This window comes from Lepidothrix coronata, unplaced genomic scaffold (genome assembly GCF_001604755.1).
Source record: "Lepidothrix coronata isolate B3197 unplaced genomic scaffold, Lepidothrix_coronata-1.0 Scaffold26, whole genome shotgun sequence".
NCBI lineage: Eukaryota > Metazoa > Chordata > Aves > Passeriformes > Pipridae > Lepidothrix > Lepidothrix coronata.
The window spans coordinates 6,901,779-6,963,924 of NW_016690206.1; the positions used below are offsets into that span (position 1 = coordinate 6,901,779).

General features: G+C 43.2%; 1 protein-coding gene across 15 annotated transcripts; it reads right to left on the reverse strand.

The window, feature by feature from the left end:
* Positions 1–16,379: 16,379 nt before the first annotated feature.
* On the reverse strand, positions 16,380–59,028 carry RNF152 (ring finger protein 152). 15 transcript variants are annotated; one of them, XM_017809374.1, is made up of 4 exons: positions 58,514–58,616; positions 44,500–44,678; positions 19,329–19,466; positions 16,380–19,233 (listed from the first exon to the last, which is right to left on the reverse strand). In XM_017809374.1, exon 4 carries the CDS (start codon positions 19,045–19,047, stop codon positions 18,436–18,438), a length of 612 nt encoding a protein of 203 aa, XP_017664863.1. In that variant the 5' UTR covers positions 19,048–19,233; positions 19,329–19,466; positions 44,500–44,678; positions 58,514–58,616; the 3' UTR covers positions 16,380–18,435. The 15 variants fall into 15 exon arrangements, with proteins under 15 accessions (XP_017664863.1, XP_017664862.1, XP_017664865.1 ...); XM_017809373.1 differs by lacking the exon at positions 58,514–58,616 and adding an exon at positions 46,781–50,996; XM_017809376.1 differs by lacking the exons at positions 19,329–19,466; positions 44,500–44,678; positions 58,514–58,616 and adding exons at positions 25,838–25,893; positions 25,994–26,187.
* Positions 59,029–62,146: the final 3,118 nt, after the last annotated feature.

The following is a 62,146-nucleotide window of genomic DNA, read 5'->3' on the forward strand; positions in this document are numbered from 1 at the left end:
AGATTTGTTTTCTTGCCTAGGTACATTACTACTTCAAACCCAGCTGAAGACAATAGCAGTTAAAGTATGTACATTTAACAGCTGAACTCCACCCAAGTGCTTTTATTTTACTGTGCTACTCAGACCTTATCTATTCCTTAGTCTCTGTGTAGATTTCTCTCATCAATATTTGAATACACACAGTAAAAAAAAAAAAAAAAAAAAAAGAAAGAAAAAGCAAACAAAACAAATATAATTGGAGAAAAGAATCTCAAGGTGTAAGAAGAGGAAAATGCTTAATTTTAGATGAGTGCTTGGCTCAGTGTGTTAATCTGCTGTTCAGTAATACTTATTCATGCTGAGAGTATTTCACTCACCATTAGCCCCGGTGCTTCAAACCCCTCTCCTGACATGGTATCTCAATCTGTGAGAACAGGAGTGGCAGAATGGGGCCTTCATGTTTTATCCACCTTCCTTGTAGAGCTGTCGCAAAAAGCTGCACAAGTTGCATTGCTCTTCTTGTGTCTGCATGACTGGGACTGGTCAAAAGCGATGATACATTGGTGCAATTAAAGTGCCCGTCTGCACCTCTGACCAACTAATTAGGCTAGGAACACATTAATTAGGTTGTTGAGCTGAACGGGAGCTTGGGAGCTCCTTGTATGCCACAGACAATTGTCCTGGCTTTCTAACCAGGGCAGAAATGGATGAAAACATTGGTTTGTTTACTTAGTTGTGTGTTTTGATTCTCCTGAATATGTCCTAAATTACAGCCCCTGCTTTTTTGCTTGGATTGTTTGGGTTGGGGATTTTTTTCTTTCTTCCCAAATACAAGCAGGATGGAGATCTGGGAGTCACCAAGTGAAGGAGACATCTCATTTGTTGAAGACTCAGGATTCTGTTTTGTCCTGGACACAGGAGACTCGAAGGCAACACTTGTATTCTGATGTCTACACAGCAAAAGCTGTATATAAAGCTCATGAAAGACTCAAATTAATTTGTATGAGTTAGGAGACTTGATATTTGGGTAAAAGATGGTGTCAGAGTGAAAACTACTGAATATTCATTGTCAGCCATGCCACTGTATTTATTCTGCTAATACATTTTTCAGCTGTGTCAGAGAACACAACCAATACCCTTCTGCTCAGTAAGGTTTTCTGAAGGATTAATTTGACCCACTGCATTTTGCAGGTAGCCCCTGCCCTGGCAGCCTTCTGACTGTAGCTCCATAGCTCTCGGCCCATGGCAGGTGGCAGAAGCATGTAGAGAAAACAAATGCAAGTGATAGCCCCAGGTCAGACTAGTGCTGGCAATAATCTACATCGGTAAAGCCCGGCTCAGGGTATGTGCAAATCAGCTAGTCAGTGCTATGCCTTCCAGTTAGGATTTCACAAGCTCATTTGCATCCACTCCTCCAACCTGTTTGCTTCATTCCCCTTCCCCTAGTGCTGCCAAGAGCTCTACGCTACATCTTTGAACGCAGACAGCTCCTAAAATACCAACAAAACACTACTGCCTTTACTTCTCCTACCCCAAGGTCAACTTGCAAGCATGCCCATTGGAACGGGCAGAGGAAACTCACTCTAACATAACCACAAGGGAAATGAGTAATCAGCTCTTCGCTGGATACATTGTTGCGATATCATCATGGAGCCCAGCGAAAGAGGAAAGCAAAGCAATGAACATCAAGGTTGGAAAGTGTTGCAGTTCAAGGGACGTTACACATGTACCACAATTCGGCAGATTAAAATATGTACATGTATCAGTGGACACTTGCTCAGGACTCATTGTTGCCACTGCACATACAGGAGAAAAAGCTAAAGATGTTAAGAGACACTTTTCCTCAGCATTTGTCATAATGGGCATTCCAAAACAAATAAAGACAGATAATGCCCCAGCATACATTTCTGCTTCCCTTAAAACATTTTTCAACATGTGGGGAATTGTTCACACCACTGGCATTCCTCACTCTCCACAGGGCCAAGGGATAGTAGAGAGAACTCACAAATCTTTAAAAGATATGCTGAAAAAACAAGAAAAAACAACTGTAGGTCTCTCTCCATCAGAATGTTTAAACAAGGCATTGTATGCCCTCAATTTTTTAAATAGGCTGCATGAGGATGTTTTGCCTGTTGGACATCACTTCGGAGCTGGAAAATTAAAAACAGGGGAAGCTAAGGTAAAATACAAGGATATCCTGACAGGAGAATGGCTCGGTCCTGTCCCCCTAATTGTTTGGGGAAGAGGGCACGCTTGTGTCTCCACAGGAGCAGGTCCAAGATGGATACTGTCCAGACTAGTAAGGATCCACCAAGAAGTTTCCCTCTCAGCTCAACCAGCAGCAGATCCAGCACCAACGCATTCAGCACCAACTACAGGAAGCAATCCCTCATCAGCATCACTTTCGGGATAATCCTGTTTTTTGTGTGCAGCATAACACCAGCAAATCAGAAAGACTTAACGTCAGGAGCCCTTGCCACAGCTCCTCCAACAATTCCAAACTGGGTAATGCTCTCTGGTCAAAATGTTTGGCTAAACCTGGCACAATCATTAAATACTGATTCTATCTGTTTATCTACCTTAGACTCCTCTCACCCTTTTAAGATCTGTCTGGTAGGAATCCCCTGGACACCAAGAGAATGGGGCGATTTTAGAAATCAATATATCCCCTGGTGTGATGACCATGATCAATTTAGGAATCCATTCTTAGACTGTCTCACACGACCAGCAAAAACTTCACATGACAGACAGACATTTAGCTATCAGTGGCAGAGACCTGAGGAATTAGAAATCTTGGGGAGTATTATATCTCCTCTCTGTTTTTACTTCGTTCACAACAAATATGTTGCCTCTTCTGAATTAATTAATGTCACCTCTTATGGACCTTATTCCAACTTCAGTTTCTGGTGCAAGGAAAAGGTTCCTTATCAGATACATGCTACCCCTGATTCGGTTATTCTTCCAAAAGGAGTCTTTTTAATTTGTGGACTTAGAGTCTGGAATATGATTCCTAGATTAGCTGCTGGAGGCCCTTGCACATTTGGAAAATTAACACTGTACAATCCAGCTACCCTTATGAAATCTTTACCTGTAAGTCCTCCCAAAAATCGTGCAAAAAGAAACATTAACCTCCAAACAACCTCACCCTTCCCACGTAAGAAGCTCCGTAGAGTGCGTAGGCAATTCCAAGGTTTACACCCATCTCTTAACTTCTATCCATCACAACCAAAACCACCTTCTCCACCTAAAGCAGCGCAGGTCCCTGTGGCTGCAGCACCCCCACCTCCAGTTGAAGAACATCCCTTAGCAAAAATGCAGTTCTTGAGTGAATTCACAGCAGAATGCAATTCCAACATGCAGTTTTGGTCCAACACCATAAACGTTCTAGGTGGTATCATGCTTCCAGTTGTCAGCTCCACAGAAGTCTTAGTGTTCCTTACCAGAATGGGATGTTGGCTAGCAAAAGAAGCTAATGCCACCAGTGCCTCCCTTGATGATCTATTACAAGATACCCAAACCAATAAGAAAGCCTTGTTAAAAAATCGTGCTGCAATAGACTTTCTCCTTTTAGTAAATGGCCATGGGTGTCAGGAGTTTGAAGGCCTCTGCTGCCTCAACTTCTCTGATCATTCCCAATCTATCCACTCCCAGAACAATCAGCTTAAGTCCTTAGTTCATTGAATCAGTCCAGTTGATCATCTGACTTTTGATGATTTTTTTTCAACTGGCTGCCCTTTAAAGGTCTCTCTTCCACTATTAAGAAAATTATTGTAGTTATCGTGTAGAGAAGCAAGATTCAGGATGGGAACAGTTCCAGGCATGGAGAAAAGCATATAGCAATTGGCAGGACTTTCATATGGACCTTACTGTTATTATGTGGTTTCTACACAGTGCACAACTGCACATGCCCAGGCTTCCTCCTCCCCCTTTTGCCTCTGCCCTGTTCTGGTTTGCTGCCCTGTTTGTCTGTCTGATAGCCCACCCTATGTTCTGCCCTCTTTTTCCTGGCGGGATGGTTAAGAATTGAGCACACGCCTGAATAAAGGATTCTGCTTGCACCCTTCCTCATGTCCTGTCCCCTTCTCCCTTCGGACCGCGACATCATCATACTAGGACTTTTCGTAGTGTTTCTTTTTATGTGTGTCTTTCCATGCATGTTCAGTTGTGCCAAAACCTTTCAATCATTAAAAGCATATCCAGCTTTAGAAAACACAAAAGGAGGAGATGTGACAATGGATTTACCATATGTAGGATGGAAAAAAATCCTGTCAGAGATGGACTAGTGAAGAAAAAGAAGAAAATAGCTCAAATGTTATAGAAACAGAAGTTTTCAATGTGGTTTAAACAGGTTTCAAAATGGCTTTTTGCATTCCTGCAAAGTCATTACTCCTTCTTCCCAGACACCCTCTGTGAAGGACTCTTATCTCCCATACAGGAGTGTCCTGGGAAGATGGTCTGAGGTGTTCTCATTGGCCCTTGTTAACCCCTTCTTATTGGCTGTTAACTCTTTACCTGATTGGTTTTTCTGTAAGACCCTGAACCTGTAATTGGTCCCCTTTTAACCCTCCTAAAAGCCTTATAAACCCTTATCCCCACAATAAACTTCCTCTTTCATCCATCCCTCCCTGGTGGTCTGTGTGAGCTCCTTACGGGGTCGCCGGGCCACGTGGCGGGGGCAGGGGGGAAGGGCATGCACCTTCCAGGTAATAGACTAACTCCCAGGGCCTGAAGGTTTCCCCATCCAACTCATCCGCCGTAAGGAAAGGCTGTATTCAGGCATTAAACACACAAAGCAACACACTCACCTGGGTGAAACTTGAAAATGCCACAGATAACAAACAGCAGGCAGCAAATCAGTCCTTCAGATAGCTGGAGAAAATTTTGAAAAGCAGTCATTAATTTGGCTACTGTGATGAATTCCTCCATGGTGAAAGCAACAAACCACTTCACTGCTTCACAGATTCATTGCCTAGGAGGCCACGAAGAACATGGTGATAATTTAACCTGTCTTCCTGTGTAAGACTTCAGCTACCAGCAATCTTTTATAATGCCTTCAGCTGGTGGGAAAGGGGTGGTTTTGATGAAACAACATCTTTCATACCTTTGTGTGCAGCTGTTGCCTCACTCAATTTCTTGTGGGGAGCCTCTTCCCAGCTTCCCACATTGGCAATGGAGAGAAAGCCTAGCAACAGAATTGCTACAAATGGCCCCATTTTGCTTTCCTTTCATAATCAGAGAAGTACAGATACATCCCACCAAAAGACATGCTCAGCAGAGCAAACCTGCCTGTTACACAAATAGCTGAGCAGGTTACGGCTGCCAGACTCTCATATGCATTGCATGCTGCCATGTGTGACACTCACACTGGAGATGCAGCCCTTGATTGCAGCAAAGTCTAGGGCAGACACGAGTGCAGGGTTCAGGGGAGTCTGGATCTACTAATGGTCATTCGACCCCCAGGTAAGCCTAGTTCAGTCTTTCTCTTTCTTTCTCCCTTCTCATTCTACATCTGCTTGAGCCAGCAACTGACGCACAATTTCTGCTTCCCAGATGTGTTTTCACTGCTTAGCACTCTTTAAGCTATTCTAGTTAGCTTGCTAACATAAAAAAGTCTTTTACTCACTGCAGCAAAGTCTTTGAACAAATCTTCCTTATATGAGATTTACACAACTGAAAATATCAAATTGCCTTTTATTGAGCTTTACTCAGAAGCCCTATTTGGTATTACATAAAGATACTGGAAATGTCCATTATGCCTGACTGCTGATGGCACAGGGAAAATAAAAAACATCGCTATTTGAAAATATTTCCATCTGGCTTGGGAATTAACAACTGTACTAGATCCTGACATTTCCTCATCTGTTAGACTGGGTTATACTGAATATCAGTATTTCATGCCAAATTATAAGTCTCCCTCAGGCCTTTTCTCCCTTAACCACTTTAATTTTTCACTGGTGAAATTGCCTCTTTCACTCTCTACCTGTTCTCTTTGGCTAAAAACATTCCTGGCTCTCAATAAAATTTCCTCTCTCCTTCATAGATTGTGTCCCCCAAGTAAGTGGTATAACTGAGGCAAATTCAGGACAATTGTCATCTGCCTTTATGTAGTTTTGATGTCAGCTACTCTTATTGCAGCCTTGAAGAAGAGGAGCTTGTGAGCACAAGAATTCACATTTTTTCCTGTGTATAGCTTCAACTGATAAAACATGTTACCTCACCTAACAAATCTAATTTACACTCTTAGTTCATCCCAGCTAAACCAACCATACTTACTAAGCTATTGTAAATGACAGAGGACTGTATCGTTTTGCCTTGCTTTTGATATTAAAACACAATCAGACACACCATTACCAGGTATTTCCCTTTGATGATGCACCTCTACAGTTCTGCCAGTTGGTATCTGTTCTCGTCTCAGTGAAATTGCTTAGTTGTTTAAAGTCACTAAATGCAAAGTGATGTCATCAGAGTTGTGTTTTAGCTCTAATAATGAAGAGATTCAGCCTCTGGTGACTGCAAAACTCCACTTACCTTAGGATGTATACTGGCAACCAGTGCCACCATAATTCATCACTGAAGACTGAAATATATGTATAAAATTCTGGAAGAGGTTGCATTTCAAAAGAAAAGGAATTACGCGAAAAGAAGCAAAAATAAAATCTAATTTCCTGTGCGTGCTATCTCACTGTTCACTGCAAGTTCCAAGTTTAGTTTTTCTTCTGCTTGAGTCTTTTACTGGGGGGTATATCCTATGTGGTCTTTCTAATTTATTATAAGATTCAAATAAACACTGTAACTTTTTCCTATGTTCGGCACTGACAGGATCTGTCTCCCTCTGTCTCACTCTTCCCTCTACTCTTCTACCTATACATCTTCAAAACAGAAAATTAATTCTCTTTTAGATGGCTATTGCTCTGTTAAATCTGGTTTGAAAGGTCAGTGGAAAGGGACACACAGATGCAGAGCCTGTGTGTGCACATCTCATTTCCATAGAAAATCAGGCTTAAAAAATGGAAGATTTACGCAGAAAATGAGCTGCACTTTTGCTCAGAATAATACACACACTTGAACATAAAAAATTATCTATATCTATTGGTCTTCATTCTGGGTGTTGTAATTCCTTAGACATCCTCTGAAGTCACTGGATTTACATTTGTTAACACCAGTAGCCCATTAATTTCATATTTGTAAGGATGTATGTAAGTTAAGGAGGTAAGAGGGCATCCCTAGACCTACACACATGAGTATAGGTGTGAGTGTGCATGAGCACATGTGCACTCAGGCATCACAGAGTATTCATAGGGAAATGTCACAACACGTACTGTCCCAAAGGACAGAGATTTGCACCCACGTCAAGGTCAAAATTGTACTAAACTTATAAAGTTGGCCAGGGTAAGAAGGGGAGTGCGAACTATTCATTTTTCTTCCTCTCTTTCACAAGCTTGTAATAGCAGTTTTTTGATGGACCACTTGAATGTCACCTCCACCCATCTGAAACCTGGCTGAGGATCTCAGTCTTTCTTAATTACTGTGCAACTCTATTAAAGCTCTCAGTGGAACTGATGAGTGAATGCCCCAGCCAACTTTACTTCTTGTATTTTAAAAAAAGCACACACTAGTCTATTCAAAATAATTTTTAAGAATTTTAATTATAGCAAATGTGTCTGAACTGTTCTCATTAAATTAGCACTATCCTCTATACAAAGGGCAAGACTACAGAGGTTGACCTAAAAATACCATTTATTAAAATGGTGGCAGGGATAAGAGACCAGTTAAAAACTGAGCAATATTTGAGATGTCTTCTAGGACAGACACAGCAAGCAAAGAATGCTTCTCCAGACATTCAGATTTATCAACAGCACTCTGATTTCACATTCATAGAGTCAATATTTGGCAAGGTTTCGACCCGGTAGCCCAGCAGGTTCTGTATCTGTAGAGGCTGGTTAGCCCTTCACAAGAAAAGAAGGGGGAAGTCATCTAAAACCAAGCTATATGTGTTCTTGCTTTTGAAACACATCAAGGACTTCAGTTCACAGCCACTGAATGCTGCCAGCCTGCTTACTTAGCTAAAATATAATTAACGAGGACCGAGGAGGGAGCCTAGGGAAGGCAAGGGACCATGTAAAACAGTGTAAAACAAGAAGCAGAGACAGTGATAGAGCTCTGGGAGAACCATGTAATACCTGTGTGCCTGAGGCTAGACTCAACCTTCCAGCTTCTGCTGCAACTATTCTTAAAATAAGAGACAAGCCTTCATTCAGCTCTTGTTTTAATTAACACACTAAGTGCATGAATATGTACACACATCTTCAAAGCTGGCACTGAGACAGAGAACTAGCTCTCACTTCAAAGCTGCGCTGAGGACACTTCAGCTGACATAAAGATTGTTCAGTATTTTTCCTTTGCCTTTTTGTTTTAACACCTGTCAATGTTTATTTGCCTTCACCAAAAAAAGAAAACAAAACCCAGCCATCCAACCATCCTCACTGCTCCCTATCTCCCTTAGTAATACAGAAACATTTGCTAATGTGGATAGTGCAAAGACAGGCCCTGTGGGATGGGCTTTTTATGTCTGCTTTAGGCTACAGCTCACTTGCAATGCCTTTGGAGCAATCAGGGATACTGTAGCTGAAGTAATTTAAACGGATACCAACTGCAAGTAGCTCAAAATACATGTTGGGAAGCTGACAAGCAGCACCCCGAGAGAATATATGTGTGTGTGTGTGTGTGTGTGTGTGTGTGTGTGTGTGTGTGTGTGTGTGTGTGCGCGTACAGCCGGTCCTGCCTCCTGCTGCTGCCCTGTGCTGCACAGACCTGCTGGTCTCCAACCACGGGGACTGCAGCAGGGAGGACGCCTCGCTGCAAGGACTGCCACTGCTCCCTCTGCTCTTTCCAGCAACCACCAACTGCATCTGCCGACTCCCAGGACTTAAAAAAATTTTTCTTCTCAGAGGTCCTCTCTTAGCAAGGTTTAGTCTCCAAAACAGGAAGCCTATTGGGATTCATTTGGAGCATAGCTGAAATTCAGGGGCACCTCTGCTTTCTCCCAACAGAGTTTAAATAGATGCAGAACAGATGGTATAAACGTGGTCTGAATGAAGAACAGCTTTACTCTTCTTTTTGTTTTTCCTACTGCCTGTTTTTGTTTTTTCCAAAACAGTTGTAAGCAAAATGAGGGTGGGGGAGGAGGGAGGAGGATGAGAAACACTTTTTAGAGGCTACCACAAAAGAGCATCTGAGCAGCACACTAACCCTCAGCACACCAACAGATGCAGCATCAGACACAGTGCCCTGTCATGAGGCAGCCTACTTTGGGATTACCTTCCTCACCAGAAGCTGACTAGAAGGGCAGATCCTTCAGCTTGCAGCATACCAGGTGGCCAAGAGAGCTCTACATTTCTGACAACACAGAAAGCTGAAGGAATCTTACAGAGAGGGTCCTATGTTTCTTTTAAAACTTAAAAGTCACATCTACAGCAGAGAAACCGTAAGAGCCCGTGCTCTAACCAGACATGTCATGTTGGACCATTCCAGCAAGGAGTGTATTTGTGGTAGGTTCTTATGGGGCTATTATTCCAACAGAGATTCACATCCCATCACCTGGTTCAACACTCATCCCACGACACCTCCTCCTTTCAGGCCACCAAGCAAAGGTGGACAGTACTGGGATGATTTAACCAAATTTCCATTTTCCTTTGGCAAAAACTGAGCCACTAACTAAATCAAGGATTTAACAATCTCTTAAGAAAATGGATAATTTGCCCTCAAAACTCATAAATGTCTCCTTATCAAAGGCTGCTTGCCTCAGATCTATAAATGAGGTCTGCCACTGCATATAGTACATATGACAGAGATCCTCAGAGTCCTAGTCTGCTAACAGCTTTAAATGAGGCATAAGACTCGAGTTTGATCTTGGAGAACCGACAGTCACAACTACTTCCACATATAGTGCTCTGTGTGCTTGACAGCCAGAAAGTCCAGGCTCTGCGCATTTCAGCAGGCATTTTAAACCTAATAGGCAGCATGTGATATTTCATTAAGATTTTGGTGCTAGTGCAGTTTTCAGCTGTTAGGAGGTTCATGAGGTATTACAAAACAGAGGCACATACATACATTTTGAAACTCAGCAGATCTAATCCGAGCCATGAATATGGATCTTCTTCTTCCTTATGTCCCTCCCTCACCAAAGGAAGTAGAATCACAAAATTAATGTGACTGATACCCTGAACAAAAAAAAAAAAAAAAGCTGTTAATGAATGATTCTATCATAAGAATCATATTGTGCAAATAATTTCTAGTCTCTGAGTTGTTTTCTCTTGTTTTGCTACTGCTTTTTTCAAAAATATTTGTGTTATAGTAAAGAAAAAATAAACGAAAATACTGATTTGGAGAGAACCTATGATAATAACAGCAGATAAAGGTGTATTGCAAATAAGACTCTGGAGCTCTGGAAATATTCCTATTTCTGTGGAGATACTGTTATCATTTTCATCACTGAAAATGCAGTAGAAATTTGCCGTCACTCATACATACAAAGGTAAGTTTCTCCTTGCAAATCTGCAGGGAAACAGGATGGCCAAACAAAGGGCTGAAGATGAAACAGGAGATGGCACACTCCTAAGGAAGCAGAACAAAGTGGTTTTTAGGCTTGTTGTTATAATGGACAAAAGAAAGAAACCCAACCCAAGGATGTCAAGCATCTGCAATAACAAACACAGACAGTATCTAGGGTATTAAAAAAATATCCTCATTTATGCACTATTCCTGACATTTCTCTGGATCCCAGAGGTTTGCTGGAGTTGCTGCACGCTTGTTCCGCCTGGATGGCTGCCGAAAGACATTCAGTGTTGCAATTCTTTGTTTATCACAAAACCACACTCCTTGCTGGTAACATTTTACAACTCTTATCATGCTGTTCAATCTAGCTACAACTGTCCAAATCCTGTCTTCTCTAAACCGAGGAGGTCAGAAAGGAAAGAACATGCTATGTATCCATTGCAGTGAGCTGGTTTAGCAAATACAACCATTAAGGAGGGATTCGGTTTTATCAAACTGTAGGTTTAGCAAATCCCTCAGCATTTTAGCATAGCAGAAAAGAAGTGATTAGAATTCAATTTATTTTTCCTAAATTTTTTAAACCCTCATTGCTCTGGATTCCTAGGGTGGGGTTTAGTGTGGGTTTAAACTGCAAGTTTTTTTTCCCACCGTAAGTTAAGAATCCTCAGTTAAGTTGCAATAAGCAATTAAAAACAGGAGTTATAGAAAGTAACTCCTTGTAATGGGAGTTACAAGTTTCTAGACTCAAGTGCTTGAAAACAGCTGCCTTAGTGTAGAGCCTCTCCTAGTCAATATACTTTCAAATTTCAACATAAAGCCTTCCCCAAAGCAAAGCTTTTTATTTTGAATGTTCTGTAAGAATTGTGCAGACTAGCCAAGTATCAAGAAACAAACACCTCTGTTCAAGAAAGTACTTAATCATCTGTGACTGAAGTCCTTTGGCTTAGATTTAATACTTTAGTGCTTTCTCAGTTAGCGTATTTTTCTGAATCATGTCTTAAGTATTTGAATACATTCCTTAAGCAAATCTTCAAGAAACATCTGCAATGATTACTCAAAAAAAATTAGGCAAGAAATTATTAATTTGCAATTCAGTTTGGCAATTCAAATTGGCCATACTTGGGAACTGAGCCCCCTTTTATGCTCATGGCCAGTCCCATGTGTCTGCCACATGACAAACTGCTTTGAAAGTCTTGTGAGATTCACCACTATTCTTAAATTCTTCAAAGTGAGACCACACACTTTACAATGACAACCTGAATTCAAACTATCTTGCAGAATATCTTTTTTTTTTCCACATCCAGAGTCAGATTCAGATTTCTCTCAAGCAGACACTAATCCCAGAGATTCAGACCCAGTCAGGGCATGCAGGCACCATAGGACAATGCTTCCCAAACTGAGCAGTGAGTGCACTGACAACACACTCATCTTTTCATAATTCTCAAGATAGGAATGTAAATAACCTCCAGCCTGAAACCACTCAGGTTTCTCAGTTCTTTTTTTTTCCACTTAATCTTGAAAACCAAGCCAGAAAGCTACGGCCCCCTAACCACCCATAACCTAATCCTACTAATTCTTTTAAGTTGAGTGTAGTAACTGTACCAAATAGCCACTTCTTTTGTTTTCAGCTTCTTCAGATCTAATGGGTTCACTAAGTCCTGTCTTTACCTGTTTGGCATTACCAATTTGTCAACTTCATTATTTGTTCTGGGAGACAGCTACCTGCTTTTGTACATTCAATCAACAAACATTCAAATAAAACAAGTGTTTATTTTAAACAATGTGACACACCTGCACACACTAAGAATTCAAGACTTTGCCCTTTTACCTCAGTTTCTTCCCGCTGAATTCCAGTTCAGTTTTTCTCCAAGTCCTGAGCTTCAGTGATGATTCAGCACCCTAAAAAATTTCTGCACATCCATCAAGTGAGGCAGAAAACTGCACTTTTGAAATAGGCTGCTTCCCAGCTCAAAGGTGTTGAAAGAAAAGCAAGATCTGGAGTTTCAGTGCCATTCCTGAGATACAATTTGACAGACATGACATATGCAGGCCACTGCAAAACATGCCCAGTAGATGTTTTTGCACATACAGATCTGAATTTCCAGGCTACTGTCTAATCTTTTGCTCATTTTCAGGTGTCCTTTCCTTCTCCACCCTTTCGTCACTCTTTCAAACCAGTTAGGCCAAGTTTATATGTTGCCTTCAAGCTTTCAGGAGTGCTCTATGCAGCTGTGCTTCGAAAGACCTCCATCTGGACTTACAAAACTCTGATAAATTAAAAGCCTAGGTACCTGTCTCTTCCCTTTTGGGTGGATATCCCAGCCTGGAAGCAGAGAGGAATGTGTGGCTCCTCACCTGAGGAGATGTCAACTGTGGAGCAGTGAGTTCCATCCAACAGCAGTAGGAGTCAGTTTGCAGAAGACAGCTCAGAGGGGATGGCAACTCATCCCACATGAAATCCAGACAGCAGAACTGAGGCTTCATGTTTCCAAGCTATCTCAGCACCTCATCATCCCAGCACCTGAGATGGAAGAGCCTGAGGCTCTTTTACCAATCCTATTGATCTCTCTTGATGACATGTGAGCATGTGCTATGTGTATGCCCTCCCCGAGCACAGGAACACATTCCTGTGCTTATATGTATAGATGCTCCATGCATGTCTCCTGAGTTCCCATTTCATTCCTGTGCTTAGGTGCTTCAGTGTGATATAGATGAGAATGAAAACAGACTTCTGTAGATCTGTAGGGGGACTGTGGGATGGAGAAGAAATGTTTTCTTCTGGCCATTTTCTTCCCTTGAATTGGCTCTGATATTCAGGAACATCACTAGCACAAAAAATTGTATGAATTATTTAGAACTATAATAAAAATGTATTTAAGCATAAGGAAATGCATTTTCTGAACACTTATTAAGCATTAAATTTCAGTGAACTTGGAAGGTTTTTTTTTTTCATTAGAGATGCTCAGGGCAACTTAAGAAATGTCTTGAAAATTGTTCAACTTGAGGCTGAAGCAAGCAGCTTTGCTTGTTGACACGAGCATGCAAGAGGTAAAGAGACAAAGAGAAAGAACACAACAAGCCCAGCTGTCAGGCCTATGAACAGTGTACAGCACCAGAAAGGTCACTAACATACTCTAAATCCATTGCAGCATTTCCTGGTTATCTTGTCATACTGAAGCTCTTGCACAAAAACCTTTGTCTTCAGGGCCAGCAGATCCTTCCTCTCAGATGCTGCTAGGATTCATTTGCTGCCACTGTCTTCCCTCCCTTCCTCCCCCCTCCATCCATCCATAGAAAAAAATCTGGAAAAATCAAACGTCAAGCCACTCTTTCTGTGCAATTGGGACAATAAAGCATTTCAACCCCAACATCTACTAGAGAGGTGTTCTCTTGACATGTGATGCCTCCCCCAGTACTCACGCAAGTGTATCGTGACAGCAGGCCAAGTTCCATGTTTAGCTGTGGATAGTGGGTACAGCCTCACTCTGAGTGCAAGAAAGCATCATCCTCTGCTACCTGACATTGCCGTGAAAAGGTCAAGGGAACAGAAGCTTGGCTCAATTTATGCAATAGACTGGTTCCTGGAGCTTTTGACACTGGGACATCTACAGAGGAGTTCAAACCACACATGAATTGTTTGGTTACGGTTTAGCCCTGTTGTGAATGTAGCAAAGCCAGTGCAACATCAGCCTTCTCTGCTCCAGAAAATCATTTGCACTATTAAACAAATTTGGCTGTCCAGGGCTCCAGCAATAAAGTGACTGGGAAGGGAGTCTCCAGGGGAGGGGGAAACCAGCATACTAGTCTGTGCAATACATGCTTAAATCAAGGACAACAATCCCTCACTTCCATAAGCAAAATGTTTACGCAAAATGTTTACTTAAAATGTTTAAGGAATTTGATTAAAACAGAAAAAGAAAAGTTGTGTGGCTCAGTAGTCATCAGCTATAATTCCATATTCCACCATAATCAAAACATGAATGACCTTTTACAATTTACCACAACCCATACTTTATACTTTGCCTTAAAACGCTAAGTGTTGAATTTCAGCCACCCCCTTGTAAAATATGGAGCAATTCTGCCAAATTCCCTTCCATGCTCTTCATTTGATGACAAAATAACAGAGGTACCATAATTTACTTGCTATCATTCTTTTCTTGCTAATGTTTTATTCAGACTGAGCTTCATTAATAAAGATGAAACTTTGGACTCATGACTGCTCCATGTTTACAAAACATACAGGCTCCTTTACATCTTGGTTAAGCATGAACAATCACTGAACACACAATTTCCTAAAAAAATCCTGCATACCAAAATTGCATATTTTGAATTTTTAAAATTCACTAAACAAAATTTCACTGAGTGAACCCTAAAGTCTGTTTGCCAGCAAAGCACAAGTCAACAATGGATATTGGGACCATCCAGGAAAAAAACTTAAGCTGGACCCCAACACACACATCCTTCCCATTAAACAAGCAAATAAATACACATTCATACAGAGTAATGTGCTCTAAAAATGCAGGTGCACATTTTAGAATAAGTTTTGGTTTCTCAAACAGTACTGTGTCACAGTAATTTTCCATCCTTCTTTTTGGTGGAACTGGGCAGTGATTTCTTACTGGACACCAGAGGACAAAAATTAACCCGGAACCTGATGATTTTGACACAAGTCCAAATACGTTTCTCCACAGAGGAAAAATTACAAAGACAAGCTTGTCTTTTAAAGATAATAATAATAATTAAAAAAAAAAATAGCAGTATCGCTTTTTAATGCCAGGTATTGAACCAAGGAATGGGACAAACTGCACTGCATTTTTAAAGTAGTATGACTATTGACATACTTGAGAAACATTTTAATACTGTACATTAGAACAAACTATTTAGTTCACTCCTACACAAGTCAGCAAAAAAGCTAGGTGATCTAACATGTATGGCAGCTAAAAATTTAAAATGATAGTCACATTCTAAAGCCAGAACAAAACTTTTCCAGAACTCCTATTTATAAAAAGAAATGAACATACACACCATGCGCATACACGCAGGCAAAAATCTTGAGGTTTTACTTATTGCTCTTATACAAGGCTGAAAGCAGGCAAATGTCTGGATCAGAAATTAGGTCAAACATGCATTTCAGCAGGCACAAGTACAGGAAGTTCGTATTAACGAAACAATGCACTGTGTTACGTAGTACAGGATGGTATTCTGCTAATATAATACTTATGTCATTAATACCGGATAAACTCCAGGTCTGCCTGTTGTATAATGTGTTATGCAGTGTGGTATTTTAACCTAATTTCTGATTTCTCTTTCATTCTGCACCTTCCACATAGGGATGAAGAGGGCAGTTTTCTAGACAGCCGTTCTTTGCAAACCTCGGCCTCAAGAGCTTCAGTCGGGCAGGTATGGCTGGAAGGAGGCAACGTTACCGCCACTGTATCGCCAGGACCTGCTCTTTGACTGCCTTGCATTTTTGTGCATTCACAGACAACTCACATAACCAAACACAGAAGCCGGTGCAAAATGCATCAGCGCTGTTCTGGGAGCATCTTTCACCTATGCCATATGCTCCTGGTACACCCAGTAATTGCGACAGAGTAAGGCAGTAGAGGGTCGAGTCCTGTATCTGGTCACTTCCTCCAGAGTCTTACAAAAGGCAGGATTTCTTTGTGAACTGGCTTTCCTTTACACAATAAGCAGCGTAGCATGGATATCAGTAGAAATCTGGCTACCTACTGGCAACAAGAGACTTGCATGTTCACAAGACACATTTAGGAACACCTGCTGTTCCCTACTGCAACCAAATGAAACATGCTGCAGAGAGGTGTCCATGTAATTACAATGCTCACAAGCCAGGTTCAAGGCATACTGCAACTGGGCCTTGCACAAAAAAGGCATTGAATGTGTTATCTGAAGAATTTTTTTTTTTTTGCTGTGCTATGCATACATATGACAGTAGATAAAAATCAGCACAATGGTTCCTGTCCAGACATGACCAAACACACACCATAACAACTAAGCACCGTATATTCTATTCATCAGTTAACAGGAATCAAGGAAGCAAATGGTGTTTTAGGAACAGAGAAGGAAAGAAATCCAGCATGTAGTTAGAGGTATGTTCCTGACAGAAGTCTTAGCTGAGAATGTTTATTGTGAACCAGCAACTAGATTTTGTGACATAACCAGAAACCCAAGGACGTCTATGGGGCAAACTTGGGCACTGCATAGTCAAAACTGTGTTATAATATGGCCTTGAGCAATCTCTAAATATTAGAAACAGCAGTAGGTAGATGACAAGAGGACACACTTCAAAGGTTATGCTTTGTACTTCCAAAAAGCAGCAGTGCAAATCAACAGTGTCTTCTTAAAGGTCTGTTATGTGCCCCTTGATCCAATCCCTAAACCTCACACAAATTTAAGCATTTAGACTTGCCAAATACCCAAATTCACACTGAGCTCTATTTTACTTATGAGCAGTACTACTAAAGCCAGTGGGACTGCTTAAAGCAAGGCGCTACCACAATGAACATTCAGGAATTTGCCTCTTCCCAAGAAGCAAACTGCAAATCACTGGGGTGTCATGACACTCACAGGGAGACACTTCCTGTGGCTTTTTTTTTTTTTCAAATCTGTCCTTATGAACATCAACATTTATAAGACTGAAATAGGGGAATAAGCTCCATTATGCTCACCCAGGCATTCTGACACCAGGACAGCCACAGCAGTTTAGGAGGGGTAGCCCACCCATAAAAGGTTAGGTTGGTCTGGGTTCTCCTCCCAGATACCTCTTCATCACTGTCTTACTAGATGATTGCATCAGTTGGGATGGTGAAGCTTCCTTAGAGCAACTCCTCTGTCACACCATTCATAGGTGCACAGTTGCATTTTCTGGGAAAGAGGGAGGCAAAATAGGTCTAAATTCTTTACAAATATTTAAGAAAACCCAACCTCTAGAAAAAGAAAATTAAGAACAATATGCTATCACATCCTTTCAGGAGTCCTAGGACTTCTCATAATCTATTTCTTCACTAATGGCTATGGAGGCCAGGTCATCAGGAAGTCTGCCAGACTGGAAGTAAAACAGCATGTCCAATCTTTATCATGCAAAGCCATCCTTCGCAAGAAGCCAGGTAGACAGAACTGTTTTGGCTGCATTTTTAGGTATTCCTGCTAGCCCACTTTGCTTCCCTTCTTGGAAGCTCCTTCAAATGAAAGACGCTGGAAGTGCCACTTCCCTGTAGTTGAAAAACAATAGGGAAAAACAGAGACAAAAAACCAGACACCAAGGAAGGAAATGATTGCTTGTAAAATGCTTCCTTTTAAAAACTATTTTACAACTCCCTAACTTGGTTTAATTAATGTGCAGTTTAAAACATATAAAATGCCTTACCAGCTAAACGATTTCTTGGTTTTACAAGTCTCCCTCCCTCCCCCCACTAAAAAATAACACATGTGTGGACTGGTATTGAACACCTCGTACAGTTGCGCGCCAGTTCTCGTTCAGTTCTACATGGAGCAGTTTTGATTTTAATCTACTGTGTTGAAAGAAGAGCCCATACTGTATACTTCACAGTATAACCAGCTACACAGAGGTCTTTAATCTCATAACACAATAAAAAAAGATCACTGTAAAGTTGCAGTCCCTTTGATAAATGATTATGGTGACGCATGCAGTCCTCCTCAGTGCCACTGCCGCCAGACACAGGACGTGATTTTCTCCATGGGCTGCCAAGAGGCCTGACACCACACCGCCAGGAGCCGTAGCCGGGTCGGCACACCGCTGCCCCAGTGCACAGTGTCCTGCAGTCACTGGAGAAAGCTGCAGTGAATTGTCTCGCTCCACATCACCACCACCACCGACCCAACCCAACCCAACCCCCGGGGGAGCACAGCCCCCTCCCCGCCTCAGCCGCAGGAGATCACTGTGAAGCGCTTGGAAATGCACGACATGTTGTGGAGGACGATGCCCAGGAGAAAGACCAGGACGCAGGCCACCAGGATCACAGTGCACACCCCAGACCAGGTGGAGCTTTTCACAGCACCTCTCCGGTCCGGCTCCTCTGCTCCCACCTCGGCGGAAAGGCCGCTCTGCAGCGGCTGCTGCTCTGTGGGGATCGTCACCACCGTCAGGGACTTCTGCTGGCTGCCAGGCAGGAGGCGGCAGCCAATGTCTCCTGGCAGGAGCGCCCTCTCCTTGGAGAGGGGCAAGGGCAGCATGTAGCACCCATTGCTGGGGAGTTTGATGAAGACAGGGGTGTGCTCCGAGGTGTGGGGGATCGCGATGACGGCGATCACCTCAGGGTCATCGGGCAGCTGTGACACAGAGTACCCCGGAGGCAGCTTGGTGATCCCACGGCACCACGGGCAGCGCAGGTCCTTCTGGCTGGTCCTCATTTGTTGCAGGCACACTGAGCAGCAGGTGTGCTTGCAGTCCAGCAGCTTGGGCCGCCGGCGGGGGCTGTAGTAGTTGAAGCAAATCTGGCACTCCAGCAGAGAGTCCTGGGATAGGGTCTCCATGGCAGCCAGCACAGGAAAGCCTTCTGATGAGCCTCACTCTGACACCCCTTAGGCAAGGGGTAGCAGCCTTTCCACCACTTCTCCTCAGGGCAGCACCTGCCTTCCTGACACTGCTTCTCCTCAGGACAGCACTGGGCAGCGGCTATGGAGACCACAGGAAAACCTCTGGCCTGAACCTTTCAGTACCTGAGACAAACAGGAAAAATGTGAAGGAAAAGGTTACTCATAGGAACCAGTGGGAACAAGAGTCTAGCTAAGGGGGAATGAAAACCAGCGCTGACCTTGTTATCTGGTGGGAGAAACAAATTTGCAATCCTTAGCTAGAAAGCATCTTCCCACTGCCTTCACCAAACAGCCTAGTGGAAACTTTCAGGTCAGTCATCACTAGGTCTCTTGGTTTTTTTTTTTCTCCAATTTCCCTGCAAACAAATCGCCATCAACCCACCAGTCTGCCTTTCCAGTTATATTTATCTCCATAACAGAGGTGGCTGTAGTTCACTAGCCAGATCCTTCAGCAACTCCCTCCTGCTGTATTTTCAGGACTTTTCAGCCCTTTCTGCACCATAACAATTGTTCTCATTTAATCCTTTAAACCCCTGAGGATTTTTAGCTATTTGGCTCAACTGCTAAGTTTGCATGAAAGGTGGGGGAAAGAAAAAGTATGTTTAAATGGAAACATTTCCACAAGCTCCTGAACTCATGCCTGTGCTTGAATGAGCAACCAAGTAACTATATTGAAACATCTACATTTGCGCATAATGAAAAGGAACGTTATTATTTTCAGTCAAATTAACTGTTTGCCTAGTTACACAAGCAGCTTGTTGAACACGACCCCTGAAACATAAACCTTCTCACTGATGAAAACCTCACCTGAGGCAAAAAGCTCTGTTTAGACCCAGGACCACTGGACACCATGAAAAACAATCTGATGATGCACTGAATTAAAAGCAAATTGTTACTAACTTGTTCTAAACTATTCATTATAAAGAGATTCCTTCTATAATTCCCATTTCTCCATTTATCACTTACAGCTTCACAAAAAAATGCATGTGTGTTTACATTCACAGTGTGTTGTTTAGCTTTGTTTGATTTTGGTCACTCCAACACACGATTAATATGAAGAGGTGACATTTTTACAACACTTTACATTGCCTTCCTTGCTGAATTTGAAGAAGTATCAGCCTGAAATTGCATCCAGAAATATGATAAAGAAAACTCAAAATATTTGTATGGTGACCTTTGGTTCTCTCTTGTTGCAATTTAACAGCCAAACTAGAGTTAAGAGGAATACATCTGTCAGAGGACTGCTTCCTTTCCATATCGTAATGTCTTGCTCTTCTCCCCAGATCACAGCAACTAGGTTGCAACGTACTAATCGACAGGTTATGTCAGTAAAACAAATAACATTGTTCAAAAAGAGAAGGCGGGCATAGCCGTGGGGTTTGCCATGCAGGACAGCACTCTGGACCACACTGTCCCGTATCCTGCTTTTGGCAGTTACCAGTATTTGAATAGGGAAAACAAAATACACGTCATCTCTTCACATGCTAACAACTGATATCACTGACACTGGCAGAACTAGCACTGCTGCTGATTTCATAACAGCAGTGGATTTTGGCTCACAGGACGCTTCAACAAACACTCACTGACATTCATGGCTTAAGAGGGAGCAGGGGTTGCAGTTACGAAGGCAGGAGCTTCTGAAACACATATAAGAGCTGAAGGTGAAAACAGCACATGCCAAACATCCAAACAAGCACTTCTAGGATGCTTTGCCTCAGCGTGGTTCAGAGGTCACCGTTAGGAGAGACCCCTACCAGCATGAAGCCAGCATGGGTTCAGCAGCACCTGGTCTGCACCACCGCTGTACCACACAAGGCATTTAAGAGATACTCCACATGCAGGGGATGATGAACACTGTTGCAGAAGGGGCTACACATCTGCTGCCTGTGTACAGGCAATACCAAGGGAAAAGCGGAAGAAAATGAGGAGAGGTTTTATCTTCTTTATTCTATTCTAATAGGGACATTACTATCTCCATAGCCCTATGGTACAGGCACACACAAAGGAAGACTGTCAGAAATGGGCAGACACACTAACAGACTAGCATGCAGCTGAGAAAGAAAAATGGAAGAGAGCTATCCACAATGCAGGGCAATTCCCAGCTGAAAAAAAAACCATTAAGAGACAAAGGCTAGATTAGAAATTAGTTACAGGAACTCAGGAAGGAACCACTGAAACCATCAGATCTAGTTTGCAGTCACAAGCAACCCAGGAGGTTTATATTTTGGACAGAAGTATCCATACAAAATCTTCACAGTTACACACTAAAGTCAAAGTTGAGCTCAGACATTACAAGACACAACTCTTACTTGCTGTATACGCAAATCTATTTTAAAAAAATCCAGGTATAACAACACTGTGGTATTATTATGAGAAAAAGCCCCAGTGCCTAGAAATTCAGAAATTAAGGCTTATCATAAATGGCCTGGGTTAGAAACAATCTAAAAGATCATCTAGTTCCAAACCCCCTGCTGTGGGCAGGAACACCTTCCATGAGACCATGCTGTCAGAACTCCATCTAGCCTGGCCTTGAAAACTTCCAGGGATGGGGCATCCCCAACTTCTCTGGGCAACCTGTTCCAATGCCTCACCACCGCCACAATAAAGAACTTTTTCCTAATATTTAATCTAAACCTACTCTCAGTTTAAAACCATTCCCCCTTGTCGTGTGACTACTCTGCCCAAAGACAAAGTGGAAGCACTCCTTCTGCAGATGTAAATCAGTATCTCTGCATAGAAGTTCTGCCCTCCACATTTTGGATGTCAGTGAACGGGCTGTGGAAGTTCTCTGACCTCATTTAGCCGTCATCTACAACCATCTCACTCCACTAACAATGGTAAAGGTAAAACAGTTTCTGTTGATGTGAATATGATTGGGACCAAGATAATTTTTCTGACCACATCCCTCGTGCCTGTCCCAGTGACATCCTTACAGTAGAAGATTAGTGCTAGGAGAGAATGAGATGAAGTATTTGGAACTAAAGAATAAAACACAAGTCACTTTCAGGCAAATAGTGCCCTAAGGAAAAAGAAGAAAACCCATCCCAACAAGATCTAAGCTGCTTTGAATGCTAAGCAATGCTATGAAGCATTTCTCCAGAAGGTCAACATTTTAAAGCATTAGTGCAACGAACCGGAAGAAAAAGGAAAAGAATAGTGACAAATTAAAAGGTTAAAATAGAGTTCACCACCTATATGATATAAATTGTTCATATTTTCCCAAAATGTTTCAAATAATAAATAATCAGAATTGTACTGTGCCAGGTCAATAGTAACAACCAGTAAGCAGAGAGATTAGGATGATTCCTTCAGAACACGACTAAAGACAAGTTAAAAAGTAGCCACAGCCATCTAACCCCTTGGCCTTTGCTGACACTGCTTTGTTCAAAGGTTGGACTCGTAGCTTCATGGGTGCAATATAACTTTATTTCCAACCATACTGAAAGTTCTACAGTCCTCTTGCATTCTGCCCCAGCTCAGTTTGAGGATAGGAGAATGTCAAGCCATCATTTACAGTCAGAATCAAACTGCATTATTATCTATTTGATAAATTTTGCCACAAATAGTTAGGAAGGGAAAAGCCATGGAAGCTCTCTCAGTACTCTTCTACCACTTCACTTTAATAACTATACCAAGAGAAGCAGATCTCTTGGACAGGGGACTGAACTCTCTGGTTTGTGTTCAATGCACCCTCACACCAGCTGAAGGTAGTGAGCTGCCACAAGTGAACGTCTCGCTCAGAGCTTATTCAGACTGGACTTTTCTCTGTGCTTCAAGCATGAAGGCCGAGAGGCAGCCAGGTTGCATGAGGGCACTGCTGACATCAACCATCAGCCAAAACTACTGCTGCATCATTATTTGCTCTCTTCACACAGTGACGCCCAAGGTGGGCAAGGGGACTGTTGACAGGAAAACAGAGGTGTGGGGGGGAAGCAGAAAATACTGTCAGGGATATCTGTAGGTCTCTGCAAAAGAGGCTGTGTGTATGTATGTGTGGATAAGGGCATGCATGTGGAAGTAGGGGCTGCGTAGTACAACACTGAAATCACACATACAGACAGAAGCAACTGCAGCTGCAAGCAGTGACCCTGCCTGGCACAAACCTGACAGCAATTGGAAGCTCTTCAGGGCTGAGATTTACCTAGTAACACAAATAAAAGCTAACTGGATATGAAAATTCACAAGCTCCAAAACTCATGTGTCAGAAAGGTACAGCTGAAGCAAAGGAAGCAAGAAGAGACAAGCCATGAAAAGAAGCATCAGGAGACCTCTCTGCCTCCCCCACACCCTCTTTCCCTGGCTGTGCGTCTGCCCAATATCCATAAGGTTGCCACTGGCAAGCAAGGCAAGAGATTCACAAGCAGTTACAGAGACACAGGGAGGAACCTGTAAAGCTGATGACACCTGCAGCAGAAGGTCAAAGTAAAGCCAAGTGCTTGAGAGCATAGCACAAAGGTCCTCCCTGCAGATTTGGCTGTCCTCTGCACAAGCCATGAGATTTTAAGATTTGAGAAATGATGGTATGACTCAAGAGCAATAAATCTCTGGAGAATAGAACAGGTATTTCAGCTGTTTGTCAGTCATGATATCTGTTCTGTCAGTACCTTGTTGGAGGCCACAGATGAGCCCCAAGTTCTCTTTGCTGGGGTGAGCAGGAGGCCAAGAATGCCAAGGCATTCTGCTCCTTACTCCTCAAGAAGCAGAAGGCGCATTTGTTGCTCTTGCTATTCGTAGCTTCCCAGCACAGTGTAAGGAGGTACTGCAGGAGGTGAACAGATGAAGTTTGCTGTAGCTGCAACAGTGAGAGGAAGAAAGCACAGGTTTGCTCTGCACAAACCCTAACTATAAACTGGTTCCTAACTGGCCAGGCCAGAAAAAAACGCTATTTTTGGAACACAGTGCAAAGGGAAACGTTGGACATCCATGATGGAAGCTGTACAAAAAGTCAGAGGTGAGAGTCATTAATGGTAAATCTTTACACAGAGACATGATATTTTTTTTTGTAAGGACAGCTCCAATTAAGCAGTGGAAACCATAGCCTTGAAGAGGTGCTTCCTTCACTGAAGGACTCAGAACTATCTTCACACATACTTTCTAACTTACTAAGGCCCAAAATTATATTAACTTGAAAGCCCCAAAAATATACTTTAACGATGCCTTGTGAATCTAATTCACAGAAAACTAAACATCGTATCATACTTTGAAAGACCAGCTTTGGAGCATGCTGATGTACTTAACTGATAACTGAGAGAAAGCCTCAAAAACTTTGCACAGACTTATGCATGGATTTAGGTGTGATCTACTTGCTACGCCAAGGTTACAACAGACTTCCAGCAAGGCAGTGCATTGACGATACTTCACCTTTCTCAAGGAAGGTTCATTACGTAAACTCCCCAAACACATTAAGAATTCTTTGACAGTATTACTGAGTATGTATGATTTATGATGAAGAAAGATTCATTCATTTCAGGTGCCCTTAGGCTGTAAAGGAGATGGGGTGAGGAGGGAGTGCTGATCTCAACAGGGGAACTAATTACAAGAATCATCTGCTCACAGATATGGAAGGAAATGTGTGCTAGAGTCACTTCAAATGAGGAGGAAGGAACACATTTAATATTTGAAAGCATTTTTGCTACAATAATTCAGCATCCGTGAATGTTTTTCACAAATTCATGTTTGGACAAAACACTCCAGGGCTACTGCAAATGCCCAGGGCGTACTACCTGATTTCCCCTGAATATCCTTCACTAAACAGTCCTATTTATTTTAGGCTGTTCTATAGCACTAATTACCATAGTAACTGAGAGCAGCACAACGATTAATTAATTTATTCATCACAACACCCTTGTTAAGAGAGAAGTATTATCATCATTATATTCTTTCATCACCTAAGAAAAGAAGTGCTGAGAGATGAAGCAACTGGTCCAAGGTCAAGCAAGCACCACCCAGATTGCCTCAAAGTTCCTGGACAACTTCATCACAGCTCCACTTTTCACCTTATGAGCCATGGGGTAAAGGTGATAGATTTCTTTTCTGCAATAAAGCTCAGAAACCCATCCGTTTCTCTCCATCTCCTTCAGCTGGCAGCATGCCCATGTTACGCCTGAGATTTTTAGGGGGCTGTCATTGAACATATCAGCTTTTCCACAGATCATGAAAAACATGAGAGCCTGTGATCCAGAAGCCAAGTATGTCCATGGACACAGATCATCCACCATGTAGATTACAACCAAGAGACTATACGCATTTTGAGGGACATAAAAATAACAATAAGACAACAAAGTAAATCCATTCTTCTCTCAGAATTACCTGTTTTCTAAGAATCTTCCTCTAAGCCAGGCAGCCTACATCCACCATGTTTTCCATTTAGTTATTCACAATTGCACTGAAATATTGCAGAACAAAAGTGTTTTAATTTAGCCAAAGCCTTTGCCAGTGCAAGCTGTCACTACTGCTTTAGCTTTAGTCCAGCCCTTGCCAAGATAAACATCAGCTACACAGGCCCAAGGTGCATAAAGCTGCAAAAAGTAAAGCTGAGTGAAACTAAAATATATGAGCCTACCAGCACCAGGGGATTCAGGCTGATGGAGAGAGAATCTGCTCCAGATGATCCCGACGGCACATATCAAACAGGACACCAGTTGTCCTGCCTCTTTGGCAGCTGAGCAATCAGTGGTGGATCATGAAAAAGGAGCCTAGCTGCAAGGTATCATTCCACAGCATTTACCTTAGAAATTGTCATCAGGAAGCCCCAGCAAGACGAGATAGAGGCAGAAAGGTCACCTACAGGAATGCAGATGTAGAAGTTTATAGTTTTAGAGCAAAAACAGATCAGCTGAAAACACCAACCTTTGATGTTTAAAGATAACAAAGAGAGACTCACATGCTGCTCCATGTTCCATCTCACATCACCAGCTGCACTGCTCTTTCCTTTTATCTGCAAACATCCACATTCCCTGCCTTACAAAGACCTTATTTTGGTCAAATATGACCAGGAGAAGCTGCACTTTGTTCCAACAGCAAACACTACTAATCACCCACAATATGCCAGGTCAGCAAACGTTTCTTAATCCTGAGGGAAAACAGCCCAGCTATGCTCATCAGACAGTTTCACATCAGGTGCTTTAGCAGCGAAAAACACTATTTGAAATTAAAATATTCTAAGAAATATGCCTATTTCAGACACACAGAGACAGAAAGCAAACAGCTTTCCAGCCCACCCAGCCTGTCAGCAGCCCTCCATGCAGGTCATCCTGGAGCAGGTGGGAGCATCACCAGCCAAACTCTGACACGTCTGCACGTTTTTGACAACACCACTTGTCAAGTTGCCCCAGAACTATGGTTTCCTAAATCTCCTAGGCTCCCTCTAGCCTGGCAGAGCAGGTGGGACCCCCAGCTGCAGCTCAGTCCTGCTAGAAGAATCATGAAGGTACTCCTTACCAATCCTGCTGTCTCTTAAGTTCTAGCATATCTCTTCCTGCATGAGGGGATAGGATGACTGTAGTCCTAAGACATCCCAAATCTGAAAACTGCCCAGCACAGGATATTAAAAGGTTCCTCACAATTTGCAAATAAATAAAATCTCCAGCATTCAAAGTATCCTAAGGGATGATGCTATAGCCCACTCTGAGCACAAGACTTGCAGGGCCATTAGCAGTTTTGTTTGTTGCTCTTAATTATGCCTGACTCATTCCTAAACCCCATGGTGAGAGGAATTAAAAGCCAGCTTTTCCCACTACCAAGTGAGAGATCTATTTGCCATTCAAATGGACATCAAAAGGAATGGGGGTGGAAGGTTTGGCATGAAAAGAATTCTATCTCTCACCCACCAAATAAAAGCACCAGTAGTTATTTATGATCAGAACATAAGGGACAAGTGGTTATGTAGTTGGCAAAGACAGATTTAGAAGCTGCTTCCTTAACTTAAAGTAAGGTCACAATTTAAGTCATTGAGGCCAAAATCCCACAATTACTGGAGGAGCTATAGGTGCTAAACTCGTGCTCAGTAATGGCTTTTCAATGCAACATAACATCTTCTTTCTAAGGGATTTTCATTTATGGCAACATGACAAAATTCTGTGACACTCAAACTGCTGAGAGAGGTATGAAGCACCTGATCACTTAAATTACAAATTTTGCTCTCCCATTAGAGCTTTATGCTTCATGTGCCACTGATAGAATTTGCCTGATACCTAAACAGAAACTTAATTAAAAGATTCTTCCCTCCCTCCCCTGAGGATCTGGTATTAGACTTACAAAATGCACCATCCAAAAAAAATTAATTTTAAATAAAACTCAAATGCAAACTTTTCTCACTGATACAGGTCAGTGGGTGATTGAGTGTGGAAAAGCTTGAATTAGTCTCTTAAGACACTCGTCTATAAGTAGAGGAGAGAGTGCTACTGCTTTCTGAGGTCATTCAGTGGGTTTAGATAACACTAGGAAAAAACCTACCTGCCTATGGGCCCAAACAGCGAGGAAAGGAATTGCTACTCACATATTCAGATACTGCCTATACAATGCAAAAAATGAAAACTCAATTTCACACTTACCTCAGGAAACAAAAGTCCTTCAAATCAGAGTTTTAATTGTTGTGACTTCTCTGTGCTCCCAATTCGTACACCCTCCACCTGCTTAACACGTTTTGTGCTCTCTGCGCTCACCCAGTGCAGCTTCCTGAGGACATGACTGTGCGTCCCACATCACTGAACAGCTACCTTCACACGGCTGCTCTCAAGAGCTAGGATGGTCTGGGGTTTGTTTTCTTGGGGTGTGGGAAGGGGTTGTTTCTTTTTTTCCTTCAGAAAAAATGGGGAAAATAGCACAACAGACCCATGAGAATCAAAGTTTTACATCCTTTTACACTGAGATGGATGGGATTAAGAAACCAGAAAATATTTTATTAGAAGCCACACAACGATAAGTAAGGAAATTCTTTCATAGATTATAACAAGTAGAATAAAGTCTGAAGGAGATTATAAGGGCAGGGGGAGCTTTTTTCATCTTTTTACACCTTTGCTCTGAAAATTGCAAAGTGGGCAGTACAAAGGAGTAAAGCCCTCTGTTTATCAATAGAGAATGTGTAACAGCTGTGCTAATGCAGAACCACCACTTCCAAGAGTTTATCTTTACAAGAGAGTGGAAGATAGCCAACTAATATGCCTCCTCAAGGTCAATAGCTATGTCATTTCGTAATGCAGACAAATCATGATCTTCATCTGATAAGCACTACAGCTACTCCAGGTCACAGCTCTGGTCATTTTGGTTTGCAGACTACACTAAAAGGAACTGGAAGTGATCCAAAAGCTCCCTTCTTATTGGAAACTAATCATTCACCCTGTAACATTCTGTCAGCTAGTAATATTAATACCACCCTCACTTCCTGAATTTTGGGAACAGTCCAATTCTCATGGCAAATATGGATCACAAGCAGAGTTAGATCAAGCCTGAACTGCATACATATTGATGATTTCCTATTTCATGATTTATCTCTCTGTCTTTACACCAGTAAAATCCTCCGAAGAGATTTAGCAGGCTATAACAGATAAATAATTTCTTCCAATACTTTTCCAAACCACATGTTTCTACCCATGACTATAAGCACTCCACAAGCTCCAGTTCAGACAAGTTATGAAGCGCATGACTTGACATTAGCCACTGAAGTTAATGGGATGACACAGGCTCTTGAGGTCAGTTGCACACTCACATATTTAGCACACTATCCATCATTACAACCAATACAGAACCCAGCACCAGAAGCTTCAGGCAAATCAAGGCAATCTCCAAGTGCTGACACCTTTGCTTCCCCTACACCACCCTGGGTTTCCATGAAACATGTGACCTGAGGAAACACAACCCAACCTTCCCAGAAGAGCTGCAACTAAACAAACTGGTTTCACACCAACCATCCCAATCAGCTCCACATTGTCACTCAAAGCCCCAGTACTACCAAGTAAAACTTCAGATTAGTGGTGAGGCAACAAATTTATACCAGGACAGGCTCTCTAGTCTCTCCATGCCCATGGGCACGCCCATGACAGAAACAGGAAGACTCCCCTGGATAGCATTCTAGAACAAAGCCTAGAACAGAGTGAGGGGATTTGCACTGGTTTCCCTCTCATATGAAGCAGCACAGTTTGCAGACAGAGGTAGTCTCGCAGCTAAGCAAAGCAGTGTTCTCAAGGGAAATGATCATAACTCAGGTTAGCACTACCACAACCCTCTCTGGGTGGGCTGAGATAAATTACAGCTCTGGGACACTGGGCTCAAAGCTGCAGAGCTGCTAGCCTCTCTGCTACGGTAGCCATGACGCAATGGGGACCAGCAATTGGCTGCTCAAACGCTCAGGCAGAGGAAGATAAACTGTTCTTGCCCCCATTATATGAAATCTACTGTTGCTCTTCTTCACAGAGATGGTATTCAGTTCCAAGAGCCACTCACCTTCTGTAGCTGCAAGAAGTTTATCAGACCTGCCAAGCTTTGCAAAGCTGAATTTCATTCTTTACAGTGAGCTTCAAAATTTGTGCCAGACATCACCCATCATACTTCTGCCAGTCAAAGTCTGGCGGCTTTTGAAACATCCTTGTGTGAAAATACCATCCATTTGGCAGCACTTAACTAATAGCTTACAGCATTTCTGCTGTATGAAGGAGTAAAAATACTCGGAAAGGACTGTGTTATGCTACATTAGAGCAAAACAATCAAAATGAAGCAAACTGCTTTACATCTTAATTTTGTGCCTAGTTCTGCAGTCCTTTCAATGCAGCAGCAGAACAAACTTAGTCAAGGTAACTAGCATAATATTGCTAATGATGAAACCTTCATCACAATCCCAATAGTCTATGGCCACAGTGAGTTCTAGGCTCACAGGATTATGGATAATCAATTCAATACTCAGTAAAAAGAAGGCTGCTAGCATCGTTTTTCTGAAGAAAAGCCTGAAAATATGAACTTCAGAAGCCCCAAATCCCAGTTAGGTAGGATCCCTAATCAGGCTCTGATTTGTAAGCCAGTGTCATGATTTCTGCATGAGAGTTAGAGCTAACTAAAAAAATGAAGTTTTGAGGTGAACAAATTAATTCATTGGCAGTTTCAGATCAAATTAAGCAAATACTTTCTCCTTAGGCAAAAGTGGAAATTTCCATTAAAATGTCAGCTCATTTCAACTTTCATTTCAATTTGACTGTTTTCTTTCAGAAGAATAAATTTATAAAAAGGTAACATAAAGGGCAAACAAAGCTTTTTGTACTAACTCTGGAATAATTTTTCTTCTGAGGTGATCAGCCACTGAGCGAGCCAGAAGCATCTCTTACATTGCTCTACTGCTGAATGTGGAATGCTTAAGTCTAGCAATACACTTAGTCTAACAAAAGCAAATGAGATAAATACACTCTGACTATCAGCTGTAGTTTCACAGAAGCGCATTTTCAAAGATTGTTACTCAGCTTTTTTTGGTTGTTGGCTTAAAAAAAAAAATACACAACATGGCACAGTTTTCAACAGACAACTTACATTTCATCACGTGACTAAAAGCTGAAGAGGACCACGTGGTCAATAGGACTGCTGGTTTTTACAAGTGTTTTTTGCTAAGGATCTAAAGGATCTTACATTGAAAGGGCAGGTGGTTAAGGGATTTCTTAAAAAAAAAAAAAAAGTCACACTCATCCCAGTGTTCCCTACAGCACATCCCAAAATCATTAGTTACTTTTCAAGACTTACATCACACAAGCCTCACCACTTATTTCCACCTTGAAATCTCTGTTCAGTTCTGGGCTCCTCATTACAAGAAGGACATTGATGTGCTGGAGCATGTCCAGAGAAGAGCAACAGGGCTAGTGAAGAGTCTGGAGCAAAAGTCTGATGAAGAGTGGTTGGGGGACCTGGGATTGTTTAGTCTGGTGAAAAGGAGGCTCAAGAGAGACTGTATCACTCTCTACAACTACCTGAAAGGAGGCTGTAGAGAGGTGGGGGTCAGTCTCTTCTCCCAAGTAACAACTGACAGGACGAGGGGAAACGGCCTCAAGTTGCACCAGAGAAGGTTTACATCAGATGTTAGAAAAAATTTGTTCACAAAAAGGGTTGTCAAGCGTTGGAACAAGCTGCCCAGGGAAGTAGTGGAGTCACTGGAGGTAATTAAAAGATGTGTCAATCTGGCAACTGGGAACATGGTTTAGCAGTGAACACGGCAGTGCTGAGTTAATGGTTGGACTTGACGACTTTAAAGGCCTCTTCCAACCTAACCAATTCTGTGATTCTGTTCCATGCAACATCACACAGAATAGCAGTTAAGAACCAAAGAGGCGCCTCAGGGACTGCTCAAAGAAAGGGGAAAATGCATTGTCATTCTAGAAGGTGTTGCACTGGAAGAGATTATCTAAGAAGACATGGTGTACATACACCCAGCTTTATGCATCTATGCAGGATTGGACCAGATTCCACTCAGTTGAGTTCTTTCTGTTATAGTATTATAACTGTGTACGATTTTACAGTGGCATGCTGAACATTGGAAACTTCAATGTACACAACTAAACCAATGCCAAAGGAACCACACTGACTTATGGCCGCTGAGGATTTGACACACAGACAGAAAAATCAGTGTTACAAAACAGAAGCAAAAATTGCCTCTTTTCTACTGCCAAAACAAGTTCTTGACTAGGATGAAAAAAATGTTCAGCTCCAGATCCAGATTTACATTGTGCCACAAAGTACAACATCCCTTGCTTTCCCGCCAAAAGGTTTTCAGAATTATTTAGTTTACTGATATAATTGTTACTTTTTAGAGTTGAGTCAGTGTTTTCCTAACTTTTGCTTAAGTGCCTTCACTGTCAGGTGTCTTTCACTGTAATGATTGCTGCCCTTGGGTTTTTTCTGCCAACCACAGAAATGATCAAAACATATTACTAAAGCGAGACATAAAGAAAAAATTGCTTCATATTTTGAAAATAACAGCATGGATTGGAAAAATCATTTTCTATTTTTTAAACCACTCCGTCACACTGTGCTCTCTATTTTTTAAGCAGTGAAGCCTCTGCCAGTTACTTTCATGCCGAGTTTGCAGAACACCTGCCAGAGTGTGGTCTTTGCCAATAAACAAGATCCTTAAGTGCCATGACAATTAAAAAAAATAATATAAAGATCAATACAAATTATTAGTACTCTTATTCTTATTACTAACATTCACATTCTTTGCTCAGAGCTCTCATCTTCTGGAGCAGCTGCCTCTAGAAAAAAGAGAGCGAAAAGAGCAAGTGCCAGCAGGTGGCACTCCAGAATATAAACCATTAAGCACCAGGGCTCGCAAGATCAAGAAACCCAGTTCTGCCTGGCTGTCCCACTACTGCTTTAGCACCCTCCAGAAGGTTTGTTTTGGTTTAGGATGATTGTCTCCACCCCCCGCTCTCCCAAACAGCAGGGATAAACGCTGCCAGTCCTAGCTTCTACCTTGGTGCTGGATGGGATATATCGGCAAATTGAGGTGCACCTTGTGCGGTCACTTCCAGAAGCAAGAAAGGGTACCAGCACACCCAAAGCACTGAGATCATTACTCGCTCCCTGACTGAGGGGAGAGCTCTCACTGGGCAGGTAGAGTTGCTTTCCCACCTTGTGCACAGAGAGGTGGCACTGTCTTACTTAGCCTCCCACCACTCTCCTACACTCCTCTAAACATGGTATATAGCTGAAATAATGCTGGCTTTTACTGCTTTAAGACAGTACAATCAACAGAAAACACCCCCCAACGATTAGGAAACCAGTTTCCCTTCTGTTTATTTTTAGCTGTGCCCTACAGATACATAAGAGCTACCATGCTCACCTGCATAGTTAGGAAGTGTCACTACAGATGGTTCCTTGAGGCACGGTGAAGATTCCCAACCTCCTTTGAGCCTTCTGTCTTGCTCCAACACTTGCGCTCCTCTCATATCAAAAAGTCAATCAAACTGGCACCTCTTCCAAACACTGACTGTCAGTAAAGCCTCTGCCTAGAAGTCTCATCAGCCAGAAGAAATAAATCCACCTAAAAGCTGTGGTCCATCTGGTCTTTGCATCTCTCATCTAAATGTAAGAGCAATTGCTTGTTTTGCTCTTGCTGGAAACCCCCTAATCCTTCAGTCTAAAACTGTTTAAAACACTGTGCAGCTTCGGGGAGATAGGAGGAGGTATCCTTAAACCTAGAAAAGATTGTGCCATTCTCTTAGAAAATGAAATTTTAAAGAAAAACTGTGCAAGTCAGTTGTTTTGTCCAACTCTAGCCACCAAGCATAGCAGTCAACATCTAGAGAGTTAATTAATTGGTTCAGTTGACAAAGATGCAACTCCCACATTGTTCTCCCTTGGAAAAATTCAGAGTTTAAAAACACTGAAGGTCATACAACTAGGTGGAAAAAAAGACTGCATTTTTATCAGAAGTCTTTACGAATTACCTAAAAGCTATACAAATATGGAAAGTAACCAGCCCTCTTGCAAAAAGCAAAGTATTTACTGCTTAAACTCTCCTTAAAGGCAAACCTGTACCATGGGATCCATCTGCTCATGTGGAAATAGCAGAAAAGATCTGTCAGAAAGTAATTTCCTTTCCTCTCCTGTATATGTCAGTGGATCACTGGCATTTCTCTGTTCCCCTCCCCCCAAATTGACCCCAAATATAAATAGACACAAAACTGCAAAAGTTTAAGGTCATATCTGTGGATACAAGAAACAAATAAAACCAAAGTAATGTGCCCTTCTTGCAGAACAGGGCCCACAATCAGTGCCACGATATCCACCGTGTTTAGGAAATTCCTCTATATCTAGAATTCCAAACCCATTTCCTCACAAGTAATAAACACCTTTTGTCTTAATGGTTCACTAACATCACCCACTGGAAGAGGCACAATTCAGCTCCAGGTTTATGTACTGTATGTGCTGCACAAAAGTTTGTTCAAAACATGTTTTTAGGGCTGATGGCATGGAAATAATGGGGCAACTGTTCTTGCTTATTCTGCCTTCCTAGCTGCTATCCCAATGTGGATTTGGTTCAAAACATATTCACCCGTGGAAAAACAAGTCATGAAGCATAACTGACACCCACACCAATCTTAACACTGAGCAGCAATGAAGCTTGTAACTGTATGGTGATTATCATGAGGCAACAGAAGTATTTCCAAGTTAGCAAGTTACACACTTGTTGCTGTAAGAACTTATTTGGATTTCCTGTTTCCATAGATGTCCCTGAACAGATGCATGGATGCTCTCCTCAATATCCCACCTACCTGATTGGGAAGCAGAACTTCCCAAGAATTTCCTAAGGGGTGATGAGGCTTTTGTACTCTCCTTGCTGTTAGGTACAATAAACTGCCATCTCTAATGAGCAACCTCTCTCTAGAGAGGAGACCAGACTTAGTGTGGACTCTTGGGAGCTTTAAGGTTCCCAGGCAGCAAAATGTAGGCAAGAGCATTGCAAGTAATTTCAGAAAGGCACGCAAAATTCTCTGGCACTAACTAGTCAATAGGCACAAAAAGGGTCAATCTCTTTGTAAGTTCTGAATTTAAATTTAAAAGAAAATATCATATATTTAATGGAGGTGGAGGACCAAAGAGGAAACATTAGAACACGAGCTTCTTGCTTTAAAGACCATAATTCTATCCACCTATATTCTTTTTTTAGCTTGATTTTCGCAAATGAGCTCAGATTTTGCAAGCAGACTTTCAGGCTCCTCAAAAATAGAGTGCAGGTGCAAAACACAGGTGCCTAAATGTCAGCTGTACAACCATAAGAATACAGGCATCAGACCTCCTTTAAGAAAAAAAAAAACAACTAAATATTTTCATTCCCTTATGTTGATTGCATAACCCCTCTAAAGAAAGCAGTAAAGGTCACTGAAATGCACAGGCCATTGCTGATGGAAAAATGCTACTGTGTATTGTTTAAAATGACACAAAAGAAACGAGCATCAGTGCTAGAAAATGAGGCCTGTAAAGGAGTGAACTGAAAAATTCCAAGTCAGCATTATATCCTCATTCAAAAATGTATGTGTACAGGTTACAGCTACCTCTGTGTTCCTCCTCATTTGAAAAAGTAACAGTATAATACTTTTATTAAAAGACGAAGTTGTAAATCCTTATCACTTTGTTAAATTGCTAGTGCATGATCTTTAATTTTTTTGTTCTCATTTCATAATGACCCATTAACATAGAAGATAAGAGTTTCTCCTATGGACCACACAAAGGAGTTTCAGCCAGCAGAGGAAGGAGTAGCACAGGAGTTACAGTAACCCTGTAACACTGGAAAAAATGAGTCAGGTTCCTCAAAATATGAAGGGTTTTTTGCTGTAGCTCCTCCAAGAGCTACAACCATAAAGTTTCTGTACTTGTGGAGTCATGTTTCCCCTGCCCCTCACCAAACACAGCCACTTATTTTTGGGTCACACTGACTCCAATCAGAAGGAATTAAGGAAGAAAGCAAATGTGACACACAATTCTAACTTTTCTTCAAATAACTCCTCATTACCAAGGTGAGATCATGAGTAGCCCTGGAGCTCACACCACCTTGCATCCGGGATGTGGCTGCATCACAAGAGACCTAGGCTGTAAATCAGACAGCTGTGAAAACCAGCTTGGGTCCAGATCTGCCAGTATTTCCTTCTGCCACTTATCCCTCCATATGACTCAGTAACTGTTCTCAAGAGCAGATCTTGAGATCTGGCAAGCCAGACTTGCCCAGGAATCCTTCCAATGGAAACAGGTCATTCCTCAAGCAGTCCTGGGCAATTCCCAAATGCCAACATATGTGACATGCACTGTCTGAGAGGAAAGCCTCAGTCTTCCTGACCTTTAGATAAAGAGGAGGAAGGCTAAAATCTCAAACATTCAGCAAAAGCTTTCAAAAAAGACAACCACTGGATTTTTAAGACCACCTCAAACTTATCCTGACATGCCCTAGATTTCATAATCTATTTTAAAATTCCCTTTCAACTGCTATTACTTGGGTTTTCTGTAGAAGTTGCACAAACAGGGAGAGTGGCAGCTTGCAAGAGATCACAAGATGAAAGGTAGAAGACACAGTGAAATTGAGAGAATTAAAAAACCCGTTTCTGTATGTTTGAAGACTTTCAGGAGGGTCAGGGGTTTTTTTTCCAAAGGATGTTGCTAATTAGCCAACCATAACAGTAGCAGTTGTAACAGTCCCTGTAAAAATAGCTCACTGTTTATTAAAAGCAAATTTAGAAGTAAAACAACTTCACTGAGTTCTCACTAATTTGCTATTGCTGACCAGCTTCTGTCTTCTAGGCATCCTTAAACTTCATACACTGACATATTTCCTACTGCACAGACTGACTATAATATCAGTCTGATCAATTAACAGAATTCCACCATTTCTGTTGATTTCTATTTTAAGAAGGGAATCTACTTCAGAAAATAAAATCTGAAGTCTGAAGAGTATTTTATTCCTGTTTCCAGTACATCTCCATTCCACACTTCAGAAATATTTATGCCAAATGAGAGGTCTCCTCAGATAAATCAAATCACATCTCCTACTTGCTATACTTTGAACTCCAGTATCCTAGAATCACACTTTACTACTGCGGGACAAGCCCCTAAAAATGGTATTTTGTGCTCACAAATTAAGCCAAGAAGCTGAATTAAAATAGAGAAAAGTAAGTTTTCGTGAAAATTTAGTGTTTCAAATGAGCGCCTTATGAATTACATGAAATTTAACAGCTATGTCACCTATACTAAGGGAAGTGTTGCCTTTCTACTAAATACTGGAAATTTGGCAACCCATTTTCAGAACTGTGAAATGCTGCTTATGACAGCTTGAGGTGCTTTCATACATGATGACCTGTGTTCTCAACCTCCAACAGGAACTGGGCTTCCCAGTTAGTCTGCATCTCCCATAACCACAGCGGTAACTAAACATCGAAAAGAGGAAATGGAAGTCAGTCATAAAACCAAGCCCCAAGGGACAAATGAGAAAATAAAGTATGCTAATTACAGTTTCCATGGGAGATGTTGCTAGCATTCCAAAACCTAACCCTTCAATTCTATTTTTCAGTGAAAGGAGATTTGTTTGGGGGTTTTATTCCCTCCATAAAATAAACCAATGAACTTTAACGAAATTAGGATGCAGAAAAACTCTTCCAGAAGGCAATGTAGGGCAAGTCTTCAAACCAGCTGTAAAGCCAACTGAAGAGATAAACGGCTTCACCCATTTACCACTCAGAAGCTAAGGAGGAGGGATTTTTCTGCTTCAAGAACATTCCTGAGGCCCTGTAGCAATATATCCCTGACTCCATCCTTTGCCATGCAATTCTTCCCATTTTCAGTTTAAAAGAAATCCACTACACGGGATTGGATCTTTAAACCCTTATTCATAAAAACCCCTCAAGGTTTTAGCTAGTTTCCACCAGCATGACAAAAAGACCTTGATGTATAGTCTTCATGGTGGTACCCCAGTGCTTGACACTGCATTGAAATGGAATTAGAGGGGCTCGTGGCTTCTGGATGCTGCAAACACCCCATTTCCTCATGCTGCTAACACCTCATCCTGAAATTAGAATATAAATACGTCAGGGCTTAGTAATGGGACAAGACAGCCAAAACACAAGTACCCCATCAAACATGAGGGGAAAGCAATCCTTTTCATCATCATTCCTGTGCAAGTTGCTGTAATGAAAAAAAATATTCAGAGAATTAGATACAAACACCCTCGTCTGATGAACAAACTCATTATTTCAACACAATTCAATATTCTAGAATATCAGTAGTGCTGATAACCTTCTTTCTTCAATGGTCCTTTGTTTTCTTTTCCTTACACCAAAAAAAAAAAAGTAAAAAGAGCTATTCTGAGCTGCAATACACCTGGAGAAGCAATGAATGTGCAAGCATGTGTCCATCACAGGGCTGGCTTGAGAATTGCAGCAATCTCTCCAAGAGCTGGCTAGTGCTTACTTTCCCTCAAGGCAGACCCTCAGGCCGGAAGATAATGCTTAAATTAACACTTTTGGACGTAGTTCTCCAACAGTGTCTCAACAGCAGCTGCCTCAAAGAGATCTGGAGAAGATAACTAAGAAAGTAAACCTGTTGATCTGTTGATCACAAGCTTAAATTCTGAGCAAAGATTATACTACTATCAGTAAAAAAACTAGGGGGTACTACCTAAGAAGAAGTTTAAACACACATAGTTGCAATACTGGGTCTGCAATTTAGAAAGCACCTCTATTAACAGAGTTATGCACTGGAACAAGCATCTGAACTATTAATACTGCTGTTAATGGACATCTCAGTTTTACTGGCAATAGCAAGATCTAAACTGGCCCAAATTTAGCTTCAAACAAGCCTTCTGTCCAAATTAATCTGTGTGAAACAGGGTCAGGGCTTCCCCAAGCCACATGCAAGTGACAGACGTGGTGAACCCACACATGAACCTCGGTATGCTCATGGCAGAAGAAAACTTTCTTTCACTAAGGGTGAACCTGACTAAATTATAATATTCTTTTCCCTTCTCCAGATGAAAGTTTCAAGTACCAGGAATTTCAGTAGTTCAGCAGAGCTCCACTAATGCCTCCTCCTAACCCCATTCCACTTTGAAGTGCATAATTCAATATCCAGGTCAGAAAGGAAAAGCGAGTGTGAGGGGAAGGCAGGTTCCTGTCCCTGCTCCAATGAATGTTTAATTATTTTATATTAAAAATTCATTTGGAAAAAGGCTAAAATCCAGGCAGTCTAATGGTTTTAACTATGAAGATAAAAAGATCCAAGATCAAATGCTGCTAGACAAAGGTGGGAGTTCAGTCTTAGCTTCCCTTGGGCTGAGTATCAGATCTAACTCAAGAGAGAGCAACACTAGCTCCATCACTGCTTACAGCTCAGCAGAAGGTACCTAACTCCAGAAAGGAATACAAAGGAGAAGTTCAGCAGGTTTTCCTGGAACAGAAAGAGGGCTGCCAGCTTAGAAGTCCTCCTCTTGAATCTCCCTTGAAGCCAGTTCATGTGTCTCCTGATTTGGGATGCCAGGTTTCCTGGGCCAACTTTTCTCTTAGAATTGCAAAAGAAGCTTTGTTACCTGCATCCCATAGCATACAGTGCCCAGAGGCTTGATACCATAGTAGTTAAGGTCTTTTGTGGATCTACTCTGCTGAAAATGTTCCTGTGTTGCTTTAGTGTTTGGAAAACCTCGTGACTGGTGACTGACGTTACAAATGACAGCCAACCCAACTGAGTTAAACACTGAACAAAGTGCTCCCATCCGCTGTTCCTCCTCATTGAGAGAAGTCAGGGGGTTACAGGGTTTCAAATACGCATCTGAAGTCACATCTGAAGGGTCAGTGAGTGTAAACAAAAAATAGAGTTATTCAGAGGCATTTCACAAGCAGAAGAAAAAAGTCGGTAAATAAACTGCCTGTAGCAAACAGCCCACATGAAGTTAGTTTTTGATTTAATATGTCTCAAAAACAGAACAGGTTAGCATTCTTGCTAGTGAATGAAAGCTCTCCAAATTATCACGCTGCCATACAAAAGGTTAAAAAGGGCGGGTGAGGGGAGGCATTCTCTTTGGAGAAATCAGAAGCTACATCTCCTGTGCAAACAGGAAGCCACGACCTAGGCTGTCCCTCTGGCCAGGAGGCCAGACAGGGACTCACTGGGCTGCCTGTCCAGTCAGGCAGCGCCAAGGCAGCCAGAGGCACATCAACTGGCAGGCAGGATGCTGGAAAGCTGTGGTAAAAAATCTGCCCTAAGGATGGCCATGTTTCACCAAACACCGGAGTATGCTTTTAAAATCAAGGAATATGCAACCATGTCTCCATCTCAACCACAAGTGTCTGTCCATGGCAGACATAACAAAAATTAATTTTCCAAACAAGCTGCTTGATTACTTTTTTGTTATTTTATATGATTCCTCATTCTCGGAGGGCCCCATCATTGCCTTCAGCTAAAGCCATATCCAAAGGACAACATCCCAGGCAGCTTTCACCATGTGACATGAGCTTAGACAGTAGCGGGCATTTCCTTTACTTACTACAAGCTGATGAACTCCCACTGGATATTTAATTCAGACTCTAAGCTGTATTCACCAATCACTTGAAAGTTAAATAATTATCCCATTTAAAGAAATCTAACAATTATATTTTGCATCCCCCTCCCTCAGCTATTGCTCTTGTGACAATATTCATCTTGTCCATGACAACTATTATCTGCTATATAAATATTGATGATCTGAGTAATTGCTGTTCTGTACATAATGCTTCTCACAGATATAAATTTCTCTGTCTGAAGTAGGCTGCTGACAATGTGCTTTCCTCCTTTTGCATGGCAATGAAACATTACTGAAGGTGTCACTGGGTGGGGGGGAAGGGTGAAGAAAGAAAAAAAGCAGCGAGTAAAAACAGCCCTTGAAGAGGATAAATGCAGTGATGTTTGTCTATGCTGGGAAGACTGAATAGTACCAAAGAACAGGAAGTTAGTTAAGATGGTATTCAGGCAGCATAAGTTTAGCCTACACTGTGCCAACACCAGGCACTGCTGAAAAGGAAAGAACTGCTCTGGACCCAACACTGGCCACCAGTGCTAACCCGGAATACCACGTTCTTGGGACATGTTGTATACAACATTGTACCCCCTCGTGGTTCACTGACAGCAGGGGTTATTTCTTCTGCATCAAAATCCAATCAAAAATCTTGAACTAGAGGAAGAACACCACGCTGAACATCGTGCTGGGACATCCAATGCCACCCTGTAACCTATGCCAGCACAGGGCCGACATGTCACACAAAAGCAAAGATGGTCTTTAAGCATCCAACACCCATCTATACATACCACAGGCACAAAACAGCATTTCTTCAAAGCCTTTTGCTGGCTCAACATGTTTACCCAGCAGGCTTTGTGAAGTCAGATAGTCCTCTGTCTTCCTGCAACTGTCAAAAACTGCTGGAATCATTCCACTGCATGTCCTGGCTCATCTGATCACATTGCCCCCTGGTCTGGCAGTACAAAGACCCAATTTTGACAGAGCCCTCCCACTAGCACATGGACACACACTTCCAGACTTGAAATTTGCCTCTGGACAGTCAACAGTATGTAAGAGATGATGGCTTTCCTTAGTGGACACAGACCTCCTACAATATAAAACCTGAGTCTAAACCTCAATAAAATTACCTCTCTGGAATTATGGGTCAAGAGACAACTTTTTTCAGCCACATAAAATTTGGCAAGGTTTATGCTAAGAGTTTCTTTGTAGAAATATTCTTTTTCTAAGGTCTTCACCCATCATTTACACTATCTGGAAACAAACACTGGACAAACACCTTTCTTAAATTTAAAAAAAATTCAAAAATACATATGCTACAAAAATTAATGGGGAACTAAAAATCTGCCTAGTTTACATCTGTGTTACTGAAGATTAACAGAGGGTATGAAGAGGATGGAGAAAGGAACAGGAGAAAAGATACTGGACTCCCTACAGGAGCTGGAGGCCAGGGCAGGGGCCAGAGGTGGGTAGGGACAGAGAGCAAGCAGGAAGCAAGGGAGAATACAGATAACATACAAGCAACATTTGGAGTCTGGAGGTGGTGAAAGAGGAACTCAATGTTTGTAACCAACAAAAGAAGCAAGAGTCTGAAGTCTTACTTTCTCTGTTGCCTTGTTCAAACAACTACATAGTAAGGCATTATACATTATATATATATATATACATATATATGTATATATATATACACAATATATTATTATATATATATACAATATATACAATATACATTATATATTATAATCACAGCAGCCACAAATTTTTAGATATATATATATATTATAAGCACATGATCAGACAGTCAAAGTAGTCTCTAAACACTCATGCAACCTATCTGTTCCCTGCGACACTGAGCCATCTGCTTGTTCAGTGTATCCCTTGTCATATAATTAATTCCCCTTCTACTTTACGTAGCTTCTTTCCTTCTCCCTTAATTTCTATAATGCTTTGGGTTTTATATGTTACAACTGCTGTACATCTCTGAATCTTGAAGGGAAGTTGCTTCCAGCAGAAGATTAAAGGCTCAATTCTTATCAGTAACTCTGGGCATGCTTAACTAACACTATGCCACATAACATAGCCTAATTAGTCCAACAGGTCTTTTAAAAATAATCCACATGACCTCAGTTCTTACACTGAGTCATTTTGGAGATCAGTTGAAACAGAGCCCTGTGTAACATCAACAGCACGCTGCATTACTTGAAGCAGACCGGATCCTAACTACAACAACCACATAACTCCCACTATCTCACCTCTGCCTTGTTTTTCCCTCTTCTGTTTTTAAGACAAGACACAATCTAGTGAGCTCTAGCAAGTAGCCAGGCTTACCTACATGGCCTCCTAGATTTCTCAGACCTACTTTGGTTGTGTGCAGACTAGATGTAACACACTATATATGCACATGGAATGCTCTACTGCTAATACAAATTATTTTGCATGCAAACACAAAATGCAGGTGGGGTCAAGCCACTAACTGCCCAATTCACAAGCACAGACTTTGTACTCTTAGGCTTTTACATGCATATTAATTTCAATGCAGTGAAATGTACCTATAACTTTGAAAGTCATGTTAAAACATCTTTAAGAAACGTGACTCAAATCTTTAGTGTTAGCATTCCTGAGTCACTGAAAAGTAAAACTAAATTTCCATTGAATAATACTCTTATTTTCTAGGTGGTTCTGAATCCCATGTTTCACTGAAATCATGGACACACTTCACTGAAGCTATGCCTGTTCAACCACCTTTTCTTGTATAGCAATGTCGATCTGGAGCGTAAAGAAATACCATCTCCATCCACCACAACTGCATTGCCAAATTTCCTTAGAGAGGATGCAAAACAGCAGTATTCCCAGCTCAATGTGTTTTCATGAAGAGAGTAGCAAGTTTCATCACATCTGTGCCCAAGTCGCTATGTCCACAGAAAGAAATGCTTCACTGCATTTGTATCCCGCTACAGTCTCTCTCACGGAGATATGAAAATGCAATTTCACTATAAAAATAAATACAGTGGAGTGAATAAGTTCTTGCACTGGGCATATGGCCATCTATTTTCATTGCTTTCAAAAAGCCACTGCGCTAAGACCGAGGAGGCAGACGCTGTGTGGATTACAAGACCCCATTTCTCTAGCTTTTTCTGATTTGCTTCAGGTTTCCTGGGGAGAGCAAGGGTTGCAATATGGTATTTGTGCCTCCCAGATGCTAAGTACCCTTTCTTAAGAAGCAAGGGCAGGTGGATGTTACATTTACCTTCCTCTACCAGTGTAAGATCCGTAAGCGGGCCTTTTAGTTGCAGCCAAGGCACAGTGAAAGAGGGAACCTTGAACTGTGATGAAGGAACAACTACATCATCAGCATGCATCCTTTAAAATGGCACAGAGACCTGTATGGTTTTGGGAGGTGCAGCACACCTACTAGTCATTCCCTTTGACAGGACAGAACTACTTTGCACCAGCTTATTACAGGAAAAGCATTCACAGGAAGAGATTTTGCCAATACCCGAAGTTTTGTGCTTTACACAACTAGAAAAATATAGTCAAAAGACTGACAGAAAGTGTACAAGCACTATTCTAATCAAATTTATTTACATTATGTACTTCTGATACAGAATACCAGCTACCAAATACATCACCCAATAATTCAAAGACCTAATAACCAGTTTGAGATTCCACGCAATCCGCTGAAACTGCTGTACTGATAAACCTCTTTCTTCTACATTTTTCACAGAATCACAGAATATTCTGAGTTGGAAGGGACCCACAAGGATCAGAGTCCAACTCTTAAGTGAATGGCCCATATGGGGATTGAACCCACAACCTTGGTGTTATTAGCACCAGGCTCTAACCAACTGAGCTAATCTCCACAGTTTTGGCTGCAGAAGGTAAGGTGCCAGAAACCTATCTTAGAACAGGAGCTGATGAAATGGGAACATTTACCAAAAAAAATAATACAATACAGTTCACAAACTGGTTTGCTTACCAAAGGAACATATTTAGTAGTTTCCTTTTATGCAGCACTAAAGAACTGCAACTTGCATTTCTTTTGTTTATGACTTCTGTGGCCTAAGACCTTTTCTTCTTCAGCTAATGCCTAGGTGACTCCCAGTTTTCACTTTGAGAATATTCCAAGAATATTCAAGCTGAAGAGAGTCTAAACACATGTATCCTAACACACAAGATTAACCCCCACTTCCTAGGTGTACTACAACCAAACCACTGTTCTGTTTTCAGATGAAGCTGAACTCCAAAAACTTTAAAAATGTCTTGAAATAAGGTCAGCAATAAATGCGGGATTGTCCTGAGGAGCTACAGGAGTGATCAGTCCTCTTCATAATTATCTCCAAACATTTAAGGTTTCATATTGTTTTCTTTTTTCCTTTTGCAGTAAAGCTCACCTGGTTTAAACAATGCCCCTCAGTGTTCACCAACACAGGAGGAAAGAGGAAGAGCTGGTGCAAGATGCCGTTCCTTTTGGGCAGTTCAGAGTTTTCAGTGCTCTGCCGTATAGGTTTCTGTCTGCCTGGGGGACTCTGAATGGAAAACACTGTTGAGATCCACTGAAGGTCACAAAACCCTGCCAGGAGTCAGATGCAGACAAGACACACTAAAGAAGTAAAACAAACAAAACCCCAAACAAACCAACTGCTCCCTTATATTACTTTCCTTTTTCAGCTTCTTACCTGCAAATCTTGCCACAATTGGAAAAGTGGCAAGCAACGAAAACGTTAATGTGGAAATAGAGTAATTATTTAACCCACAATTTCCTAATAGGTTTTGAAAGTACTGTCAAGGATTCTCCTCTCTTGGAAGAGACGTATTTCACACAGGGAAGCTCAGAATTTCTGTCATGTGTGATATTACCGAAACGCTCAAAGATGGTTTCATCCATCTAGATGACTGCACGCATCCTTTCCACTGAATAAGCAAGCCATGCTGAAACAAAACAGGATCTGCACCTTACCCTGTTTGATTTGATTTACACAAGGGGGAAGCTGATACATCTCAAAAGTATGCATCATATCACACCCGTGACTTCAGACCCTCTGAAAGCCATTACTGGCTTTTGCTCAGACACGTGTGTCATCAACAAAATGGAGAAGGGAGGCTTCCCGAGCTGTGATCCAGCTAAGGGACAGCTAAGCAGCAGGCAGGTCAGGACACTCAAAGAAGAGCATTGCACACTACAGAGCTAGGAGTTGCCACCACCTGTCGTGGCCACATTAAAAAAAAAAATAAAAAGCTAATGAGCTAAAAGAAAATTAACCAGACATGGCTATTCAATACCCTAGACTAGTTTTAAATGAATGCAACTGTTCTGTAAGTCAGAAAAGGATATGAAAGGGCAAGTAAGTGGAGAATTAAGCCTATGTTTATCTACCAACAGAATACAAAGTGGAATAACTTGGAAGTTGTTAAATGCTTCTTTGTCATAGAAGTACATTTACATAAATCACTGATTTTCACTAGCTTATCCGTGGTAAGTCAGAAACATCCATATATTTTGATTTTTTCCTGCATACATACATGTGTGAATGCCCACCCAAACCTTTTTCTTCAGGCTTTGACTTTTCTCATTTTGCCACTAAGAGAAACATAGAAGAAAGAGGGTGAGAGAAGGAGAGAAGAGGGATCTTTTTGTATTTTGCTTTTAAAGTAAAAAAATAGGTGGAATACATTTCTTTTTGTGGAATTTTTCTGGTTTGGGAAAAAGCATTTTCCATTTGATTAATTCAGTCAGCTATACACGTGACAAATACCAAGAACAAACAGTTTTGGACCAAAGAGCCTGGCCCTTTGATTTCACCTATAAAAATACAGATATTTCTATAAAAAGAAAGCCAATCTTCAGTTCTAAACAGAGGATATGAAAATCAGATTCCCCTGCACTCTTCATACACTGGCCCTGCAGTACACTGCTGATCCACAACATGGAGAAGCATCTAAGCCTCTGCAGAACACATGCCACGGCCACCTTTATTTCTATTTGACAGCACAGGACATAATTAGCATCTTCCAGTTTCTCTTCCCCACTGCCAGTGTGGAACATTTGAGCGTATGAATGGAGGTCTGAGCAGAAGGCCTCATAAATTACACACAGACACAGAGATCTTTTCTGTTTAATACCAATCTTCCACAGGTCTCTAATGAGAGCCACGAACACCACCTACTAATCATCTCATCAGTAATGCAAATAACCATCTTGACCTCTCATCAAGTATCTCTCCAGCTTAAACTCTGTGCCCTCAGACTGCACAGTCCTGGGTGCAAAAGTTGCCAAGTCCCGCTGAAAGACCCTTGTTGTGGCAGCGCTATGTACCTCACACTCCGTGGCAGGAGCCTGCTGAGCACAGTCATGGATCGGGAGCCAGAGCTCCCTCAGCTACTGTAAGGGCTCACAAGCACTTCTGTCCCCAGCTCAGCACACATGACACAGCCAGATATTGCAAGAGCAGGCATCTCAGATCTCACGAAGGAGGCATTGTTCGGCTACAGCAACATACCTTCAGGCTCCCTAGAACAAAATACTGAGTAAGCAATACAGCAGAATGGCTACAGCACTGGCTTGGCACTCAGAAAATAGAAACAGGACCTTGTTTTAGCCCCCACCAGGGCCATCACACCCTGCTCCAGGGATACCACAGCGGTGCTGCTATGCTGGACAGACCTCACACTCACATTTGCTGTGTCCCCATCTCCTGCTGTTGAATGAATCCTGGCCTTGGTGTGTCATTTGCCATGCCTAGGGCTGCAGATGGACCCTGTTAGAGCACTTTGAAATCAAAATTATGAGAAAGGAATTCTTCTGTGAAACACCATACCTGCCCTGCCAGCGAAGTGTGAATTGCAAGAGCTTCCAAAATAAAAATAAATGTATTTTTATTAGCCCCTTACCCTTGGCATCAGGCCCATACTGCCAGTTCTCATAACATTTACAGGGAAACTGGCATACAGAACAGTACAGCAAACAAAAGGAAATCCTGTGAGAATCAGGTCAAAAAATACCATAACAGCCTTGATCCCATAAAAGCAAAGACAAGCTACACCTGGACAAGCAAGTTGCAGCTACAGTCACTGATGTTAACAGATCTACCATGGCAAAAGGAAGAAAACAGGCTTCCAATCATCTGCAAAATAGCATAATTCAGGTTTTCTTTTAAATAATTATATTTGGAAAGTATTGCTAAGGGAAAAAAAAGCTTAAAGAATTGAAATATTCTAAGTAACAGCACCAGCACCTCAGCACCCCTGGTCCTGCTGCGAGCACGCACACACACATTGCCGAGCACAGCTCAGCCGCTGCCGGCAGTTCCCAGCCTCACTGAAGGGAGAATTGCTGGGCTCCCAGTGCCACTCTCAGCAAATTTCTACTTTCTAAGCAGCAAGCGTCTGTACAATAGAAGCCCTCCTATCAGCATTGCCAGCTGTGTCCAAAGCACAAAAAGCGCAAGCACGTACACTTGTAAAATCTCAGCGTTTGCCTGCGTGTAAACAGTGCACTTCTGGAAAGGGAGAGAGAATATTTTCAGAGTAAACAGTGCAAAGATTTTGTGTCCTTTAGGATGTAAGAAAGCTGTTGTGATCCACTCTCATCTTCCCCACTCACTGCCTACTCAGCCAAGGCACCTCTGTAACTCACAGGGATCTCAACCACATCTCACAAGCCTGTTTTACTGCCTGCAAGAAGAAACTTTTCCTCTTGAAGCAGTCCAGCTCCCTGGTGTGCTATCCCTCCTAATGTTAGCTTACAGCCATTAAAATACCAACCAACTCCAGAGCAGGAAATGAAGCAAGAGGAACCCATTTCTAAACCTCACCACTGGAATTGCAGCTGGTGCCCCAGGGAGCTTAAGTAGGGGAAAACGGGGGAGCTCCTCACAGCCAGATTGGACCCCAGAAATCCTTACAGAGGTATGAGAGAGGTGGAGAAAATAGGCATGCTAAAGCACTGAGGCAGAAGACCATCTCCACCCCAAACTATTCACTTTTAAAACAGCACCACTCCAAGCCCCGGAGGACGCCTTCTTTTAAGCAACTTCCCCTGCAGCTGATGGGAACAGAAGGCCTGTCTGATGAAGATGCTAGAACTTTACGACTGGGACTTTAAATTAAAGAGCCCACTCCTGAAAGGTGTCCTGTTCTCAGCTTTTGACTTGGGAGAAAGCAGGAGGAGGTAAGAGAAAAGACTGATACTTTGTTCTCTTTACTAAACCACCTATATGTGTACTTTTTCAAAACATGCAGAATTATGACAGGTTACGTTTGAGTTAAGGAGCCTGTGGAGAGAAGTTCTCAGTCCCAGAGGAAAGAAAAGCTAGGAACAACACTACAAAGAAGACTGATTTTGTTAAAGCCTGAGTTGAAACGAAACTTAGAGAATGTTTTCATCCAATCGTGGATGAAGCATACTCAAACAAAACACCTGCCTAGAAGAAAACCTCATGCAGCATGCAACTGCTACTTGCAGACTGAGCAGGAGGGCTTCATCAGCCGAAAAAGATCTTCCTCGTGTTATGGACAGGAAGGTGTCAGTGCCAGAAGGCTGACATGCCAGCATGGAGGAAACATGGACCCACGCTGCCGGTCACCACAAGCCAGATGGCTTCAGCATCCTCATTCCTTTCCATGGGGATGAAGGGCATACAGGGGAAATTACAAAACTAGAACCTAGGTACCCCTCACAGGCTTGGGCACCTTGACACCACAGGTGCTTGCAGGAGACTTTCTTCTCTAGATGCATCAGGACAGTATTTCAGATCTGATTTACTGTCTAGACATTGCATGCTATTACACAGTACAACTGAAGAAGACTGAGAGCACCAGAGTGTGGAAAACAGACTGGCCCAATCTTTTTCTTTTTCTTTCTTTAAAAACAATACATTTTGCAGCCTGCATCAACATCCTCACAAAAATGCTCGATCTGTCCTGCATCTCAGAAGCCGGCTGCTGAAAAACATCCACAATACAATTAAAACACGGATCCGTTAAGTTTCAGTTCCCTCTGCAATTTTATAATCGTCTCATCCATCAATTTTGAAAGAATATTAATAGTGGCATCAGCTGGCTCTCCCCCTCCTCTGCTGAGCCAGCTGTTTGCAAGCCCTGTCCCTGCCTCTCAGAGTCTGACCACAGATGCTGTGAGGAAGAGGAGAGGGAGGAGGCAAACCAGGGGTCAAGAGAGGCCAGTGGAGCACACCTAACATGGGGGCCACCCCACAGAGGAGCCACTTCTTTCCCAGAGAAGCTATGGCAACTTTTGGTGCCTGAAGATCTTTCTAAACATACTTACTTCAAAAGAAAACCACACACACAAAATAGAGACAACAAGGTTGTGTCAGGGATTAACTGAAGCCTATCCAAGCTCAGATCAAATCCCAGGCATGCAGGCTTACCAACCCCTTCCAGGCTGGAGATGGCTAGGATGGACGTGCAATCTTTTCTGGTTTTGTTTTTGGGTTTTATTCTCCCAACTAAACCTTATTCCCTCCTCTGTAAGATGTGTAGATCTCTCCATTAATACAAGTCATTTCTCCCAGTAACATTCCACAGACTAGACAAAGTCCTTGGATCCCCAAGTACCTTCGGACAAGAGCTGAAGACCAGTCCCATGGTCCTTTTAATACTCTCCTTTTCAAATACTTGAAGTTCAGTAATCAAATCCTACCTCTTGGACTTACACACAGTGCCAATGCAAGGAGAAAAACTAGTTGGTGCCAGTTTTTAGCATCTGGCTTATTAATTATTTTTGTAAGGATGTACAATCTGTTGAGTCATCTGAAATGTTTTAAGACACTGACATTATTTTATGAATCTAGTTTGACATGGTTTATAGCAATCATGGTCATGATTTATATCAGAAACTCCCAAGAACACAAGTCTGACTTTTAAATCATTGTCGTCCCAACTGTTTCACTTCAGGCCAGTCTGGTCTGTTCCAAGGCCAGATTTTGTTGGCAAACATATTTTCTTTGCTGGTATATCCACTTTTCCTCATCTAGTTTGATGAAACAAAAAAGCCCAAAGTACATAAAGAAAGACAATTGTTATGTTCATTTGAACAAAACCAAAAATGTCTACTTTGTCCCCTCTTGCTGCTGCGTGAGTTTTTTATTAACCATTCCCCATCCTCTGAATAAAGCTGTAGGAAGAAACTCACTCTAAATTGGTCAGAAGACAGACATGCAGACATCTAATGACTTCCTGAGACTACAGACATCACTTCTCTGGAAAGTGGCCAAGCTGCACCAACTTGCATTTCAGCTGGAAGCCCAGTCTCTAGAACCCACACACTCTTTCTTGCACCATCATGTTGCTATTCAGTTCCAGAGAACCAAAAAAGCACAAGCAACCAGCGTTCCTCACTATGAACTGATGTAATTTCACTATCATGTTCAACTCCACAGAAGGTAGGTGAGATCAAGCAAGACCGCATACAACAAAACAGTGAGAAACAGGGCAGAACACAGAATTTTCTTCAGATGTATATTATTTATATAGAGTTGGCCTAAAGCACCCATTAACCCATTGCTTGATCTCAGAGGATGCTCACAGTAATTGCTCTGGTCTAGAAGTAAGATGAATCCTCTAAAATGCTTCAATCAAAGGTATTGGACTGGCCTTCACCTACAGTTTGAACAAGCAAGTATTACAGATTTAAACTGGAATCAAGATTGTATACAATCCCACCAGGTTATCTAGACCTGGGACCTCTGGAAAATGATAGGTGGCATCGGAAGTAACAGGCTACAGTGATGGTACCCAAAAACACGGGGAGAAGCAGATGGCATCTGTTAGGGAAGCACAGGAAGAAAGGGGAAGGAGGCGGGACTGTGGAGGGTGAGTTTAAGGAGATGAGAAACTGGACTGCAACAGAGTGAAGAGCAGGACAGCACAGGCAAGTCAAAGAGAACTTGGGAAGCACCAGTGTTCTGCCTACCTCATCTTTAAATGGGATCTCAGGGTAACCTGGCTCTGGGCTGCAAAACCCCCCAGCACAGCAGCAGATGACCCCCTGAGCACATCGCCTCACTCTATCAACAACCACCATCTATACCCAAACAGTGCTCTTCAGCACTCCCTTATCTCATGGGTCAGAAATCAGCCCAAAGGTCTGTGCCCTTGGGATTACTCACGCCACTGCAGATTAATGTGACAAGGCCTAATTTTTATGTATCTCTCCCTTTTCCCTTTGTACAGTTATAAAATTACATTTAAACCTAGCTATGTTAATTTTTAATACAAAGACTGCAAACTTGATCATTTCAATATTAAGACATATCATATGAAGACTACACACACAGCCTTCATCAAGCTCCTGTATACATCTGCACTGACTATCTCCAATTCAATTATCACAAACCATTTGAGCCCTGGAAATCAACTGCTTTGAGAAAAAAGATAAGGTTGTATGATAAAAGCAACAGCTGTCTCAAACACTGCCTCACCCAGTGGAGGTCAGGAAGATTAGTGAACAAGGCAATGCAGGAAGAAAAAGAGACAACCACCTTGCTTGAGGAAGTTGGACGTACCACTTGCAGGCTCCTTCTTGGCTCCATAGTCTTTTTAAGATGCTCAGCAAGTCTCTGAAACAAGTCTTCTTCTTCAAGTGACCCCTAATGGGGCAGTGCCCACCGTCAGCAAAACCAAGGCATTTAGGGCTAATCTACAAGAGTGCCGACACTAACAGCTGAGTCCTTGTGCTTCCAGCAGATGAACTGCTACGTCATCCCAGGTACTCTGGGACAAATGGAAAACAAAAATCATCCCCAAGTATCTCTTTGAGGCAGCCAAAATTGCAGGTGTTTCAATCACTTAGGGTTTATTTGCTCTTTGACTCCATTCCTCAGCTATGAAAATGAAAACAGTACCTGAGATGCTGCAAGAATAAGAACTTCCCCACCTGAAAAAGCCCCCCAGGAAGAAATAAGCAGTACTGTTCAGTTCAAGGTCTGGGTGGGGTGTAAAATAAATAGATGTGGAGACACATGCAGAAAGTAAATGTGGGGAAGAGAAAATGAATTAGGCAGCAATTACCTATCCAGTGAAAGAGGGACACTGTGAAAGGGAAAAAATGATGCAATTACAGAATTAAAGATTGTATCATAATGCAGATGCAAAGGGGAGTTCTGCAATGTTAGTCCTGGCAGTTCAGTGCTTTGTCCGCCAGATTTTGTAACCCCATTGTTCTCCTGATGTCATTATTTTGTAAGCAATCTAAATCTAACACAATTATGCATTCATATGTTTATATCTTTTCATCATTAATAACGTGTGGAAAAACTGGCAGCCTCCACTCCCAACATGATTGATGCCTCCAGTAGATGGCCGTGCACAAAACTCTCTTTCTTCCACCTTTATCTGAGGTAAAGAGCAGGAAGAAGACAGTGAGGCTTTATATTCAAACTTCGATTCCATGCACGAACATTCGGGATTTTGGGGTTGTTTCAGAGGAGGAAACCAAGACCAACATCAATCAACAACTCTGAAATGAATTGTCACAAATCAGATTTTAAGAACAGACGTACTAAGCAGCTGATGTGCTTTGCCCAAGGTTAGAAGGAAAGCTCCCAAGGCCTGGATCCCAAATGACCCCACTAACAGCCTTCTGCCCAAGCCACTGAATCCCTCCTACTGCCACATTAAAACTTATTTAAGTGTAATTACTGCTGCTAACGTCAGGTCAGAAAGAAGCCCATCATCTTCAGGCTGTGTTTGTTGGTGAATGCAGTCAGCAAGCAACTTCAGGGAGAGTGTCATATAAAATACAACTGCAAGCAAACATTACAGTTGTATGTGTTCATCCTGGATGATAATTGTTATATTGGGTCTTTTAAGTAAATTACTCTGCACACCTTGGACTTCAGGAAAATTGCCAACATATTTCTCAGCATCAGACAAGTCTGGGTCACCCTGTTTCATGAAAGTAAGCAGCTACAATAGCAACAACCTAACTTGTTTTATTTGCAGATGGTATTAGCTGGCAAGAGGCAGTGTGTCTGACAGCACGCTCCCTATGCATGCTTCATGCTTTTTAAAAGATCTTATTTGCCTTTGTATGCCCCCACTTGCAAACATACACCCAGCATTTCTTCTAAACAGTATTTTTACCTTGTCTAACAGGTGCTGGCAGCTACTACCACGATCTTTGCACGCTTTTTTGTTCCTACCAAAGCAAGTTTCACTTCCATCTTTTCCCATCCTCAGAAAGAAGAGCCTGCAAAACCTGGAGCTATCAAGTCCCTGAAGTGCAGTCAGTCAGAGCCTGCAGTGTCCCAGGAACTTGGGCCATACCAGCCCTTTCCAGTGCACATCTTTTGGAAAAGTTCCACCATGGAAAAGTCCATTGTGGTGATGAAAGCATTGCAATCCTTCCCTCCTGCATGCAACCTGCTCAGCTCAGTTTAAAAGCTAACAGACAAGGCACTGCACCATCACTAAATATATATACTTAGCCCAATACATTTAACAACAGGCAGAGATGGTACCGCAGCAACATTTTACCCCACAACTGCCTGCTTCAGGATTTCTGACACAGAAGTTTGGGTGTCTGGCACCAGAGGAGGGACCTGCACAGGATGTCTTGTCCAAGCCCAAGAGTCCATTCTCACCACAGCCATCTACCATGCCAAGATGCCAGTGATCTGAGTTGGTGCCCAAGGATAAGAAAGGAAGGGAAGCAAGAGATATTCTCCTTCACTGAGTGATACTTCTCTAATAGTGCATTTAGATGCCAGAGATTCACAGGCAGAGTTTGCGTGTGCGGAAAGGGAATAACATCTCCTTTTGCCCGGTTGGCATGACTTGGTGCTCCACATCCTCCATAACCCATGATGGGCCCAGCTACACAGTTCCTCCCTTCATCTCACCTTGACAGACACATCTGCTTTTACCTCCACCCCAGGCTGTCTGAACAGGAGTGGCATAAGGGTGTTTGAGACTCACCTTGGCCCTCTAAGGTGTCACATAATATTTTGATATTAGAGAGTGACACTGGTGATCTCTGAAGAACCACGCTCTATGCCCCAGGACAACAGGCATGTATTGTCTGAAGATCAGCAGCAACAAAGAGGGTATCAAATCACGCACTGGCTGAAGAACTGCATGTGCATCCCACAAATGTTCTTGACACCTCTGAAACCTATTTCTAATGTCGATGCTTGTTCTTCCTTCAGTCCAAGTCTGGAAGTACTGTTCCCACCACATTGAATGCAGCTATACTGTCTAGCACACAGCCTGGGTGAGGGTGAGTCTGCTTTTCTTAGTACAGTGTTGTCCAGATTTCCGAGGCAGACCACCCAAGCCAAACCAGCTGCATCTATACTGGGATGCTTAGCAACACAGAAGCATATCCCTGACATCTTACAGTACCACATCAACCCAAGTGCACACCTGCAGAAGGCTGTGTAGGAATCAAGGACTGTATTCACTCTCAAGCTATTTTGGAAAAAAAATATGGCTCTGACTGTTATCAGTGTCAAATTATCACTGAATTCAACAGGATGATGCTGGTGAACACCCAGATTATCATGCTGCCATTGCACATGTGCAAGTTTGCACATAAGTCCTGCCCAGGATGCACATTCCCATCTGATCTGATGCTCACCTTCATTCAGCTCAAGGTGTCCTGGAGGTCAAAGAAAGCAGGCTTCAAGCTATGAGTGTCAGCCTGCAAGCCACATTAAATCTCAGGTGGCTTTAGCTTGACAAACTAAAGGGTAGCCAGGCTGCAAGGAAGGGTACCAAATGGCACCCATCTGTGGGAGATCTGTGTCCTCTGTCCTCCTGCCCCTCCACTGCAGCCACTGCAGCTCCCTCCGACATTACCTCATAGCCACCCACGCCCTGGAGACCAAGCACACCCTGCAAATTGGCCAGGGCTACAGAGGTGCCGTATGTTTGACCTCCACACATGCAATGCCTGGCCGGGCAGCTGCTAGCAGGCACAACACAGAATAGCTGTAAACAGTCTAGTTTTTGTCAGAGAGAGCAATGCTTTAAAGATTTCCGAGCCAGCCACTAATCTTAACAAACACAAGCGGGAAATTAGTGATCTTCCAGACTGTCAACCATTGGTGCAATCTGGTTGAAACTGGCCAAACAGGAGACAAAAGCGCTCATTTCCTGGGGAAACGAAGTTAAAATGAAATAAAATAAAACCAGATGAAAACTGTGGTGTGTTTGATTAGTGGTGTTTCCATGTTCTGCTACGGTCCAGAAAACAATGCCTTGCTCAATAGAGCCTGGAAGCTGCACAGTACACACTGCAGTTCAGCTCTGTAACTGCCCGGCTGTTTTGCATCTGGAGTGGGAAGGGGCAAATTGCAAACTCATTTACATCTGAGGGTTACTCCAGAGGAGCAATTTCTGCAGCAGGAAGACAGACAGGGCAAGGGGATTTGCATCTGAAAGGGGTGAAATGCCTTGTCAGGCTAAAGGGCTATTACTCAGTTCTAACTATGAAAGCAGCTGGGGCTCCTCTCTCCTTCACAAGCACCAGCCCTGGAAATGAACTTATCCCAGAGACTTCAGCATCCTTCTGCTTACCATCCCCAGCATCCCTAAGCCCATGCTTCTGGTGCTTGGCCACCAAAGGTGCCTTTGAGGCAGGGGGCAGCTCTGCTGCAATCGTATCAACAAATGCTGAGCCCTTGTCAGCCCAGGACATAGGGAGATGCTGCACTGATGAGAGCTGGAAGGGTTTCCCCTCACCCCCCTCGGTTTCACGGATCATGCTACAGAGCTACATCAGTTCCAAGGACTCCTCTGCTCCCATCGCAGAGCACAGTACAGCAGCAGAAAACAGCATCAACAAAGCAGGCAGGCAACTCCGGACAGACTCAGAAACAGCTGTGGAATTTCTCTGGAAGAGCTGCTTTCTGTAAAGGGGAGGATAGCCCAGCCTCCTATCTCACTTCCAGCCCACCCACCCACCGGATAGAGGCAAAGTGTAAGAACAGGAGAGAACTTAAGGCATGCCAAGATCCCAGGCTCTGGAAACTAGTTTCCCACATGCTCCACAAAAAGAGAGCACTCATGCCCAAAATCTACTGCTTTGAACTCAGATTGCACACCATTTACTCAGCTGAATAACCACGCTCAAGTCAGTGAAATTTCTTGCCTGAATATCTTGATGTACAGAAGGGCTGCAGAACTGGCTGACAAATAAACACAGGTATACAAAGGGCATTGTAAGAACTCCTCTTAAAAGGGCTGGAGCCTTAGGCCAGGTCCCAAAGTCAATAGCTTGTGGTCAAAACCACAAATCACAGGGTCTTTGGTAATGATCAACTGATCAGGTCATCATCTAGATCCATGCATACCTCTCGACCCATATCCTCTAGGCACCATCAACTGATTTCACTGACTTAGAAAACTAAATTCTGCTCAAAAGGATGGCTTGAGCACTTAGGAGCATAAGCTTCATTAGTTTCTAGCAAGACTTCAGGTCCCAAGTGCAAACTAATCCTCCATAAAACTCCAGCAGAGAGGCACCACTGTTCCTACTCTGCCAGTGCTGGTCCCAAGTGTGGTCAGCTCTTCTGCATGGAACCCAAACATGATATGGCATTTGTTCTCAGCCCTATGCGAGTAAAAATATGTGTAGTTCACACCCTGGAAGGCTTGTGAGAGGCAGCCCGGAGCTTAAACCCTTTGCATGCAAGCCTGCTTGTTAGTATCCCTCTTTAATTTCATTAGAACAACTCACATGACTGAAGTTAAAACTATGCTGAAGCCTCTGTCAGACTGTGGCTGACGGAGTTTCTGATCCAGTTCATCGAGGGGTCAAGGTGAGAACCCTGAACTGTAGCCAGGAACAGGTATGACAAAAACATATCCATGGATTGTGGCATAGTTGAAGGCCATTCATCTGGGGAAGGGTGACCAGCTCCCAGAAGCATCTACCTGCCCGTTCCCTAGGCACTCTGCTAAGCCACAGCAAATCTTTGGATGAGATGCTCATTCTAAGTTATTGCATTTGAACATATAATTTAAACATACTGTATTAGAGTCAAAGCAACATTTATTGTCTCTCTGGCATTTCTGATCTGGATGTTCCACAGCACTGTCCAGTACTCCCAAGACTTCTCAATATCCATATAAAACTTGCAGCAGGTGTGGTCCAAACAACTTTGCTCCCCCCAGACAAGCAGCAGAAAACACATCATTTCCATTTGTCTCCACATCCCTGACCAGCTATCCAAACCCTCTAACAGACCTTCACAGCTTTGAACCAGAGGTTTGGGCTTTTTAACTACACTGCCAACAAAAGCGTGTGCAGGGCGGGAATTTTCCACAGAGCTCCATCCCAACCATCACAGGCACACCAGTGCTGCCAGTGCCACAGCCAGCAACAGCACAAGGCTGTCCCAGCTGTGTGCACCTCGGCCAGAGCTACTTTTATGTTTCACCTTTCACACAATCAATAAGCTGAAATCCAGTCACACACTATTACATAGCCAACAATAGTGTTTTCAGCAGAAGGGTTTTTTTCCTAAATTACTGTTATTATAATCCCATAGGCTCTACATTAGTGCAGACTCGGTGGACATTTCAAAAAGGCCTGTAACCCCAGCCTGGGTACAGAAAGGCTAAAAACAGGACCTTCATATATATCATAAGTTGGAAGGTTACAAAAACGTTCCAACAGCTTCAATCAGACCCAAAATCTTAAGCATATCTGTATCAAAAGCTCTCTGAAACGTACTACTAAAAAAAAAAAAAAAGACAAAGAAAACAAAAACCATGGGCCATATCGGTGATGAAGAGTTTCAGTAGGGAAACAAGAACAGAAGAATTACTATGTTTACAGTTCAATTAATGGGACCTTATCAAAACCCTGTTTGCTTTTTTTTTTCTAGACACCTATTACACAAACACACACCCTTAATGCCTCCCTGGCTAGCAGCCTGCTGCACACATCCTAAGCGTATCCACGTTTCAGGAGAGGCAGAGCTGCTCCCGGAGAAGTCCCTCCGCCGTCCGGCGTGTCGGAACAAAGCGCTCGGGTGATGGATGTCGGCAGGGTCCGTAAATCACATTTTTGGCAGCTCGACCTCGGCCAGGAGACAGCATCTAACGCCGTAAGGAACTCTGAACGCTGCCACTCTGCAGAGCAGGGATCCTACCTGGGCAGGGGGCTTCACGCCTCTCCTCCACGTTGGCTTAAAAAAATAATTAAAGCCGTTTCCTAAAAGCCCGGCGAGATGTCTGGCACTTAATGACAGCACTCGAGTTACCGCATATCTTCTCTGCTAACTGCCGGCATGAGGAAGGGAACGGAAAAAAAAAAAAAAAAAAAAAAAAGAAAAACACCAACAAAAGAAAAACAACAAACAACACTAAACCACCACCAAACCTCCCGCAGGAACAAAGGACCCCACCAAACCCCTTCTCTAAGTTATCTGGATTTACTTGCTCGCGAAGCACACGGATAACCCTCCTCAGCTCGGAACAGCCCTGGCGCGATGCAGGCGCGACCCCGCCGGGTTCCGAAGTGCCCGCCGGGTGCCCCGGCAGCCTCCCGGGGCGCGGCGGGCAGCGGGCGGCCCCGGGCGCTGTTCGGCCGCTCACCTGCACCGCGCATCGCCCCGGCACCGCCCGCGGGAGCGGCAGCCGCGCAGCCCCGCTCTGCCCGCAGTCAGCCGAGCGCGCCGGGGCCGGCCAGGACAGGCGCTTACGAAACCCGCGTCTCCCCCTCGCCCGGGCGGGAGGGAAGGAAAGGAGGGAGGCGTGGCGGGGGGCATCCGCGCCCGGGGCGGCCCCGCTCCCCGCCGGGAAGAGGAGGAGGGGGAGGCGCTGGATCCACCGCACACGAGCATCGCCCGCCGCTCCGGGGGGACAGCCGGGGAGGAAGGGAGCCCCGCCGGCGGGAAGCGGGCGCCCACTGACCTTGCCGCCATCCGCCGCCGCCGTGCCTGCCCGCGGGGTGGCAGCCCCGCGCCCGCCGCCGCAGCCGGCGCCTTCGCCCCGGCAGCCGGCGCCGCCCCCCCGCCCCCCCCGCCCCGCCGGGGTGCGGGGCCGAGCGAGGCGGGGCCGAGGCGACGGGAGCGCCGAAGCCGCCCGGTCCCTGGTGCGCCCCACCCCGCCCCGGCCCGGGCCGCGCCGGCCACTCGCGGCGGGCGAGGGGGAGCGGGACCGGGACCCCCCGGCGGCCGCCCGGGCGGGGAGGGGCGGCCGCGCAGCGGTGAGGGCAGCGGCAGCCGCGGACACCCCGTGCCCTGCACGGTACGGCCTGGCCCGGCCAGCGGCGAGAGGGGTGATGCGGTACTCGGACAGTTCCTCAGCGCTGGCAAAGGGCTCTGCGGGTTTAAGCTGCAGCTTGTTCTGCCACCTGGCCCAAGGTGAGGGGCGCCTTGGTGCACCTGAGCGCAATCCCCGAGGGGCTGCTGTTCCAGCACACCCAGCAGAGCTGCCCCTGTGAGGTACGCAAGGGCTGCTGAAGACCCCCCTGCAAAACAGGTTCTCGGGCTCAAGTGACTGGTGCCTTGAGCCTTGAAGACCATCAATCTCAGTTAGGGGCTTAGAGCTGTATTACTAGTGCACATTAAAGTAAGAGAATACGTACATGTGGCATGTTGTCTTCCCACAGCAGACCAGGGCTGGGCTAAGGAATAAGGCCTCCCTTTTATCCATTGCACCACGGCCTATGCCTATTACAGAGCACAGGATCATGGATTCGTTTCTGCACTGCCTGCAGGGAAAACAATCTTATTTCCATCAGCAGTAAAAGAAGAAAATGCATATGTTACCTCCTAGTGTTTCACATGGAATCAGTAATGGCAAGCAGCAAGAGTAGCCAAGAGTCTTTCACTCCTCATTGACTCATCTTTTTGCAGGGCTAATAGTGTTTTATGGCTAACAGTTGCAAGTGGTATGAATGCAGACCTTTAGGTTATCCAGGTTCCAGGTTTGGTTAGAACAGCCCTCTCCTCCCCAGTTCCCGTAGCTCCACACTGAAAGAGATGCCTGTGCAGGAGTAAGACCTCTAAAATCAGCTAAATAAATCATTTTTGCAGAAGCCTACTTGGTCTCCTCCTCCTCCTTTCCCCTCTCTTCACTGTAGTGGGGCTATTTGCAGAGCAAGGACTCCAGCAAGCCAGGCTTACCACTGGGGAGAGTCTATAATGCATTCACTAGTACAACTCCAGGTTCTGCCATAAATATTTAAAACTCAATTACCATTCTAAGAATGAACATTTGAAGCAGATTTTTGCATCCCACAGTGTTTCTTGGTTCAAAACTTCCTAATGAAATAATTGGGACAACAGAGAAGAAGCCAAATAGGCCAAATTTTAGCCACCAGTTTGAGACTGGTTCCCTCTTCATGTCTGTCTCCAAAGTATTAGTCACTACCATCCTGATGTGTTTTACACCACAGGCATCATTTTAGGACATGCAGCTGACTTTTGCTTCTCTGCTGATCGGCTACAAGGATTGTGTGAAAGATTTCACTGCTCTCCCACCATGCAGCTGAGTCTGCTCTCCCGCCATGCAGCTGAGTAATCTGAAGAACAAAAACCCACATTGCTTCTCATGAGGCATCCCTTACTGGGCAGGGGTACAGGGGCCTCCTGCCATCCTTCCTTCTGCTCTTTGGGATGGGCCATGACCCATGGCATCTGCTGTGACCCACATCTTCCCACCCTGGCCATTCAAGGTAGCCTTTGAGATGCTGGGGAGTTGGGGTCCATGGTTGTTTTTACAGTTTAAGAAGATCCGTATGCCAAATTCACATCAGCTTTTTGTGTAACATCCTGGTTTTGAAGAGACACACCAAGTTTGGGAGGCATAATTCCCTACATGCCTCTGTGCACCTTCCCTACATGAGTTCCCTCTTTCTTCCTTAGAAAACAGGTGGCAGCTGGTGCCTAGAAGCTGTGCTATGGAACCAGATCTCCACGGACACAAGAGAGGAAAGTTCATCATAAAATGGAACCAAATGTCCCTCCAACTATGCACCAGCAAGTACTGCTGCAAACAATGTCCACCAGAGAGGCAGGGGAACTACACAGATGTAGAGAAATATCACCAACTTGCAGAGATGGATCCTGCAAGGCAGTATTGAAGAGCATTGGCATGATAACTCTTAATTATATTGCTGTTGTTGCTGCTGTGATTGTATCATTACAGCAGAGTTTAGCCAGCTCAGCTGAGATCAAGACATCCCAGACACCCCCACTTGGGTTAAGCAGACAGCAAAGAATCAAGTATTTCAGATCCTGCATGCAAGTACAAGGTCCTGATCTGGAGGGGCTAGCTCAGATTTTAGCATCTGACTCCCTCTACTGAATGGATTAAAGTTAACGTATGAGCACAGCTCCTGGCAGAAGTGCTACCAGAGAGATGCATCAGACAAGGGGAACTCAAAAAGAAGTGTAATTACTCCCAGGAGGATCCGTGGATTGCTACCACCGTCCCCCAGGCTACACCTGTTATGACAGAAGAGTCTGTAAGTCTCTGGGGAAGAAAGTTCCCAGCAATAGGCTTGGGGGGGAAAAAAAAAAAGAAAGATAAATAGATTTCAGCTTCAGATTGTTCCACACAGTTTATTTCAATAAAAGTTTGCATCAGGACACAGATTTGTAAAAAACAGCAAGTTCTTTGGTACTGCCCTTTTCAGTTCCCAGCTGACAAAAAAGGCTCAACAGGGCTCATCCAGTTGCCAGAGGCATGGAAGGAGAGAGTGAAGGATAGCCCAGCATTGTGCCATGCAAAGGCAGCTATGCTTTTCTGCCCTTTACTATTCTCTCACCAGTCTGGTTGGATCAGGGGACCTTTTTTTTTGCCCATCTGGATTTTTCTAGCAATTTTTATAAGCACATCATATGTAACAGTCAATGAGAGCAAATTGCTGTCACACACATTCACCGAAGCACAATTAGCACTGGGGAGTTGGGGACCCCATCATTCACAGGAGTAATAGGAGCAATCCCTATAAGTGCTAGGGTAGCACTGGGATACCATAACAAAGGTATCTCCATTATGATGACCTAAGGGACCTCTACTACACTATATATATATATAAGACCTGTCCTAGTTAGGACA

What these genes read in the sequence shown, in the direction of transcription:
- RNF152 (XM_017809380.1), bottom strand. Translation starts at nt 19,047, where the DNA reads ATGGAGACCCTATCCCAGGACTCTCTGCTGGAGTGCCAGATTTGCTTC.